General features: G+C 39.0%; 2 protein-coding genes and 1 long non-coding RNA gene across 4 annotated transcripts; 1 reads left to right on the top strand and 2 right to left on the bottom strand.

Moving 5' to 3' along the window:
* The first annotated feature begins 19,065 nt into the window (after window positions 1-19,065).
* Window positions 19,066-20,680, top strand: LOC145052534 (uncharacterized). The gene is made up of 2 exons (XM_079000357.1): window positions 19,066-19,955; window positions 20,260-20,680. Exon 1 carries the CDS (start codon window positions 19,066-19,068, stop codon window positions 19,921-19,923), a length of 858 nt encoding a protein of 285 aa, XP_078856483.1. The 3' UTR covers window positions 19,924-19,955; window positions 20,260-20,680.
* On the bottom strand, window positions 20,006-22,339 carry XBCP3 (xylem bark cysteine peptidase 3). Its single transcript, XM_079000356.1, has 5 exons — window positions 21,772-22,339; window positions 21,049-21,284; window positions 20,831-20,971; window positions 20,306-20,737; window positions 20,006-20,228 (listed from the first exon to the last, which is right to left on the bottom strand). The coding sequence occupies exons 1-5, from the start codon at window positions 22,193-22,195 to the stop codon at window positions 20,133-20,135; spliced, it is 1,329 nt and encodes a 442-aa protein (XP_078856482.1). The 5' UTR covers window positions 22,196-22,339; the 3' UTR covers window positions 20,006-20,132.
* A 34,593-nt stretch (window positions 22,340-56,932) lies between these two features.
* Window positions 56,933-58,676, bottom strand: LOC145050099 (uncharacterized). 2 transcript variants are annotated; one of them, XR_013683370.1, is made up of 3 exons: window positions 58,579-58,676; window positions 57,113-57,166; window positions 56,933-57,016 (listed from the first exon to the last, which is right to left on the bottom strand). It is a non-coding gene; the product is annotated as an uncharacterized LOC145050099 (long non-coding RNA). The 2 variants fall into 2 exon arrangements; XR_013683369.1 differs by lacking the exon at window positions 58,579-58,676 and adding an exon at window positions 57,263-57,351.
* Window positions 58,677-72,089: the final 13,413 nt, after the last annotated feature.

The following is a 72,089-nucleotide window of genomic DNA, read 5'->3' as shown; positions in this document are numbered from 1 at the left end:
TGTTTTCCCTCTCACCAGATTGACCCGGAAGGGCATTACTTTTGTTTAGGGGTCTAAGCAGCAGGCATCATTTGATACTCTTCGCCAGAGATTGTGCGAAGCTCCGGTGTTAGCCCTTCCGGAGGGAGTGGAGGACTCCGTAGTCTATTATGATGTGTCTATTTCAGGGATGGGTGTATTGTTGATGCAGAGAGGTTACATGATAGCATATGCATCGAGGCAGCTGAAGCCTCATGAGACGAGGTATCCCACCCATGATTTGGAGTTGGGGGCGGTGGTTTTCGTCCTCAAGATTTGGCGCTATTATCTTTATGGTGTCCGGTATACCATATACATGGACCATAAGAGCCTGAAGTACCTGATGGATCAGCCCAACCTGAATATGAGACAGGGGAGATGTTTGGATGTAGTGAAGGACTACGACTGTGAGATCTTATATCACCCAGGCAAAGCTAATGTGGTAGCTGATGCATTGAGTCGCAAAGCCGAGAGTGCTCCGATCTGGGATGTGTGTATGAGGATGACGGTGATGACTCCAATCTTAGATACCCTCCGAGAGGCTCAGGTGGAGGCTGTGAGACCGGAGAACTGCAAGAGACAGCGTGTGATTGGGCAGGTTTCTGAGTTTGTGACAGACAGTCGTGGGCTTATAACTTTCCATGGGTGGATTTGGGTGCCCTATATAGGTGGAGCTCGTCGTGTATTGTTGGAGGAGGCACATAGATCAATATTCTTGATCCACCCAGGGCCACTAAGATGTATTTGGACCTAAAGAGAGACTATTGGTGGCCCTGTATGAAGAGGGACGTGGCATGGGTTGTAGAGAGGTGTTTGACCTGTCGACAGGTTAAGGCGGAGCACCAGCTTCCACATGGTCCTTTGTGGCCTTGGAGATTCCCTACTAGAAGTGGGAACAAATTTCTATGAACTTTATCACCAAGTTACTAAGAACTGCGAGTAGGGTTGACACGATATTGGTGATTGTGGACCGGCTGACGAAGAGTGCTCACTTCCTCGCTATCAGTGAGAGCTCTTCTGCAGAGAGACTGGCCGAGATTTATGTGAGATAGGTGGTAGCTCGGCATGGAGTGCCGACCTCGATAGTGTCAGATTGAGACATGCGCTTTATTTCCAGGTTCTGGAAGAAATTTCATGAGGAGTTGGGTACCCAATTACATTCCAGTACCGCATACCATTTGCAAACAGACGGGCAAAGCAAGCGGATGATTCAGACGCTTGAGGACATGCTGTGTGCATGTGTTATGGACCTTGGAGGAAGTTGGAACAATTATTTGCCCTTGGTTGAATTTTCTTACAACAACAGCCATCATTCGAGTATTGGTATGCCTCCCTTTGAGCTTCTTTATGGGAGGAGGTGTCAAACTCCCATTTGTTGGGGAGAGGTAGGGCAGCGAGTGATGGGTGGAACTGAGATAGTGTTGAAGACAACTGAGCAGATTCAGCAGGTCAGATAGAGGTTACTGACATCCCAGAGTCGCCAAAAGAGTTATGCGGATCGGCTATGATCTGAGCTAGAGTTCCAGGTTGGACATTTTGTCCTCCTGAAGGTATCCCCATGGAAAGGGGTGATCCAATTCAGGAAACGGGGCAAGTTGGGGCCCCGATACATTGGTCCTTTCAGAGTGATCGCCAAAGTAGGTAGGGTAGCCTACCGGTTAGAGCTACCAATAGAGTTAAGCTAGATTCATAACACCTTACACGTGTCCCAGCTGAGAAAGTGTGTAGCCGATGAGACGGCAGTGGTACCATTAGAGGACATTCAGGTTGATGTGAGCCTGAATTATATTGAGAGACCAATTGCAATTTTGGATCGGAAAGTGAAGGTTCTGAGGAACAAGGAGGTGCCTCTGGCTCGGGTCCAGTGGCAACATCGGAAGGTGTCCGAGTGCACTTGGGAGTTGGAGTTCGAGATGCGCGAGCAGTATCCAGAGTTATTTTCAGAGCCTGACTTCAAGGGAAAAGTCTGATTCTAGTAGGGGGGGGGGGGGAATTATAACATCCCAAGTCCAGGTATACCTTAAGCCCTTGTTATTTTGGTAAATTTTCAAGTTTAGCCCTTATTGAGAAAAGTTGGTAAATGAGTACGTGGGGCGTACGCGAGTGTACGCTCAGCGTATTCATATGTGTGTTTGTGACACAGAAGCCACCTAGTACGTTGGACGCTCCAGAGGGTACGTTGGGCGTACTAGGCCCAGAGTAGGAACCCTAATTTGGGGTGTGTCCCTATATAAAGGATATGATGGCCTCATTCCTGGCCACCATTCTCAGACAAGCAACCCTCTCAAACCCTAATCCTCATTCTTGAGCTTGTGTGTGTCCATTTGAGAGCATTTAAGTGATTTTATGTGTTCATGGAATGAAGAAGGAGCTTTGAAGAAGAAGGATTGAAGTGATTTTATGTCTTTAGGGGTATAGTGTCATAAAAATCGAGACTTGGACATTTAAATCAACCCATGCATGAGATATGAGCATATTTGAGATAAGAGAGTGAGAGTTTTGGGTGTTTGTGACTTTATTAGCCATGCAAAGGCTTAAAGTCACTGACTTTATGGAGTAAGAGCCTTTAAGGAGTCCAGATCTGTGATATGAGCCAATGTAGGGGTGGTCAAAAATATCCGCATCCGAACATCCGATCCGAAAAATCCGAAAATCCGATCCGAAAATACCAGAAAAATCGGATATCCAAAAATTCGAATACCCGAAATTCGGATATCCGGTTTTTCGCATTCGGATACGGATATTAAAATGTGAAAATGTAACGACCGAAAAATTCCAACCAATTTAAACTTTTTTAAAAACAACCCATTTTCTTAATATTATTACAAAAAGGTTTTCAATACAATTATTATCAGAGTCTTCCCAGAATCACATCATAAAACATAATCATGAGGAGCGGTACGATCATGCCTTCGCCTTGCCACGGTCTCCTGAAGAACCTAAAAGACATTAAACAACAACTGTAAGCCCGAAAGCTTAGTGAGATATCCCCAAAATACCAACCACATATACCATACACGCATAACATGCCATATCATATCCGATCACAGAACAGCCATGCACTTCGGGTCTACTATGTGACTGGTCCGCCGCACCGACCAACAGTCCACCTGGTCCACCCTCTGAGTCTAGCCATATACATCGAGTCTTCGGTGTGATTGGTCCGCCCACTCCGGGCCTTCAATCCACCTGGTCCACTCTCTAAGTCTACAGTATGACTGGCCCGCCCGCACCGGGCCTTCAGTCTGCCTGGTCCACTCTCCGAGCCTCGGCATGTCTGGTCCGCCCTCTTGGGGCCTACAGCATATCCGGACTGCTCGTTGGGCCTTCGGGACAACCGGTCCTCCTTGGGTATCTTGGCCTACACCACAAAGCAGGACCCGCCTCAACCCAACCCCAGTCCAACAACCATGTGCACATAACATACAATCATATAACAATTCACAGTCAACAAGCCGATCTAACAGATCACATAACATATCATCATCCTAACTAGGATATCGAACTAACCGGTCACTAGCATAGCATCATCCTACATAACAGGATACCGACCTCAACCAGGTCTCTAACATATACCATCCTAGCTACCAGGATGCAACCATATCAAAGCAATAACATAACAACAAATACCCGGATCTCAATCCGATAAAGGGTCGGCCTTGTTGCCTTAGACCCTGTTGATATAGTGAGGATAACTCACCATGCCACTGCCAAAACTCTGAACCGAAGAAGCAGATCCTCGAATCACCGACTCACCGAAAATCCCGAACTAGCCAACATAGCACAAATAATCATTAGGCTAAGCATAATACCCTTCCAAGGATAAATTGACCAATTTACCCTTAACTCATTCCGGCCCAACACTGGATAAGCTCTCAAGCCCACTAATGGCCCAAAGTCCAAAAGTCTGAAGCAAAGCCCACTATCGGCCCAATTTACTAAATTGGGCCCACCTCACCAAATGGGCCTAGACCCATGGTCCAATACAACTAATGGGTCCACAATACTATATCCATAATGTCCAGTCATGGCCCAAAATCCAGCAGCCCAATAATAGCCCAATCCCTATGGCCCAAAATGAAAAACCCAACAGAAGGAGTACGATGGGTGTACCCTCCTTGGTACGCTGGGCGTACACGCTGATTCGCAAATGGGGATCGGGCACTGACCCGCTATGCGGGGCGTACTCCTATGTTACGCGGGGCATAACTTCGCTGCTCATTAAGTCCACATAACTTCTTAATGGCTTAAGCTCTTAAGCCCAAACTTCAGATCCTTAGGCCAAATATGCCTAAGATTCATAAAGTCTCAAACTTTATCACTTGGGACGTCCCTAAAGCTCTTAATCCATTAAGACCTACATATCTCACACATGGAACAACCACAACCCTCGGGACCTCATTTTTCTCACTCAAGACCTCTCCAAAGGTCTGAAAGGACAGATAATCTCGACCAACTCAAAACATGCATCAAGATAAGGACTTTTGGGACAAGAAGGATGTCAAAACTTCACAACACTTAGATATATGCAATATACATGACAAGTAAGAAGCTTTATACCTCAAATAGGCTCCAAAGGATGATATCTTTCCAGATCTATGAGCTCCAGCCACTCAACTCCTTCTTTGACAACTTCCTCTTCCTTCTTCTAGCCTCTCCTTTGCCAAAATAAGCTTTCCAACGCCAAACACACCTAACAATGGAGGTGGAACGGCTATCTAGGGTTTCTGAGGTTAAGAGAGAGCTTATGGAGGCTAGGGTATGAACCAACATGTTCCTTATATAGTGGCTGACCCTAATTTTAGGGTTTTAGAACTCTGAGAGTACGCTGGGCGTACCTCTAGTACGCTAGGCGTACTCAACCTTGCACCCGCGTCCATTTACACACTTACGCTGGGCATACTCGGCGTGTCCCAAATTTCATATTTGGCCCTCCTTTTCCACTTTTCCCAAAAAAGGACCACAATACCCTTCCTCTTAAATCCCGGGGACTCACAATTAAGTACTCTTAGGAACGGGGCGTTACAATTCTCCCCCACTTAAATTAGGCTTCGCCCTCGAAGCCTGCGGCAACTCTACTCCAGAACTTCTCCCGCAACGCACCACCTGGCATTAACCAATCCAGGTTCCTTAAGACACAACCATTGAAATCTGAAACTCAACCTTCCCTTTTCTTGCGGTGTTCTGACCACCACCTCAAACCGGCCACCTGATTCACCCCTTGATAATCACAATTATCAACCGAGTACCACTCCATGGCACTTTTCTCGATCCTGATCACAACAATCACTTGACTCTTACGAGCTAGATATAACCCTGAACCACCGGGTTCCCGATTCGAGTCCAACTCTATCCACTCCATGTTGACAGAATGACACATTCTCCAGCCTCAGAGCAACTCCCATGAGTTCTCCTCTTGCAATCGCATGCACATGCCGAACTAGCTCAAGCACCCTCGGGATGGGAAAACCCGTCACACTGACGACATCTCTAAAACATCCCCCAGGATGAATCACCACTACATACACAATTCCTTGATCAGAATCAAACTGGGAATCCAAGACTCCATCCATGCATCCTTTCCGAGCCTCTTGGCTCTACCCTCGCGGAAATCCTTCCGCAACCTCAGCAGACATCCCATCCGGATGTGATTCCCTACCACTGCCGCAATCATGCTGCTCAAAGACCCTAATTGGATCACTCCAATCATAACTTTGCACTGCCGCTTTCACTTCCGTGAATTTACACTCCCTCTCGGAGCTACATTCCTCTCTCTTTCCTTACCAAGGAAATCCACTTGGCCGCCTTGTCACTGCGACAAGTGCCACGGTGCTCACCCCAACGCTACACCACTCCCCTATAGCATAACCGCTATCCATGTAACACACATGCTCTGAATCTGCTCGCAAGGACTCTCGAGTCCATGTACTATCTCCACTAATCGAGATTAATACCCGAGGCCAGACCTTCTAACGCTAATACATCGCGACATACTCAATCCATATCCCCAAACAAATCCATCAACACATGCAGAGTCTTCAGCATGACTGGACCGCCTTACCAGGCCTTCAGCCAATCTGGACCACTGTCAGAACCTTCAGCAGATCTGGACCGCCCTCCAAGGCCTTCAGTCTGGCTGGACCGTCCTCCGTGCCTTCGGCCTGACTGGTACGCCTACCGGCCTTCAATCTATCCGGACCGCTCAACTAGCATCCATCATTCCGAGTTATCTCTCTGGGAAACCCTCCCATGCATACTGTTCTAGCCCTCTAGGGGTTCCGAACTCTATCTCCATAATACATACTCAATCCCGGCCTAATCCCAGGACCTTCACAATCAAATACCCTAGGTTTGTATCCCGCCCCGCATGCCTGCCACTTACTCATACCAGCCTACGCTCTTGGCTGACAGAAACACTGCTGAATCCCAAGCAGCTAAACAACCTCCAATGCTCATCGATCTTCCGGAGAATTTTCCAATTCTCCCCCACTTATAGCACTGACTAACAACCACCGGTCGCCATCACCGACCTCCCTCAACACCCTACACAACACAAACACTTACACGATAACTGCATCCCGCAAGCACGAGCAACCTTCACAAAATTGCATATCAACATTGATCATCCCGAGCTCGAACGAAACTCGATCTTCAGCTAACCCCTCCTTAGACTACAGATGCTACTCGGCATTCAGACCAAACGCCATATTTCCACTAATAACCCTCATGAATGATAACCAACGAAATCCCCAACACTAACCCATAACCATACCATAACCCCCAAAGAACAACGAATACCACACCGAAACCCACACAATGAGACTAGCAGATAAACAATACTCCACAATAATCACAAGATAACAAGATATCAAGAAGGAAACATACCCGCAACTGCATCCGGCACTGCTCTGACCTCCTCTGCTGTAAGCTAAAAAGCACGACCCTGAGCCCTTGGGGGCTCCGCTCCACCCTGACCTCCACCCGTGATCCTCAAAGTGGAAGGTGCTGGAGCCTGCACCGGGCCTACAGTAAGTTGTGGACAGTTGACCCTCAAATGTCCAACCTGATGACAATGATAACAAATCCCGAACCGGCGCTGACTGCCAACAATCCCTCGCATAGTGCCCCTCCTTTCCGCACTTGCGGCATGCACCGCCGGACCTACAAACTCCGGTGTGACCCTTCCCACAATTCCCACAAGCGTGGTTGCTTTGATCTCCCACCCTAGAATCAACGGTCTTGGACCGTTTCGGCGCCGGTTGCGACTGCACCGGAGCCTGCCTCAGCTCATGCAACTGCAACTCAATCTCCAACTCACGCCGCCTGGCGGCCTCTTGCAACTCCAAAAAAGTCTCGCACCTCTGCAGACACAAACTTTCTGATATCTCTCTTGAGCATACTCAGATATCGGGACATCTGAGCCTGCTCCGAAGCGAACTCAGGGCAAAACATCACCCTCTCAGTGAACATCATGGTGATCTCCGTCACCGACTCCGAACCCTGCTTCAGCTCAAGGAACTCCTGAGCCAATCTCTCCCTCTCAACCCGTGGAACATAATGAGTGTTGAACATCTCTCTGAACTGATCCCATGAAACCGCAGCCCTCTGCACATCCGAATACGACCCCGTGGTCAATCTCCACCAATCCTTCGCCCTGAGCCTCAACAGGTTCAGAGCACACCTCACCCTCTGATCAGAAGGGCATGAACACGTAAAGAAACACCCCTCTACGTCCGACAACCACCTCATAGCAACAATCGGGTCCTAAACCCATCAAACGTGGGAGGCTTCGTATTATCAAAGTCCCGATACTGAAAACCCCAACCAGCTCCCCCCCTGCCGCTGCTACAGCCGCTGTAGCCGCCGCGGAAGCCATCTCTGTGAGAGCTGCATAGCGCTCATCAAAATACTCAACCATGGCGGTCTTGATCGACCCAAACAGTTCTGGCAACTCGGCCTAGAACAACGCAGCAACCTCATCATGCAGGATCTCACAAATCCTAGCATCCAACTCGCATGTGCTCATCTGACCAATAACCTCGGGCGGTACTGACCCGCCCGAAACTCCCTCTCCTGCTCCCGATCCTGACCCGGATCCACTCCCAGCATGCCTCGGAATCTCCATACTGAAAAACACCACAAAATCTCAGATTCTTCCCACTATCCCGGGAACCAACTCTCCATCCAACCGTAGAGGTCATGGTTTCCCTGATACGCGTATGGGTCCTGTGCTTTCAGTAGTATGGGCCCATACTACCTTCCACACCTACCCATATTTGTATGAAGTACTACCACAACACCCTAGTGAAAACATACCAAACAAGCGCTCAACCCTCACTACTAGAGGAACACTGGGAATCTCCCACAAGGAAACCCTAGGCTAACAGGCAACATTATCATGAAATCCTGAAGATCCCTAGCCTAGCACTAGCATGCTGTTCTATCAAAGCTCAAAAACAAATATCATGTATGGTATTTTGGGGTTACTTACTGGCTCCGGCTGATCGTACCCCTGCATCCTCCTTTACCCATTTTGAAAACCATTTTAAATTCTCTTTTGAAAACCCTCCTCGATTTAAGACTGGAGTCACACAAGTGTTCCTCCAATTCACTCAAACCAAGGCTCTGATACCAACTTGTAACGATCGAAAAATTCCAACCAATTTAAACTTTTTTAAAAACAACCCATTTTCTTAATATTATTACAAAAAGGTTTTCAATACAATTATTATCAGAGTCTTCCCAGAATCACATCATAAAACATAATCATGAGGAGCGATACGATCACGCCTTCGCCTTGCCACGGTCTCCTGAAGAACCTGGAAGACATTAAACCACAACTGTAAGCCCGAAAGCTTAGTGAGATATCCCCAAAATACCAACCACATATACCATACACGCATAACATGCCATATCATATCCGATCACAGAACAGCCATGCACTTCGGGTCTACTGTGTGACTGGTCCGCCGCACCGGCCAACAGTCCACCTGGTCCACCCTCCGAGTCTAGCCATATACATCGAGTCTTCAGTGTGATTGGTCCGCCCACTCTGGGCCTTCAATCCACCTGGTCCACTCTCTAAGTCTACAGTATGACTGGTCTGCCCGCACCGGGCCTTCAGTCGGCCTGGTCCACTCTCCAAGCCTCGGTACATCTGGTCCGCTCTCTTGGGGCCTACAGCATATCCGGACCGCTCGTTAGGCCTTCGGGACAACCGGTATGCCCTGGTTATCTTGGCCTACAGCACAAAGCAGGACCCGCCTCAACCCAACCCCAGTCCAACAACCATGTGCACATAACATACAATCATATAACAATTCACAGTCAACAAGCCGATATAACAGATCACATAACATATCATCATCCTAACCAGGATATCGACCTAACCGATCACTAGCATATCATCATCCTTCATAAATAGGATACCGACCTCAACCAGGTCTCTAACATATACCATCCTAGCTACCAGGATGCAACCATATCAAAGCAATAACATAACAACAAATACCCGGATCTCAATCTGATAAAGGACCGGCCTTGGTGCCTTAGACCCTATTGATATAGTGAGGATAACTCACCTTGCCACTGCCGAAACTTTGAACCGAAGAAGCAGATCCTCGAATCACCGACTTACCGAAAATCCCGAACTAGCCAACATAGCAAAAATAATCATTAGGCTAAGCACAATACCCTTCCAAGGATAAATTGACCAATTTACCCTTAACTCATTCCGGCCCAACACTGGATAAGCTCTCAAGCTTACTAATGGCCCAAAGTCCAAAAGTCTGAAGCAAAGCCCACTATCGGCCCAATTTACTAAATTGGGCCCACCTCACCAAATGGGCCTAGACCCATTGTCCAATACAACTGATGGGTCCACAATACTCTATCCATAATGTCCAGTCACGGCCCAAAATCCAGCAGCCCAATAACAGCCCAATCCCTATGGCCCAAAATGAAAAACCCAACAGAGGGAGTACGCTGGGCGTACCCTCCTTGGTACGCTGGGCGTACATGCTGATTTGCAAATGGGGATCGGGGCACTGACCCGCTACGCAGGGCGTACTCCTATGTTACGCGGGGCGTAACTTCGCTGCTCATTAAGTCCACATAACTTCTTAATGGCTTAAGCTCTTAAGCCCAAACTTTAGATCCTTAGGCCAAATATGCCTAAGATTCATAAAGTCTCAAACTTTATCACTTGGGACGTCCATAAAGCTCTTAATCCAAGGTCTTAATCCATTAAGACCTACATATCTCACACATGGAACAACCACAGCCCTCGGGACCTCATTTTTCTCACTCAAGACCTCTCCAAAGGTCTGAAAGGACAGATAATCTTGACCAACTCATAACATGCATCAAGATGAGGACTTTTAGGACAAGAAGGATGTCAAAACTTCACAACACTTAGATCTATGCAACATACATGACAAGCAAGAAGCTTTATACCTCAAATAGGCTCCAAAGGATGATATCTTTCCAGATCTATGAGCTCCAGCCACTCAACTCCTTCTTTGACAACTTCCTCTTCCTTCTTCTAGCCTCTCCTTTGCCAAAATAAGCTTTCCAAGGCCAAACACACCCAACAATGGAGGTGGAACGGCTATCTAGGGTTTCTGAGGTTAAGAAAGAGCTTATGGAGGCTAGGGTATGAACCAACATGTTCCTTATATAGTGGCTGACCCTAATTTTAGGGTTTTAGAACTCTGAGAGTACGCTGGGCGTACTCAACCTTGCACCTAAGTCCATTTACACACTTACGCTGAGCGTACGCGGCGTGTCCCAAATTTCATATTTGGCCCTCCTTTTCCACTTTTCCCACAAAAGGACCACAATACCCTTCCTCTTAAATCCCAGGGACTCACAATTAAGTACTCTTAGGAACGGGGCGTTACAGAAAATTTCAGATATTTCGGATATCCGAAATCCGAAATATATAATATAAAAAGTTATTGAAAATAGTTTTAATGCATTGGGTTTTTTCATTTGAAATTCAAAAAGACAAATTATTAACATTTTTACTTGGTACGCAAAGTGAGGATGGTATAATTGTTACCTTTTTTATGTTGATTTTAGTAATTTGAGTTTGATTTCTCAAGATCTTCAGGTATCATGAGGTAACTTGCATTTAACTGGACCAAATGAAGTCTTATTATACCTAACAAATGCACGGAAACGTTCTTGTTCTTGGAGGGTTTATTTTCTTTATTTAAAACTAATGAAATTCGGATATCCGGTTTAATATCCGAATCCATATCCGAAATTTTGGATATCCGAATTTCGGATATCCGAAATTTTGGATACGGATTAGGATATCAATAATCAACTATCCGAATTTTCGGATATCCGAATTTTCGGATATCCGTTTTTGAACACCCCTAAGCCAATGTCTTAACTGATTAAGACCAAAAGAATAGAAAGAGAAAAAGTGGGGCGTACGCCGAGAATAATCCCAATACGTGCAGTGTAGGGTTGAGAATACCTGATGCATGCGTGGCATCGGAGTATGCACAACGTAGAGATCTTGTACGCTCAGCGTACTTGCTGGCGTTGACTTTTGGTTGACTTTTAGGGTTTGGTCAATTTGTGGACTATTAAGGCCATTAAGGGGTAAAATGGTCTTTTACCCTTCAGTGAGTTTGTAGAAGGGTTAGTTTGTAGAAGGATAATTGTAACATCCCAGATCAGGTATGCTTTATGGACCCTAATCTTTGGACGATTGTCAATTTTGGTCCCTAAAATGAAGAGAGTAAACGACGAGTACGCGGGGCGTACTGGGACGTACGCTTAGCGTACTCGTGCGCTTATTGAACGCAGAGGATTGCCCGGTACGCGGGGCATACCCGAACCAGTCAAGAAACCCTAATCTTTTGGGAGCCTCCTATTTAAAGACCATTATGGCCTCTTTTCTGGCCACCATTTCCAGAGACTTAACCCCACCCCACCCCCCCCCCCCAAAAAAAAAAACCCTAAATCTCGTTCATATAGCAAGGGAGTGACTTGGAGGGCTTGTTGGTGCATTCTTGGACTTTTGAGTGAAGAGAAAGCTTTGGAAAGAAGAGGAGTTAGAGCTCAAGCTTTTAGATCCGAGTTTAGCAGTGGTAAAGGCATCTTTTGGAGGTAAAAAGCTCCAAGCTTTCTCTCTTTTCTGTTTGTGTTGTGTAGGGGATGTTTTAGGGTTTTTGTCCCCCAAGTTGATAACTTTATGTGTTAATGAGCTACTAGAACCCGAGATCTATCCCATGTTAGCTCATTAGGGGTTGCTATGGCATAAAAATCCAGTCTTGGTCACTAAGAGTCGACCATGCTTGAGTTATGGGCTTTAAAATGTTTGAAGTGGAATGATTTGGGTGTTGGTGACTTTTACAGCCATGTAAAGGCTTAAAGTCACCGACTTTATGGAATAAGAGGCTTAAGGACAGTCAGATCTGAAAGTTGGACGAGTGTCTTAACCGTTTAAGACCCAAAAATCAAAAGAGCATGAAACTGGGAGTCACGCGGGGCGTAATCCCAGTACGCGCAGTGTAGGGGGCCGCGTACCCTGATTCTGTGAGTTGTCGGGTACGCCCAGCGTACAGTTTTGGTACGCGCAGCGTAACCCGGAGGGTTAACTTTTGGTTGACTTTTAGAGTTTAGTCAATGGTTGGATCTTTGAGCCATAAGAGGGGTAAAATGGTCTTTTACCCTTCTGAGAGAAACTTAGAGAGGGTTTAGTTTAGCCTTTGAGAGTGTATTGATTAGAGTAATTGTTCCATGTGATTAGGCGGAGGCTAGACCAGTATTACCGAGTTCGAGATTTACCGAGTTACCCAAGGTGAGTCTTCTCAATATACTTTACCTAGAGTGGTAATTAGAGTTATGTGACAGAGTATGTTGTATGCTATTATATGATGTGATATTTATGTGATTATGTGCTATGTGTGATTCAGAGTTTACAAAGTTAGGACTGAAGGGTCCACAGAGTTATGGGACTGGAGGGTCCCACTGAGAGACCTTGGCCAGAGGGTCATACAGAGTTATAGCCTCGAGTGGATAATATGTGTTGTATATAGTATTTTATGGAACTCACTAAGCATGTATGCTTACGATGTTATGTGTTATGTGTTTCAGGTACTAGTGACGTTCGCGGGAAGGCGTCGGCATGATCCGTACACACAGACAGAGGATTTTATTTGTGATCTTGGGAAATGTTTTATTGATGAAAATTGTTAAACAAGATATTTGAGAATGTTAAATGATATTTATGTTAATCGAAAAATGAAAATTTGTTTTGAAAATTTATGTTGTAACAATAATTGTCGTATGTGTTAGGTGGAGGCTAGACCGGTGATTTGAGTTCGAGATTATCTGATTTCTTGCGAGGTGAGTCTTCTCACTATACTTACCATGAGTGGTATCTTTGTGTGATTGAGATGTCTTATGTGCTTACATGTGTATTGTGATATTCTGCATTATGTCTTTGTGATTTATGTTGAGTATTATTATTATGAGCTTACTGTGTTAGGACCGGAGGGTCCATCCGAGTTGTAGTGCCAGATGGTCTCCACTGAGACACATTGAACGGAGGGTCGTATTGAGTTAGCCGCGAATGGTTAATGTGATGTGCGTGGTATGTTGGGGAACTCACTAAGCTTCGTGTTTACCGTGTTATGTGTTATGTGTTTCAGGTACCTCTCAGGATCACTGGAAGGCATCAATTTGATTGTACACACACCCGAGTTGGAGATATGTTTTTAGAGGATCCTGGATTTGTGTTATAAACAATTTTGGGGCATGTGTTTTAATAACTTGATGTTTTGTGGAATTTGTGATTTTGAAATGAGATAATTGGGTTTTTAAATGAAAAAAAAAATTGTTTGAAAATTTACAGTGTTACACCTTGGACCCGGCAACGGACCTCCGTATTCTCGAGTTCATATTTATCATTTCAAGTGTACACCACATACCTTCAGTTTCAGTGAGTAAATAAAACTCATTATATCTCGGTATTAATAATAACTACACTAAAATATATTGATAAAGCTAGAATCATCAACAATTTTCTTCTTGTTTAATTTTTTATAATTAATAAAGACTTTTGCATGATAACTTGAACGTCATATATTCAAATAAAAAATCTCATAAACTCAAAAAAAAAAAAAAAAAAAAAAAAAGAAAGAAACTGGATATTGTAACTTGTGTAAGGAAAGCATTATGTCTATTATGAAATCAATGTTATTATCTTCATCCACATTAGGTCATCCGTTATACCCACCACATACCACATATGTGGTGAGTGCCACATCAGCACCACATTACCCTACCACTAACATGGGATACTTACCACTAACACACCACTCCACATCATTATTTTTTATTTTTTTTAAATCAAAAATACAATAAAATAAGGCAAGTATTGTTAATATGGGTAAATCTAAGGACTGAAATTGGCAATTTCTGAAAGTTTTGATCATCTTTTTCCCTTAAATCACAGAACTCGACGCATGCCCTGTTCCTCCTCTTTCCCTATTGGGCGTTTACTTTCGTTGTCTGCACCACGAGTGAGCACGACCACGGCCGACCACGAAAGATCGGGATGGTGTGCACGATGAACTTCCGTGGCCACGTAGACCACAACCTTGCTCGTGCTCGGTATACCAGATGATCTTAGTTATATTTCATATAATGATTGACTATTCAGTCTAATTCGTGTATCCCTAGAAGGGAGAATAAAAGCATGGGTATTACGGGTATTTATGATTGTATTATAATCATAATTATTTAAAATTACTATAAACGATTATAAAAATGTTTAAAAAGAGAGGATTTAAATAAATTTGGTATTTTGATAGCTTATTAAAGGTATATATATATATATATATATATATATATATATATATATATATATATATATATATATATATATATATATATATATATATGATACCTAAATATTATGTTAGAAAAATATGATATTTTACCGTTTATTAAGGTTATATACAGAATTATCCCTAAAAAATAGAGACATCACATACATATAAATTTTTAATAAAATAATAGTAAAAAGTAGGAAAAATTTGGAGTTATCACATATCAAAACTTAGCCATCTCATATAACATCAAGAAGTACTATTGCTAGGACATGCGACTTATTGTTTTCGATGCGAACATATATTTTATAAACAATAAAAAATGATTAAAATTTTATCTTATAAATGTTATAAATTATATGGGTATATATACTGTATTAAATCAAGTTGAAGCGTTGTAAAATTTTAGTATTATACTAATAAATGATATTTCACCGTTTATTAAGCGTTTATTAAGGGTATATACGAAATTATTCCCTAGAAAATAAAAGACATCTAATGGGTATAAGTTTTTAATAAAACAATGGTAAAAAAGTAGGAAAAGTTTGGAGTTACCACATATTAAAACCTAGCCATTTGATATAAGTATAACATCAAGAAGCGCTTCTGCTAGGATATATGACTTTATTGTTTTCGATGCAAACACATATTTTATAAACAATAAAAAAAAATATTAAAATTTTATATAACTAATGTTTGTAAATGTTATAAATTGTATGGCTACATATATCTATCGTATCAAATCAAAGTTGAAGCATTGTAAATTTTTAGTATTATATTAATAAATGATATTTTACTGTTTATTAAGGGTATATACGAAATTATCCCCTAGAAAATAAAAGATATCTAATGGATATAAGTTTTTAATAAAATAATGGTAAAAAAAATAGGAAAAGTTTGAAGTCACTACATATTAAAACCTAGTCATCTGATATAACATCACGAAGTGCTAGGACATGCGACTTATTGTTTTCGATGAAAACACATATTTTATAAACAATAAAAAATGATTAAAATTTTATATAATTAATGTTTGTAAATGTTATATATATATATATATATATATATATATATATATATATATATATATATATATATATATATATATATATATATACCGTATCAAATCAAAGTTGAAGCATTGTAACTTTTTAGTATTATATTAATAAACGGTACCTCATATATGAAGTACTTACAAAGGACTAAAGAAATATTTTTAATTTATGAAGGCTTAAATAATGATTTTATTGTAAAATATTACACTAAAACAAGCTTTCAAACATATCAAGATGTTTCGTGATCCCAATGCTACGTCTCCATCATGAATAGAGGAATGATTGGATTGTTGCAGGTAAAAATAATTTTTGAGGGTAATTAACTTTTGCGTTTGTATTCATTTGGTCTTTTTTTTTTTTGTATTCAATATATCATTGAACTTGTTGTTTGTGTTCACCATAACCCTTTTGACCGACTTTTGACCTGTGATAGCCGGTCAAAGGGTTATGTTGAACACAAACAACAAGTTCGATGGTATATTGATTATAAAAAAAAGTTATCAAATGAGAATAAATGCAACAACTGGTTACCCTCGTGATTCATTTTCCCTTTACTCATTTATAGCAAATCTCATGTCATCTCCTACTGATATTAATGACTTTATGAGATTTATTCTTGCTTCTCTTCAAAACATAACCCACGAAAGAACATTATTCATACATGTACAACTTTGTAATGCACTTGAATATTTATTAGGGGAATCTTGACTAAGCAGGCGCATTTCATGACTACATTTACATTTCCAATCAAATGATTTATCGTATCATGGATTCTAGACAAGTCTACAAACGAGTGGAATCATAAGTGATGTGATTTTTGAGTTTACTTAGCTTTAAAATCGAATTCATGGGATAAGATACAACATCAATATGTACAATATCATGTTGCTTTTGTAGACACATCACCATAATATACCTTGAAGTAAACGTTTATGCTGATAAATATACCTCTCATACACAATCATATCCTTTTGTAGAGAGGTGTTGACAGCTAACCACAGTAAGCATAACATAGACCATGTTTTAACAAGGTTACCCCTTTGAAATGCTCTTCATATACGTTATAGCCAAAGAATGTTGCAGTCTTTGATAATTTTGCAACTTTAATTTCATTTAACTTTTCGGGGAAAATGACTCAGGAGGGTAACCAACTGTTGAGTTCATTCTCATTTGATCACTTTCCTTTTTTTGTACTCAATATACCATCGAACTTGTTGTTTGTGTTCACCATAACCTTTTGACCGACTATCACAGGTCAAAAGCCGGTCAAAAGGGTTATGGTGAACGCAAAAAACAAGTTCGATGGTATATTGAATACAAAAAAAAAAAAAGGAAAAAGACCAAATGAGTACAAACGCAAAAGTTAATTAACCTCAAGAGTCATTTTCCCTTGTAGCTCCAAAATAGAGCTCACTTGCACAATTTATAACAACTCTGAATATATTATTATATAAGCGATAGCTCAAGAATCAATCTTGATAAGTGATTTTATTTTTTTGAGCTAGCGGTATTGTCGAACATTTAAAGACCTACGAAGATATATTGTGAAAACGTATGTGCTATAGTGATAAAGAAGGAGTCGGGATTATAAGAGGACTCAATATATTCTACAATAATATCATTACATTCATGACTTCATTGACTTAAGAGAAACCCTTATTCTTAAAGTTCACACATATAATAACATGGAATATCTGTTTACAAAACTCATGTCTTATGCCAAGCACGATGATCATGTTGCGGGCATTTGACCTAGTTGCAGTAGCAACTTATTTTGTTTAGTAATGTTTTAGTATTTCAATATTAGAACATTAAACAACATTATTTTTATTATGAATCAATATACATGGTATAATTGTTTTCATAATTATCATTATGTCATATATTAGCAATTTTTAATCCATGATTAGTTGTCGGCTATTCTAAGCATCAATAATCAATTATATTATGGGAATAACTATGAATTAAGACTCATGTTAAGATTGGTTAATATTCATGGGACTAGTAGTGAATATTGGATTGACCCAACCTCAAGATGTTACTTCATGAACTGACGTTATTGAGTGAATTTTGATAAATGATTTAGTCCACATATCCTTCGACATAAGCTATATGATGGCTTTTAAACAAGTGTAACATCATGTCTCGAAGTAGTTAAATGTTGTTATGAATAAGACAATTATAAATGTTACTATCATATATGTGATTTTAAGATTATGATGGACACATATAGTTAATATGTGATATTTTCCTATACTTGCTAGAGTTTGATATCGATCGGTTCCCTTGATGAATCGAACAAATGTAAGTATATGATCATACACACATGATATCAACATGATAACTAGTTAAGCCTATGATCTTATGTGAGTTTATAGATGCAGAAACATATATTTATATTTATATCGATATATAGTATAAAAGTTGCTTCACACCCATGTTATATATGCCATTGTACATTTATACTATATAATTAACGAGAATATATTTATTTGGGAATCATACAACTTCGTACTCATTGAACATCAACATGACATTCCAATCAACTCATTCAACCTATATATGTTTTTGATGCTTTAAGAATAACCTATAAGGCTATAATATAGCACCGCACTTTTATTAAGTCTACACATCTACATCTCATAACATGTATCGATTGTTCCAATTTTACATGGACATCACCTTAATCCCTTAGGCTCAAAAGCCCTACATCATAAGTTCATAACATTTCAATTTCCTCCGTTTACCATATTTCACCATGTGAATTCAATTATATCATCGTACATTTGTCCTTTTTATAAAATACCATTTAGCTCACTTTTATTTCATCCCCCAGATTACTTTTTATATCTTTGTTCGATAGGATTTCTAAAGTTCGATGACATTATTGTCAAAAATATCTTTTGTTGTAAATGCTATAAATTTTCCACGTGTGAAATAGATAACCACATAAGAAACTACAAAAATCAGAAACAAAAACTCTTATCCACATCATACGGTCTCTCCAAATCCACCAAAACCTTTACTTTCTCTCTCTAAAATTTTTTCTAGAGAGAGAGAGAGAGCTTCAATTTCATCATCTTCTTCTTCTCCCCTCAAATGCGCAGTGTCGTTCTCTCTTTCGAAACCACACATTAATGGCTCTCCCTCAACTCCTCCCTTCCCCTTCTTCCTCTTACCTCACCCACCACAACAACCCTCGCTTAAACCCCCACCACACCCTCTCATTTTCACTTAACTCAAAAATCTCCCCTCCCCACCACCTTCGCCGCCGTCACCGGAACTCCACATCCTCCCTCCGCTGCTCCTCCTCCTCCGAACGACACGAAAACATCGCATCCACCAATTCGAATGACATCGTGGAGCTGCCGCTTTTCCCTCTCCCACTCGTCCTCTTCCCCGGAGCCATCCTCCCGTTACAGATCTTCGAATACCGTTACCGTATCATGATGCACACTCTCCTCCAAACCGACCTCCGTTTCGGCGTCATCTACACCGACGCAACCTCCGGCACGGCCGACGTCGGATGCGTCGGCGAGGTCGTGAAACACGAACGTCTCGTGGACGACCGGTTTTTTATCATATGTAAAGGTCAGGAACGTTTCCGCGTGACAAAAATCGTCCGCACGAAACCCTATCTTGTGGCGGAGGTGGTGTGGTTGGAGGACCGGCCGTCGGGGAACGGGGAAGAGGATTTAGAAGGCTTAGCAAGCGAAGTGGAGAGCCATATGAAAGACGTCATCAGGTTATCGAACCGATTGAACGGAAAACCAGAGAAGGAAGCCGGAGATTTACGCCGGAATCTATTTCCGACGCCGTTTTCGTTTTTCGTGGGGAGCACGTTTGAAGGTGCGCCGAGGGAACAGCAGGCGTTGCTTGAATTGGAGGATACGATGGTGAGGTTGAAGAGAGAGAAGGAGACGTTGAAGAATACTCTTAATTATCTATCCGCTGCTTCTGCTGTAAAAGATGTGTTTCCATCATCATCTTCATGATTCATGAAATCCAAGATACTATGATTTTATAGGTACTGAATTAGTTCTTTCAATTTTGATTTTGTGGGTTTGCTATACTCCCTTTATATTGTAAAGATTCTGATAAATAGTAGTGAAATTATTCTCTGCTTTACAAATCGTTTTGATACATATTCAGAATCTACAATGAATCCGAATAATTTAGAGCAAAAATTCTTCCATCATCACCTTTAAAAGTATTGCTTATGGAGGGTACTCCGGCCACCTGAGTTGCCAGAATCGCTGTTCTTCTTGGGCTGTATTGCTAACGTACCATTGTTTGTTTGCTGCAATCATGTCAATCGCAATTCACTGAAGAGAAATATCATAAATTGGTCATAAATCAAGAAGGGAAGAAACTAACCTTGAGACACAAGTTTCTTTCAGAATCACAAATGGGATAATCAGAAGGGCAACAATGGCGATGATCCTTACAGCATACAGCAGCATTCAACTCACAGCAAGTCCATTTCAAGCAAATCCCAAGAAAATTTGAAGCACAACAACATGTTTCACCTTCACTACACCATGAAAACAGATTACATTTAACTGGTTTTGGGGTAGGTGAAGGAGGTGGATTAGGGCTAGTTTTGATTGGGTAAGAAGCAAGCATGTTGATCCCACATAGACCATGTGAATCCCCTGTATTACGTGCCATATACATGTAACCATTTATCCCCCATGAGTTTCCCCATGAGTTCTTTATAATCCAGTAATCAACTCCATCTTTTGAATCGTATCCAACTATTAACACTGCATGGTCTAAAGCAGTTGAACATGGCCCCGTGAATATCCCCTGGTTAATGAAAGCCATTCAAATCACAAAATTACCAAAATGACCTTTTCAATTGAAAGGCTCTTGATTTGTGTACTATACTAAATTACTAACCTTTGAGTATAACTGAAAGGCTCTTTCACTTCCACATATACCCACACTCACAGGTTGATTTGCAACAGCTTTAAGTAGCTGATCTTCGTTGTTTTCAGGAATATCATTGTAACCATCAATGGTGACAATGTTTCTCTTTCTCTGTGGTTTACACAACAAGAAAACAATGGGGTTAATGCCTAATGAATTATGAACATAAAGATAGATCACTAGATTACTTTGTTTTTATTGCAAGAAGTTTGTTTGGCTTGATATGGGTAATCATCTTCAGTATCAATTCCTTTGTTTTTTATTACAAATTCATAGGCGTAATCCATGAGTCCACCCTCACAGCCACTGTTGAAGCTTTTGTCACAATCAACCAGCTCCTGTTCAGAAAGGCTGATGAGGGATCCTGTTACGATTTGATTGATTCCTTCCATTGCCCCTGTGGCTGAGAATGACCAGCATGCACCTGTTCAACAAAACCAGATTTTTCTTGCTCAATATATAATGAAAATGAAGATAAAACCTAATTGCATAATGTAAATCATGAGGAAATCATTCTGGAGATTGATTATCATTTCAATTTAATAAGAGAAAGGCTAATTCGTTTTGGGATGGAGATGGTAAATGCATGCAATCATGCTCTATCAGATCATCAAACAAACATGAAGAGATAGATTGTTGGTCAGCATCTGTGGTTTCCATGGAGAACAAGTAAAATATGATAGAGAAGTAACATCAAAATAGTCATTGAACAAAAATGAAAACTAATATCTCAAATCATCATCACAGAACCTCATCCTCTGGGGTATCAAAATCAGAACAAGGATTAACCTACAACCGAACTCATAGGAGATTCATTGACCTAGATGTATTGAATATTCCAAGCAATAGAAAGCGAAACCTAATCGCAATAGATGAAAATAATTTGAACAGATATATACATAAACACATACCACAACTCCCTTGATCTTTGACATTAGTAACTGCTCCTTTATCTCTCCAATCCAAAGATTTAGGTAAATAACTGGATGATTCAATCAACGAACTACCGCGATTAAGCCTAATCAGATCATCGGAAGCAGCAGAAGCGGAGAGGCCGCGTAATCGAGCAAGTTTGAACTCGTGGTGAGTGAGATCGGCAAAGGCATTGAGAGAAAGCGTATAAGAAGAATTGGAATTACTGTTGTGACGAATAATGTAAGCGTAGTTGTCTTCGAAAACATTGAACCTGTAGAGATTCTCTTCTTCGGTGGAATAGGATTTCCCGTGTTGTTGGCACCATTGTCGGAAGAGATCAGAGGTGTACGACGTTGAAAGGGAGGTAAGGGGGAAGAGGAAGAAGAAGAAGAGAGCTGAAATCCACCATAGCCAACCCATTTTCAGAGAGGCAAGCGGTTAGTGTGTGAGTCTGTGTGGGGATTGGGGGTTGTTCTGAAAGGGCGGAAAGTGGTGACCGGAAACTTGGGGAAATGTTTGGAATTTGGTGGGATGAATCATGAATGGTTTATCGTTAAGTCAAAGTCGATCTTTAGTCGATGCAAAAGACGTTCTCCACGTGTTAATTATCTTCTTTCTTTTTAGAGTAATTGCAAATTTGGTCCTATAGTTTGCTGAATAGCATGGACAAGGATAAAAAATAAAAAAATAAAAAAAAAAAAAAATATATATATATATATATATATATATATATATATATATATATATATATATATATATATATATATATATATATATATATAAGTTAAAACAAGCTCTTTTTATATACCTATTCTAACTCTATTCCAAATAAGTTTTTAGGTTTTGTTTGAAAACTTATATTAAGTTCTTTATAAATATTTTCAATAATATTCAATATTTATTACAAATTTAAAAACATAAAAGTATATAATTTTATGTTTACAACGAAATTAATCCGAGTTAAGAAACAATCATTGTTTTTTATGTTAATTTATAAAATAATTAAGAATTTCATAAATTAACAAACTTTACTATAACTCAAACCAATTCGCGTGACTATTCACACAAAAACATAAACTTAAATATTTTATTAAAACCAAAACATGAATAGGTTAAAGTCAAAATCTAAAACATCAATCCGATATAATGAATCACACATAGTCGAATAAAAAACAAGAACCGGAATATAAAGGTTTTTAGTCAATCATGGCTAAAACGCGAATCCATAGATATAGTTGATAAGAGTTTTACAAATCAATTTATAAAAATACCGAATAGCAACTCCATAATGTGTTCGTTAGTGTTTCTTTGCTCCCAAACTCGTCTTCTACTGCTCCATTTTGAGAATTACCGAGATAATGACATTGTGTGTGTGTATATATATATATATATATATATATATATATATATATATATATATATATATATATATATATATATATATATAGGTTCAGGTTCATTTGAGACCATTCTAATTTTGTGAGACCGTGAGACCAAATCTAAAAATAATTTTAAAATCCAAAATAAATGGAAAAATCCAAAATTCTTTTTTTAAATGTTATTTTCGGAACTTGAATTAACTAAAAAAAATATAAAAAAAATTCGTTTTTTTTTTGAAAAATACGTGAAATATTCTAAATAGAATATTTCACTGACATATTCTAAAAAATAATTTTAAAATGCAAAATAAATGGAAAAATCTAAAAATTCTTTTTTTAAATATTATTTTCGGAACTTGAATTAACTAAAAAAAATTAAAAAAAATAAAAAAAAAATTCTATTTTTTTTGAAAAATACGTGAAATATTCTAAATAGAATATTACACTGTACATATTCTAAAAATAATTTTAAAATACGGAAAAATCAAAAAATTCTTTTTTTAAATATTATTTTCGGAACATGAATTAACTAAAAAAAATAAAAAAAAAATAAAAAAAAATAAACAAATGCGTCTCACGGTCTCACAAAATATAAGTGGTCTCAAATGAACCTAACCCTATATATATATATATATATATATATATATATATATATATATATATATATATATATATATATATATATATATAGTTTTTTAAATGTACATCCCAAGTTTTACTTGACTTGCTTGAGTCAACTCAACGAACAAATGTAAAACGATCGTGTCACCAAACCCAGAGATCAAATGTTGACTTTTTGACCTTTTAACTCGACTCAACCTATTTAAATCCAAGGTGGTTTTAACTCAACTGAGTCGAACTTCTAGAGTGTCAAACTGTGTTTTTTGATGTACTCGATTGAGTCAAATCCTAGGCAAAGCCTAACTTGACCTTGTAATATTCTATAAATGACTATTTCTTTGAATCTTTTTGACTTTTACATATGAGCTTCATTCTTCATGAAACTTGACCAACAGCTTCCGAACAACATCTTAAGAGTGTTCAAAACTTCAAACCACATTAAGAAGTTTAAAAAGCATGCAAAGAAAATGTTACACGAATTTACATAAAAGTCCTAAAATATACAAAATGCATAACATTTAAAACCTAAAAGCGATGTAAAGATATGGAATAGATGTCCATAATGCATAAAATGCATTTAAACACATATGCATAGAGATAAAAGAGATACAAAAGATAGATGGGTAGAGTGAGTGTTGTGGGCCTATTTCCTTTTTTAATTATAAATACATTAATATTAATATAAAAATATATAAAAAAAAACGAATTAAAAAGGAAAATAGTAATTTCAAGTTAGTTGTATATTAAATCCGTAAACATAAAATTAAAATGATAATAATATGGGTATGCCTGTGACCTAAGTAAACATACAATTATTAACTTTGATACAGTATATTTTTTGGAATTCAAACATGAAATTAGAAGTGATTATGTATTTTTCTTTTAATTTAGTAAGATAAGATATGTGAAAAATATGGTGAATAACTCGGTGGCTCTTGTGAATGGATACTCTGAGATAGAGCGAGAAAAATTGAATTTGATTGATTCAACTTATAAGACTTTGGAACAACTAGAAAATTACAAAAATGAAACTATAAATTTTGAACAACAAAAAGCGAGTAATCAAGTCCGACAACGGGTTTTCCAACAAGCCTTACAAGGAGCTCTAGGAACTCTGAATAGTTGTTTAAACAGCGAGTTACATTTACGTACTATCAGTGCCAATATTGGCATATTGGGGGCGATGAAAGAAATAACGGATTAGTCCTTCTACTTTAGGCATTATTTTTGATTTATTTTTTTTCCAAAAAAAGAATTAAGAAATACTCATGGTAACCATTCAAGCCGACGAAATTAGTAATATTATCCGTGAACGTATTGAGCAATATAATAGAGAAGTAAAGATTGTAAATACCGGTACCGTACTTCAAGTAGGTGATGACATTGCTCGTATTCATGGTCTTGATGAAGTAATGGCGGGTGAATTAGTAGAATTTGAAGAGGGTACAATAGGCATTGCTCTTAATTTGGAATCAACATTCTAATTTTTATGTTATGTATAGTAAATTACTAATCTTTTTCTATTTCTTTTTCTCTGTTAGAAAAGAAAGAGTTTCCAATTTTTTACTTCACTTCAATACTCAATACAATAACAATATTCAATAAAATAAATAGGAAACTGGGAATGAGAGTCTTTTTCTCGCATCCATTCTTCATACGATTGTCAGAACAAAAATCTTGGATGCAACGAAATGGAAATTTTTATCAAGCCATGAGGATTAGTCTATTTATAAAAGTTTACCCAAAAATTATAGAAAGTTTCATTTCTTCCAAAATAATCACTATTTTAATTAAAGTTTACAGCAAACAATGCTTACAGTTTTAGTGATAATTTATCTTCTCATTATTAAAATTATTTTACTAACAACAAACTCGATCCTTTAAATCTAACACTTACGTGCCTCCAGGGGTGTAGTCAATATAGGACAAGAGTGGGCCTTGGCCAACCCACACAAAATTAACGTTTCACACACACACACACACACACACATATATATATATATATATATATATATATATATATATATATATATATATATATATATATATATAATGTGTAATATATATTTTTGTTAAATAGAAGGAATTAGGGTTGTGATATGGTCTATTCCATTCAAAACTTGAAATTTGTAGAAAATGATATATTGTTGCCTATTTCGATTACACTCCATTTTAGATTATTTTAATAATGTAAGGCAACATGGTGTGCAACATAAAATAAACAATTTAGTTAAGAATGCATATATAGTTATATTTTGTTATCTTTTGAAGAATTTTGTCATTGGTTCATATTTTGTATATTATTTGGCCTATCCTAAAACAAAATCCTGGCTACGCCACAGCATGCCTCTCACTAGATTAGTGGTATTAATTTTTTTTTTGTTTTGCAATAAGGGCTACGATCAAACCATAGTTGTGAGAGTATTTGCATAGTAACCATTTCGTAAACATTTTCGAAAGATAAAACTTCAAAAATGGTCCCTGTGGTTTCCAATAATATCAAGTTTAGTCCCTAAGTTCAAAAACCTCACAGATGGTCCCTGTGGTTTCAAAACTTTTAACAAATGGTCCTTCCGACTCACTCCGTTAGCATTTCACCGTTAACTCATTTTTTAATAAAATATTGCAGGGGTAATTTCGTCATTTCAGTTGTAACCTTCTCTCTTTGATATGAAATGGTTACCTGTTGCTTGCACATCACTACCCGTCCCTCTCCCAAGAAGATAACCAGTTACATCTTTATTCATCGGGTTCATTCCCATTGTAGAAGCAAGAACAGGAATTGGGATTTAGGGTTTTAAGCTGCAGAAATTGTAATAGTGCTATCAATATGGTGTTTTCGAGAAAAATTTGTAACCGTGGAGGACTTAGGAAAAAGATACGATACAATACTACAAAAAAACTTGTTTTTTCTTGGTCTATTGTGTTGACGTAAGGAAATCATTGATTTTACTCTTTGTGTTTACAGAAGGTTATGACAATTATTTCACGTTGAAGATACACTACAATGGTGTCTTCACCAAAGCACCTGGAAGGAAATACATCGATGTTGTTGTAGCATATGTAGATGATGTTGACACTGATTTATTTTCAGTTCATGAGCTTGACGACATGGTTCGAGAACTAGGGTACAAAACTGAGCAAACCCTTTACTACCATTTCAGTATCCCTGAATACCCTTTGGAGTATGGCTTAATGCCTTTAGGTAATGATCAAGATGTACTTAAAATGGTATCATATGTCCCTAAACACAGACTTATTATGGTGTATATTGAAACTGGTCAGACAAGGGTAGCTAGTTATTACAAGTCTCCTTCTAAAGTTGTTATTGAAGAGTTGGGGCCTGATAGAAGTGATTATGTATTTTCCTTTTGATTTAGTAAGATATGTGAAAAATATGGTGAATAACTCAGTGGCTCATGTTCATATTCCAACATTACCCCATGTGGCAATGAAACCATAACATGAGGATTAGTCGATTTATAAAAGTTTACCCAAAAATTATAGAAAGTTTCATTTCCAAAATAATCATTATTTTAATTAAAGTTTACAGCAAACAATGCTTACAGTTTTAGTAATAATTTATCTTCTCATTATTAAAATTATTTTACTAACAACAAACTCGATCCTTTAGATCTAACACTTAAGTGCCTCCAGGGGTGTAGCCAATATAGTACAAGAGTGGGCCTTGGCCAACCCACACAAAATTAATGTTTCATACACACACACACACACACACACACATATATATATATATATATATATATATATATATATATATATATATATGTGTGTGTGTGTGTGTGTGTGTGTGTATATATATATATAATATGTAATATATATTTTTGTTAAATAGAAGGAAACAGGGTTGTGATATGGTCTATTCCATTCAAAACTTGAAATTTGTAGAAAATGATACATTGTTGCCTATTTCGATTACACTCTATTTTAGATTATTTTAATAATGTAAGGCAACATGGTGTGCAACATAAAATAAACAATTTAGTTAAGAATGCATATATAGTTATATTTTGTTATCGTTTGAAGAATTTTGTCATTGGTTCATATTTTGTATATTATTTGGCCTATCCTAAAACAAAATCTTGGCTACGCCACTGCATGCCTCTCACTAGATTAGTGGTATTAATTTTTTTTTTTTGTTTTGCAATAAGGGCTACGATCAAACCATAGTTGTAAGAGTATTTGCATAGTAACCATTTCGTAAACATTTTCGAAAGATAAAACTTCAAAAATGGTCCCTGTGGTTTCCAATAATATCAAGTTTAGTCCTTAAGTTCAAAAACCTCACAGATGGTCCCTGTGGTTTCAAAACTTTTAACAAATGGTCCTTCCGACTCACTCCGTTAGCATTTCACCGTTAACTCATTTTTTAATAAAATATTGCAGGGGTAATTTCATCATTTCAGTTGTAACCTTATCTCTTTGATATGAAATGATTACCTGTTGCTTGCACATCACTACCCGTCCCTTTCCCAAGAAGATAACCAGTTACATCTTTATTCATCGGGTTCATTCCCATTGTAGAAGCAAGAACAGAAATTGGGATTTAGGGTTTTAAGCTGCAGAAATTGTAATAGTGCTATCAATATGGTGTTTTCGAGAAAAATTTGTAACCGTGGAGGACTTAGGAAAAAGATACGGTACAATACTACAACAAAACTTGTTTTTTCTTGGTCTATTGTGTTGACGTAAGGAAATCATTGATTTTACTCTTTGTGTTTACAGAAGGTTATGACAATTACTTCACGTTGAAGATACACTACAATGGTGTCTTCACCAAAGCACCTGGAAGGAAATACATTGATGCTGTTGTAGCATATGTAGATGATGTTGACACTGATTTATTTTCAGTTCATGAGCTTGACGACATGGTTCGAGAACTAGGGTACAAAACTGAGCAAACCCTTTACTACCATTTCTGTATCCCTGAATACCCTTTGGAGTATGGCTTAATGCCTTTAGGTAATGATCAAGATGTACTTAAAATGGTATCATATGTCCCTAAACACAGACTTATTATGGTGTATATTGAAACTGGTCAGACAAGGGTAGCTAGTTATTACAAGTCTCCTTCTAAAGTTGTTATTGAAGAGTTGGGGCCTGATAGTGTGTCACATGAAATGAATAGAAAGAAACCTTGTAGGAGAGAAGCAGGATCATGTAGTAGAAAGCTTGATCTAAACAAGTCTATGAACCCTGATTATGAGCAGTCACAAGTGTTAGATGTTATAGAAGGCCATGATTACTCAAAGAGTATTCTACCATTTATAAGGTCACAAGGCAAACAAAGTCATGTCATTCAAGAGGAAGTGGTGAATCATGAAATTGAAACTCAAGAAGAAGTGATCACTAGTGCAGTTGAAACTGAAGAACCATTGGGAACTTAACATGTATAGGAACCAAGTTGCCAAGCTGATGATGGAGCTAATATTACAACAGTTGATGACTATGAACCATTTATAGAGGATTACTCACTTTATGTTGATTATGATGTTGAGATTAATGTTCAAACTTCATTTGAAAAACAACCATAAGTGGATTATCTAAAGGGTATGGTGAGTGATGATAGTGGAGAGGCTTTCTACTCTGAGAGTGGCCATGGTTCTGAGGATAGTGGAGATGATTCTGATGACAGTGAATACAATGTGGATGAGTCTAACATACAATTTGATGTAGATGTAGACATGAGTGAATTCCATAATGCTGTTGATGTAGATGAACATGGAATCTTGAACAATCATTCAAAATATGAAGGGATTGACATGGTTGATGATGAGTCGGAAGTTATTGCCACTGATGATTATCAATTTGCAGGATTTCATGAAGATGATAGGAAGAGACTGCTAAAAGAGTTGAGTAAGTCAAGTACATGCTCACATGGAGAGGTTCATGTTAAACCATTTCAGATTGGCCAGGTCTTCAAAACCAAGCTTGATGTTAAAAACTACTTGAACTCACATGCTATAGCAATAAGGAGGTCTTTATACCTAGTCAAAAATGACAAAATTCGAATTAGGGTGAAATGTAAAGGTGTTGTAAGTAAACCTTCTATAGGAGTTGATGGTGGTGGGCCCTCAACTAGAAGTAGGGCAAAGTGCAAGGGTAAAGATGCAATTGCCAATAAAGGTACATGTCCATGGGCAGTCTAAATATCGAGGGCTAATGAAAATTAGGATTGGTTGGTGAAAACAGTACAAGATGAGCATAAATGTTTGCAAACAAGGGCGGTTAAAGCTTGTACTTCCAGATACGCAGCAAACTTAATTGTTCAACAAATACAGAGTAACCCTAAAATTCCAGTGAAAGCTTTACACGAAGAGTTGTGCAAGAAATTAGAGGTAGGAATGTCATTGCAAAAGGTTGCTAGGGCAAAGTCAATGGTTGAGCGTATCATTAGTGGGGACTACCAAGTACAATATGGATTTTTGAGGGATTATGTGTTGGAGCTACTCAACACTAATCCTGGTACAACAGTTCGGATTGATGTGTATCCAGAAACCTCCCTGTCTATGACCACAAGAACTTTTAGAAGAATATATATCTGTTTAGGTGCATTGAAGTTAGGATTCAAATATGGGTTAAGATATTTTCTAGGTCTAGATGGTACTTTCATGAAGGGCCTTTACCCTGTGCAAGTGTTAACTGTTGTAGGGTTGGACTCAAACAATGGCATATACCCTGTAGCATATGCAGTGATAGAGACAGAATCAACAAGTAATTGGACCTGGTTCTTGGAACTGTTAGGAGAATATCTGGATCTGGGACCAAATTCAAACTTTTCCTTCATTTCAGATAGACAAAAGATGTGTATCAACTAACTTTTTTTTATTACCTTTTCTAAATACATTTGGTTAACTGATGTTGCATACATTGACTTTTTTTAGGGAATAATACCAGCAATGGAGAAGGTATTCCCTAGTGCAGAACACAGGTTCTGTTTGAGGCATATCTAGGAAAACATGAAGAAACAGTGGAAAGGAAAAGACTTAAGTGACCAGCTTCGGGAGTGTGGTAGAGCAACAACAGTCAATCATTTTAACAGAGCAATGGATGAGTTGAGTAAGATCAATGAAGAGGCTCATGATTGGGTGTCTAAGACCCCAACAAACACTTGGGCTAAATCTCACTTTAGTGGTAAGTTTCTAGAAAATTATTGAGAAATGTTAATCTTCCCTGTTGTATGTTTACTATATGTGTAATTGTCTTTTCTTAATATCTATTATTCAGGAAGGGCACATACTAATTGTTTGTTGAATAACATTTGTGAGGTATTCAATTGTCACACCCTGAAAACCAGAGGCGGAAACAATTTCGGGGTTGACTCCACGTTGAGTATCAAATCCAATGTACATAGTAATCACAGTAAACAACCATTACATTACATATATTTGAAAGTTTACATTTGTTTCAGAAGTAAATTGTACAAGTGTTATACATATATCATATGAACAAAAGTTGAGACGAGTCTTCTGAGCACTCCGTCTTCTCCAAAAGATATCGCCGGGTACCTGTCTAACGTGGACCTGAGAATACAAGCGGTTTGAAAATCAGCATAAAGCTGGTGAGTTCATAAGATGTTTGTTTTCTGAAAATGTACCCGTTTCCTTTAGCTTTCCGAAAAGGTTTGTTATCCAAGAAAATCCCATATTTTCTTATGTAAAACAGTTTAGTTATCCTTCATTATAGTTCAATTAAGCGTTATACGTTACCCCAGGAAAATCCCATATTTTCCTAATTACAAGACTGATTTAATATCACATAGTATAGTTTAATACACAAAACTATATATTGAAAATCTTGGGATTTCTATCCCGAATTAGATATAAAATGCTTTAATATACGTGAACTGTAGATGGAAAATAGTTTGAAAACCTTGAGACTAACATCCCGTACTACATATAGATTTAATACCATGGGACTATCATCCCGGACTAGATACAAGATAGTTTGTTATAAACCATGGGATTACTATCCCGAACTAGATATAAGACATTTTGATAAAACCATGGGATTACTATCCCGAACTAGATATAAGATAGTTTGATAAAACCATGGGATAACTATCCCGAACTAGATATAGATTCTAACCATAGGAATAACATCATGCAATAGATATGAACCCTATAGACCAAAAACCATGGGATTACCATCCCGTACTAGATATATATATCCAAAACCAAAGCCGTGAATAAATTTATATTAATACGTATTGTGAGTCGGGTAACCATGCTGATACGACAACGAGACCTCCTTAACGCTTGTCAGACGTCGGACGATATCCAGAATTTGTCACCCCAGGCGTGCCCGCCTAACTGTAGCTAGTAGTTAAGGTGTGGGATTGTCAGTCCCGAATAGATCTATTCACAAATTCCTCGCTCTCCCTCCAGGAGACTCTGGTTACACTTCCGGGGAGGATTTACTGATCATCCAGAAAGGGTAGTGACTAACTCACAAACTAGTACTAAACTATTCACAGGGTTCCCATACGATATCAAACATACAAAAGATTATGAAACATAATACAGTGAATATAGATACATACAACGAAACTATCTGGTAATACATTCAAATGATACAGAGATAAACTGAATCAGACGTAGTTTATCTAATAACTTTATACACAAATCAGTACATGATAAAACAAGAACTAAAGAACCCCAAATTATTCCCATAATAATTTGATTAGTTTGGTTATTTTCTTAACTAAAATCCATTTAGTTGTAGTTGATAAATCATCCCTTATGCTCAGCATAATACATAAGGAGTAAAAGTGTTTATAAATTTGCCAGATATTATTTGAAACAAATCAATGTTATGTTTTGAAAACAGTTATAGTTTGCTTGTATTCCCCCCCTGAAAACATTGAAAAACACGGAAAAGCGTAGGGGTATGAACTCACCGGACGAGAAACGTGATGATTTAGGATGTTAAACGTTGGTTCGGGGCTTGCAAACGCACGAGGTTCCTAAGTATAATGCAAAGATACACATTTGTATCTAATTAGGACTTAGATTATTTAATTGTTAGGTACAAACACTTTTAGTCGCGGAAACACCCCATTACAAGTGTTTGGAGGGACCCGGGTGGCGTTTAAAGTCACATAAGGCTTGGATATGGAGTTTACTCTTCAAGAGTAAACTCATAGAGGAGATTTCGGCCCTAATGACCCCTTCCCCATGAGTTTACGGCTGTAAACTCATGGTGGGTAGTTTATGGTGCAAAATGGTCTTATCCTACATGGGGAAATTTGCTAGGATCAATTCTAGCGCCTTGGAATGGATTAAACATAATTAAGGACTATTTATTAGAGTTTACGACTGTAAACATGGATTTTACGGCCATAAACTCCCCCCTCACATCAAATCCTTAATGTTTTGGTCCCTTATTCAATCACATGTGATTCTAATGATTTTTCCTAGCCTTGAATGGATTTTTGTGGGACTTTTGGCCTAGATTTTGGATTTTACGGCCCATGAACACCCTCATGGCCGTGAAATCCTTAGATGGGGAAAATAATATGTTTTAAGGTCTAAAACTTGTTTGTATACACTTCTAGAATTTATCCCAAGGCTTTAGGTGTGTTAAAGTGGCATTTTAACACTTTTAAAGGAGTTTACACCCCAATATGAAGGGTTTACGGCCCAAGCATAAGTCTTGGCCATAAACTCTCAATTGTCCCTCAAATAATATGTTTAAGGTGTTCTAAGTCTAAAACCAATATTCTAAAATTCATATCTAAGTCTTATTAGTGTTTTGGAAGGCTTTAAGGTCACAAAAACCCCATATATATGAGTTTACGGCCCAAGCATGTGCCTTGGCCGTAAACTCCTTCAAATCACTCAAAATTCATGTCTCAAATGTTCTAAGTCCATTCCATGAAGTCATTTAGCCATATCTAAGTCCCAAAGTTGTTTAGGAGGGGTTTAAAGGCATAAAAACCCTTTAATTATGTGTTTACGGCCCAAGCTCCTTCCAGGGCCGTAAACTCATATACAAGATCTTATTTCATGTATTAATCTCAAATTTGAAGGTCAAATATGCTATAAATTAAGGTTAGGAAGGTACCTTAGGGATTTGAGGCCTTAAAATTGAGTTTTGGACCCTTAAACTTGGATTTAGGAGAGAGGTTAGAGAGAGAGTAGTGAGAGAGAGAAAAAGCTTCAAATGAAATGTTTAACACGTTTATATAGGTTGCAAAAGTTGGACACGGTGGAATTCTACCCGATACCGGCATTAAACGGGGCTTTTGGTCGCACCCGATTAAGTTTCCGTAATCCGGCGAGGACATTTCTAAAATTTATGAAATAAACATTTTGGGCTAAAATCATGAGTTCCTAAGGGGTTTGGACACTCATTAGCATCAATTAAACATATAGGTTTGATTAAATTAACCCAAAACGACATCGGAATGTTTCGATATACGACGAGCTATACGGGTAGAATAGGTTTTCGGCGATGAACAACTTCGGGTTGTTACATTATCCCCCCGTTAGAGGGAATTTCGTCCCGAAATTCAAAGAATAAGATATAGATCATGAATTGGAATGAGACACGAATGGATTTGTTGCCTCAGATCTTCACGTTCTCATGTGGGATCAGGTCTCTGCTGGGCGTTCTAGCAAATTCTCACTATCGGGACGTGTTTTTGCTTCGTACATTGACTCTCTATCAATCTACGATCTCAATCGGTTCTCTCATGGAAGTTTCAACCCTGGACGACTTCGGTTTCCTCAAAGGAAATCACTAGGGTTTCGTCGGATAGGTACTTCTAAGGATTCGAGTCGTGAAGTACCGGATGGATGTTACCAAGTTCTGAAGGTAGCCGAAGTTGGAAGATTATGAAATCGATTTTTATGAGGATCACGAAGGGTCTAATGGCTTTAGAAGAAATTTATGGGTAAGATTGCAATATTAGTCGATGGGACCCTAGAATCGACAGGTTTCTATGGGTATAATCGGAGCCGACTAATTTTCTATCGCCTTAGACGTTGGAAAAGTACACGGTTACGACTATTTTGCTTGGCTACATGATCGAGGGAAAAAGATTTGACCAAAAGGATAACACTACTAATCCATAGTGATCATATCAGTTCTAGGTCACCGTTTTGAACACATCGTTCTCACTGAGGTTCGGTCACGAGGTAGTTCCAGAGATTAGGCCGATGCGGAACTAAGCTAAACGTTCGAAAGAAATTCTCGGGAATTCTTCGGGAAAGACATATAGGGGAAAGAGCTGCTGACTTCCCGTTTCTCAATGATCATAGAAACGAGGGATGCGTGATAATTCATATCGGGAAAAACTTTTGAGCTTTAAGGCATGAAATGATACGAAGGTTTGATGCCGAAGATCACGAGAGACGGGTCGGGGAAAAGATCTAGATGAGCGACCCTTTCGAAACCCAAGGATAACAACATGAATGAGACTCGGTCATTTCATGTCAAAACATAGCATCAAAGTATTTCATGAAAAGTTTCCCCCATTTAAATCGAATGGAACAGAATAATCCTCCGGACTGAGGACACAATCTATAGGTACGAAGTTAGTGTTCTCTATCTCACTGGTTAGCCGTCTCGATTGTACTCAATTTCGATTATAAACAAAGGATTAAGTTTAGAAATTGCTCGGTTGGATAGATAACAAGTTTCCCCTTCTGGTACTAGAATCGTAAAGAGTTGCAGGTATAAGAATTATCAAAGAGAAGTATACCTGCGGCGACAGTGGGATCAGCGGTTTTAGTTGCTTTGGGGCAATTTCTTTTGAAGTGTCCTACTTCGCCATAACTGTAGCAGGCTGGACTGATTCCCGTTCCGGATGATTGGTTCGTTGATTTGGCTGGTTTTCTGCAGGTTCGAGCAAGATGGCCCTTCTTGCCACAGTTGTCACAGATCCTTTCGCGACATGGACCAGGAATGCGGTGATGGTAGCTGCACTTATCACACCAAGGAAGGGTACCAGTGTATCCACTGGTAGGAGTTTGGGCTGGGGAACCGACAGCCGAAACAGCAACAGGGGCAGTAGCAGCATGGACTGCAACTATTTGCTGTTTCTTAGAAGATCCTTGCGTACTCTGAGCCTTCCGCTTGTTCCAAAATTTCTTTTTACTTCCACCTCCACTTGTGACTGGTTCGGGGGTGGTAGCCTCCTCATCACAGTTGTCTTCGTGATCGATCAGGATTTGCGCAAGACATTTAGCACTATCATAGGTGTCTGGCTTCGCAGCCAAGACATTCCCTTTGGTTGGCTGGGTCAACCCCCAGATGAACCTCTCAATCTTTTTACTTTCCGGGGTAACCATTCCCGGACAAAGTAACGCCAGATCATCGAATCTTGAAGTATAAGAGGCTATGTCGGAACCCTTCATCTTTAGGTTCCAGATTTCGTGTTCTAGCTTCTGAATTTCGCCCCGAGGGCAATACTCTGCAAGTAGAAGCTCCTTCATAGCTTCCCAACCCATAGCATTTGCTACAGGTAGAGTTAGGGATTTGACTCGGCCGTTCCAGCAAGTCAGGGCTTTGTCTAGGAAGGTGCAGGCGGCGAACTTTACTTTGTCAGACTCCGAACAGGCGCATATTTCAAAGATTGATTCGATCTTCTCGAACCATCGGGTAAGGGATATGACACCTCCAGTGCCATCAGAGGATGTGGGCTTCGCGTTCATGAAGTCTTTATAGGAACCCCCTCTTTGGTGTCCCTGACTGTTCTCTGGGTTTTGGGTACCACCAGAACCATCCGAGTTCCTTTGAGACATAGCAGCTGCCACCGCGGCATTGACAGCTGCCTGGAACATCACAGGGTCAAATTCAGGAGGAGGTGGTGGCGGAGGGTTGTTGGTGTTCTTCGAGCCGGGTCTCTTTCTTGGAGGCATCGTGATCTAAAAAGATCAGGAAAGAGAGGATCATAAGTCCTCTGAATTGAATCAAGAGATATGGAACAGGGGATATCTCATCAAGACAGATATAACATCGTATTAAGCGATAAAGCAGGAAAGAGTTATCAAGACAGAACATTTTATTACTAGAGGAATGATCAAGGAACAACGCATATACGAGGATTTTATACAAAGGATTGACTCGAGAAATACTCCCATAGTATTTCATGATTCACTGCAACGACGACTCGTTGTTTGGGGTATTGGGTAAGTTTTAGGTATGCCGCATACCACAGTCACTCCCAAGCACATGTTGGTCGTGTCTCGAATGAATATAGTTGGCCAGGCTATATTGACCCTATACACGACTACATAACTGCCCAGGTTTAACTGTAGCGTACAACACCCATTTACTTATGTTTTGTTCTACGCGTAGTTACGGATCTCGACGGCTCGACATACTTAAATACTTTTGAAAATACTTATATTCTATAGGATACTTTTAGTTCAGAGCACTTAGTCCCCTTAATGTTTATAGTTTTATACCATGTAAGGTTTGGTATACTCCGTTCACTATAAACAAGGGCTCTGATACCAATCTGTCACACCCCGAAAACCAGAGGCGGAAACATTTTCGGGGTTGACTCCACGTTGAGTATCAAATCCAATGTACATAGTAATCACAGTAAACAACCATTACATTACATATATTTGAAAGTTTACATTTGTTTCAACAGTAAATTGTACAAGTGTTATACATATATCATATGAACAAAAGTTGAGACGAGTCTTCTGAGCACTCCGTCTTCTCCAAAAGATATCGCCGGGTACCTGTCTAACGTGGACCTGAGAATACAAGCGGTTTGAAAATCAGCATAAAGCTGGTGAGTTCATAAGATGTTTGTTTTCTGAAAATGTACCAGTTTCCTTTAGCTTTCCGAAAAGGTTTGTTATCCAAGAAAATCCCATGTTTTCTTATGTAAAACAGTTTAGTTATCCTTCATTACAGTTCAATTACGCATTATACGTTACCCCAGGAAAATCCCATATTTTCCTAATTACAAGACTGATTTAATATCACATAGTATAGTTTAATACACAAAACTATATATTGAAAATCTTGGGATTTCTATCCCGAATTAGATATAAAATGCTTTAATATACGTGAACTGTAGATGGAAAATAGTTTGAAAACCTTGAGACTAACATCCCGTACTACATATAGATTTAATACCATGGGACTATCATCCCGGACTAGATACAAGATAGTTTGTTATAAACCATGGGATTACTATCCCGAACTAGATATAAGACATTTTGATAAAACCATGGGATTACTATCCCGAACTAGATATAAGATAGTTTGATAAAACCATGGGATCACTATCCCGAACTAGATATAGATTCTTACCATAGGAATAACATCATGCAATAGATATGAACCCTATAGACCAAAAACCATGGGATTACCATCCCATACTAGATATATATATATCCAAAACCAAAGCCGTGAATAAATTTATATTAATACGTATTGTGAGTCGGGTAACCATGCTGATACGACAACGAGACCTCCTTGACGCTTGTCAGACGTCGGACGATATCCAGAATTTGTCACCCCAGGCGTGCCCGCCTAACTGTAGCTAGCAGTTAAGGTGTGGGATTGTCAGTCCCTAATAGATCTATTCACAAATTCCTCGCTCTCCCTCCAGGAGACTCTGGTTACACTTCCGGGGAGGATTTACTGATCATCCATAAAGGGTAGTGACTAACTCACAAACTAGTACTAAACTATTCACAGGGTTCCCATACAATATCAAACATACAAAAGATTATGAAACATAATACAGTGAATATAGATACATACAAGGAAACTATCTGGTAATACATTCAAATGATACAGAGATAAACTGAATCAGACGTAGTTTATCTAATAACTTTATACACAAATCAGTACATGATAAAACAAGAACTAAAGAACCCCAAATTATTCCCATAATAATTTGATTAGTTTGGTTATTTTCTTAACTAAAATCCATTTAGTTGTAGTTGATAAATCATCCCTTATGCTCAGCATAATACATAAGGAGTAAAAGTGTTTATAAATTTTCCAGATATTATTTGAAACACATCAATGTTATGTTTTGAAAACAGTTATAGTTTGCTTGTATTCCCCCCCCTGAAAACATTGAAAAACACGGAAAAGCGTAGGGGTATGAACTCACCGGACGAGAAACGTGATGATTTAGGATGTTAAACGTTGGTTCGGGACTTGCAAACGCACGAGGTTCCTAAGTATAATGCAAAGATACACATTTGTATCTAATTAGGACTTAGATTATTTAATTGTTAGGTACAAACACTTTTAGTCGCGGAAACACCCCATTACAAGTGTTTGGAGGGACCCGGGTGGCGTTTAAAGTCACATAAGGCTTGGATATGGAGTTTACTCTTCAAGAGTAAACTCATAGAGGAGATTTCGGCCCTAATGACCCCCTCCCCATGAGTTTACGGCTGTAAACTCATGGTGGGGTAGTTTATGGTGCAAAATGGTCTTATCCTACATGGGGAAATTTGCTAGGATCAATTCTAGCGCCTTGGAATGGATTAAACATAATTAAGGACTATTTATTAGAGTTTATGACTGTAAACATGGAGTTTACGGCCGTAAACTCCCCCCTCACATCAAATCCTTAATGTTTTGGTCCCTTATTCAATCACGTGTGATTCTAATGATTTTTCCTAGCCTTGAATGGATTTTTGTGGGACTTTTGGCCTAGATTTTGGAGTTTACGGCCCATGAACACCCTCATGGCCGTGAAATCCTTAGATGGGGAAAATAATATGTTTTAAGGTCTAAAACTTGTTTGTATACACTTCTAGAATTTATCCCAAGGCTTTAGGTGTGTTAAAGTGGCATTTTAACACTTTTAAAGGAGTTTACACCCCAATATGAAGGGTTTACGGCCCAAGCATAAGTCTTGGCCATAAACTCTCAATTGTCCCTCAAATAATATGTTTAAGGTGTTCTAAGTCTAAAACCAATATTCTAAAATTCATATCTAAGCCTTATTAGTGTTTTGGAAGGGTTTAAGGTCACAAAAACCCCATATATATGAGTTTACGGCCCAAGCATGTGCCTTGGCCGTAAACTCCTTCAAATCACTCAAAATTCATGTCTCAAATGTTCTAAGTCCATTCCATGAAGTCATTTAGCCATATCTAAGTCCCAAAGTTGTTTAGGAGGGGTTTAAAGGCATAAAAACCCTTTAATTATGTGTTTACGGTCCAAGCTCCTTCCAGGGCTGTAAACTCATATACAAGACCATATTTCATGTATTAATCTCAAATTTGAAGGTCAAATATGCTATAAATTAAGGTTAGGAAGGTACCTTAGGGATTTGAGGCCTTAAAATTGAGTTTTGGACCCTTAAACTTGGATTTAGGAGAGAGGTTAGAGAGAGAGTAGCGAGAGAGAGAAAAAGCTTCAAATGAAATGTTTAACACGTTTATATAGGTTGCAAAAGTTGGACACGGTGGAATTCTACCCGATACCGGCATTAAATGGGGCTTTTGGTCGCACCCGATTAAGTTTCCGTAATCCGGCGAGGACATTTCTAAAATTTATGAAATAAACATTTTGGGCTAAAATCATGAGTTCCTAAGGGGTTTGGACACTCATTAGCATCAATTAAACATATAGGTTTGATTAAATTAACCCAAAAACGACATCAGAATGTTTCGATATACGGCGAGCTATACGGGTAGAATAGGTTTTCGGCGATGAACAACTTCGGGTTGTTACATTATCCCCCTGTTAGAGGGAATTTCGTCCCGAAATTCAAAGAATAAGATATAGATCATGAATTGGAATGAGACACGAATGGATTTGTTGCCTCAGATCTTCACGTTCTCATGTGGGATCAGGTCTCTGCTGGGCGTTCTAGCAAATTCTCACTATCGGGACGTGTTTTTGCTTCGTACATTGACTCTCTATCAATCTACGATCTCAATCGGTTCTCTCATGGAAGTTTCAACCCTGGACGACTTCGGTTTCCTCAAAGGAAATCACTAGGGTTTCGTCGGATAGGTACTTCTAAGGATTCGAGACGTGAAGTACCGGATGGATGTTACCAAGTTCTGAAGGTAGCCGAAGTTGGAAGATTATGAAATCGATTTTTATGAGGATCACGAAGGGTCTAATGGCTTTAGAAGAAATTTATGGGTAAGATTGCGATATTAGTCGATGGGACCCTAGAATCGATAGGTTTCTATGGGTATAATCGGAGCCGACTAATTTTCTATCGCCTTAGACGTTGGAAAAGTACACGGTTACGACTATTTTGCTTGGCTACATGATCGAGGGAAAAAGATTTGACCAAAAGGATAACACTACTAATCCATAGTTATCATATCAGTTCTAGGTCACCGTTTTGAACACATCATTCTCACTGAGGTTCGGTCACGAGGTAGTTCCAGAGATTAGGCCGATGCGGAACTAAGCTAAACGTTCGAAAGAAATTCTCGGGAATTCTTCGGGAAAGACATATAGGGGAAAGAGCTGCTGACTTCCCGTTTCTCAATGATCACAGAAACGAGGGATGCGTGATAATTCATATCGGGAAAAACTTTTGAGCTTTAAGGCATGAAATGATACGAAGGTTTGATGCCGAAGATCACGAGAGACGGGTCGGGGAAAAGATCTAGATGAGCGACCCTTTCGAAACCCAAGGATAACAACATGAATGAGACTTGGTCATTTCATGTCAAAACATAGCATCAAAGTATTTCATGAAAAGTTTCCCCCATTTAAATCGAATGGAACAGAATAATCCTCCGGACTGAGGACACAATCTATAGGTACGAAGTTAGTGTTCTCTATCTCACTGGTTAGCCGTCTCGATTGTACTCAATTTCGATTATAAACAAAGGATTAAGTTTAGAAATTGCTCGGTTGGATAGATAACAAGTTTCCCCTTCTGGTACTAGAATCGTAAAGAGTTGCAGGTATAAGAATTATCAAAGAGAAGTATACCTGCGGCGACAGCGGGATCAACGGTTTTAGTTGCTTTGGGGCAATTTCTTTTGAAGTGTCCTACTTCGCCACAACTGTAGCAGGCTGGACTGATTCCCGTTCCGGATGATTGGTTCGTTGATTTGGCTGGTTTTCTGCAGGTTCGAGCAAGATGGCCCTTCTTGCCACAGTTGTCACAGATCCTTTCGCGACATGGACCAGGAATGCGGTGATGGTAGCTGCACTTATCACACCAAGGAAGGGTACCAGTGTATCCACTGGTAGGAGTTTGGGCTGGGGAACCGACAGCCGAAACAGCAACAGGGGCAGTAGCAGCATGGACTGCTACTATTTGCTGTTTCTTAGAAGACCCTTGCGTACTCTGAGCCTTCCGCTTGTTCCAAAATTTCTTTTTACTTCCACCTCCACTTGTGACTGGTTCGGGAGTAGTAGCCTCCTCATCAGAGTTGTCTTCGTGATCGATCAGGATTTGCGCAAGACATTTAGCACTATCATAGGTGTCTGGCTTCGCAGCCAAGACATTCCCTTTGGTTGGCTGGGTCAACCCCCAGATGAACCTCTCAATCTTTTTACTCTCCGGGGTAACCATTCCCGGACAAAGTAACGCCAGATCATCGAATCTTGAAGTATAAGAGGCTATGTCGGAACCCTTCATCTTTAGGTTCCAGATTTCGTGTTCTAGCTTCTGAATTTCGCCCCGAGGGCAATACTCTGCGAGTAGAAGCTCCTTCATAGCTTCCCAACCCATAGCATTTGCTACAGGTAGAGTTAGGGATTTGACTCGGCCGTTCCAGCAAGTCAGGGCTTTGTCTAGGAAGGTGCAGGCGGCGAACTTTACTTTGTCAGACTCCGAACAGGCGCATATTTCAAAGATTGATTCGATCTTCTCGAACCATCGGGTAAGGGATATGACACCTCCAGTGCCATCAGAGGATGTGGGCTTTGCGTTCATGAAGTCTTTATAGGAACCCCCTCATTGGTGTCCCTGACTTTTCTCTGGGTTTTGGGTACCACCAGAACCATCCGAGTTCCTTTGAGACATAGCAGCTGCCACCGCGGCATTGACAGCTGCCTGGAACATCACAGGGTCAAATTCAGGAGGACGTGGTGGCGGAGGGTTGTTGGTGTTCTTCGATCCGGGTCTCTTTCTTGGAGGCATCGTGATCTAAAAAGATCAGGAAAGAGAGGATCATAAGTCCTCTGAATTGAATAAAGAGATATGGAACAGGGGATATCTCATCAAGACAGATATAACATCGTATTAAGCGATAAAGCAGGAAAGAGTTATCAAGACAGAACATTTTATTGCTAGAGGAATGATCAAGGAACAACGCATATACGAGGATTTTATACAAAGGATTGACTCGAGAAATACTCCCATAGTATTTCATGATTCACTGCAACGACGACTCGTTGTTTGGGGTATTGGGTAAGTTTTAGGTATGCCGCATACCATAGTCACTCCCAAGCACATGTTGGCCGTGTTTCGAATGAATATAGTTGGCCAGGCTATATTGACCCTATACACGACTACATAACTGCCCAGGTTTAACTGTAGCGTACAACACCCATTTACTTATGTTTTGTTCTACGTGTAGTTACGGATCTCGACGGCTCGACATACTTAAATACTTTTGAAAATACTTATATTCTATAGGATACTTTTAGTTCAGAGCACTTAGGCCCCTTAATGTTTATAGTTTTATACCATGTAAGGTTTGGTATACTCCGTTCACTATAAACAAGGGCTCTGATACCAATCTGTCACACCCCGAAAACCAGAGGCGGAAACATTTTCGGGGTTGACTCCACGTTGAGTATCAAATCCAATGTACATAGTAATCACAGTAAACAACCATTACATTACATATATTTGAAAGTTTACATTTGTTTCAAAAGTAAATTGTACAAGTGTTATACATATATCATATGAACAAAAGTTGAGACGAGTCTTCTGAGCACTCCGTCTTCTCCAAAAGATATCGCCGGGTACCTGCCTAACGTGGACCTGAGAATACAAGCGGTTTGAAAATCAGCATAAAGCTGGTGAGTTCATAAGATGTTTGTTTTCTGAAAATGTACCAGTTTCCTTTAGCTTTCCGAAAAGGTTTGTTATCCAAGAAAATCCCATATTTTCTTATGTAAAACAGTTTAGTTATCCTTCATTACAGTTCAATTACGCGTTATACGTTACCCCAGGAAAATCCCATATTTTCCTAATTACAAGACTGATTTAATATCACATAGTATAGTTTAATACACAAAACTATATATTGAAAATCTTGGGATTTCTATCCCGAATTAGATATAAAATGCTTTAATATACGTGAACTGTAGATGGAAAATAGTTTGAAAACCTTGAGACTAACATCCCGTACTACATATAGATTTAATACCATGGGACTATCATCCCGGACTAGATACAAGATAGTTTGTTATAAACCATGGGATTACTATCCCGAACTAGATATAAGACATTTTGATAAAACCATGGGATTACTATCCCGAACTAGATATAAGATAGTTTGATAAAACCATGGGATCACTATCCCGAACTAGATATAGATTCTAACCATAGGAATAACATCATGCAATAGATATGAACCCTATAGACCAAAAACCATGGGATTACCATCCCGTACTAGATATATATATATCCAAAACCAAAGCCGTGAATAAATTTATATTAATACGTATTGTGAGTCGGGTAACCATGCTGATACGACAACGAGACCTCCTTGACGCTTGTCAGACGTCGGACGATATCCAGAATTTGTCACCCCAGGCGTGCCCGCCTAACTGTAGCTAGCAGTTAAGGTGTGGGATTGTCAGTCCCGAATAGATCTATTCACAAATTCCTCGCTCTCCCTCCAGGAGACTCTGGTTACACTTCCGAGGAGGATTTACTGATCATCCATAAAGGGTAGTGACTAACTCACAAACTAGTACTAAACTATTCACAGGGTTCCCATACGATATCAAACATACAAAAGATTATGAAACATAATACAGTGAATATAGATACATACAACGAAACTATCTGGCAATACATTCAAATGATACAGAGATAAACTGAATCAGACGTAGTTTATCTAATAACTTTATACACAAATCAGTACATGATAAAACAAGAACTAAAGAACCCCAAATTATTCCCATAATAATTTGATTAGTTTGGTTATTTTCTTAACTAAAATCCATTTAGTTGTAGTTGATAAATCATCCCTTATGCTCAGCATAATACATAAGGAGTAAAAGTGTTTATAAATTTTCCAGATATTATTTGAAACACATCAATGTTATGTTTTGAAAACAGTTATAGTTTGCTTGTATTCCCCCCCCCCCCCTGAAAACATTGAAAAACACGGAAAAGCATAGGGGTATGAACTCACCGGACGAGAAACGTGATGATTTAGGATGTTAAACGTTGGTTCGGGGCTTGCAAACGCACGAGGTTCCTAAGTATAATGCAAAGATACACATTTGTATCTAATTAGGACTTAGATTATTTAATTGTTAGGTACAAACACTTTTAGTCGCGGAAACACCCCATTACAAGTGTTTGGAGGGACCCGGGTGGCGTTTAAAGTCACATAAGGCTTGGATATGGAGTTTACTCTTCAAGAGTAAACTCATAGAGGAGATTTCGGCCCTAATGACCCCCTCCCCATGAGTTTACGGCTGTAAACTCATGGTGGGGTAGTTTATGGTGCAAAATGGTCTTATCCTACATGGGGAAATTTGCTAGGATCAATTCTAGCGCCTTGGAATGGATTAAACATAATTAAGGACTATTTATTAGAGTTTACGACTGTAAACATGGAGTTTACGGCCGTAAGCTCCCCCTTCACATCAAATCCTTAATGTTTTGGTCCCTTATTCAATCACATGTGATTCTAATGATTTTTCCTAGCCTTGAATGGATTTTTGTGGGACTTTTGGCCTAGATTTTGGATTTTACGGCCCATGAACACCCTCATGGCCGTGAAATCCTTAGATGGGGAAAATAATATGTTTTAAGGTCTAAAACTTGTTTGTATACACTTCTAGAATTTATCCCAAGGCTTTAGGTGTGTTAAAGTGGCATTTTAACACTTTTAAAGGAGTTTACACCCCAATATGAAGGGTTTACGGCCCAAGCATAAGTCTTGGCCGTAAACTCTCAATTGTCCCTCAAATAATATGTTTAAGGTGTTCTAAGGCTAAAACCAATATTCTAAAATTCATATCTAAGCCTTATTAGTGTTTTGGAAGGGTTTAAGGTCACAAAAACCCCATATATATGAGTTTACGGCCCAAGCATGTGCCTTGGCCATAAACTCCTTCAAATCACTCAAAATTCATGTCTCAAATGTTCTAAGTCCATTCCATGAAGTCATTTAGCCATATCTAAGTCCCAAAGTTGTTTAGGAGGGGTTTAAAGGCATAAAAACCCTTTAATTATGTGTTTACGGCCCAAGCTCCTTCCAGGTCCGTAAACTCATATACAAGACCTTATTTCATGTATTAATCTCAAATTTGAAGGTCAAATATGCTATAAATTAAGGTTAGGAAGGTACCTTAGGGATTTGAGGCCTTAAAATTGAGTTTTGGACCCTTAAACTTGGATTTAGGAGAGAGGTTAGAGAGAGAGTAGTGAGAGAGAGAAAAAGCTTCAAATGAAATGTTTAACACGTTTATATAGGTTGCAAAAGTTGGACACGGTGGAATTCTACCCGATACCGGCATTAAACGGGGCTTTTGGTCGCACCCGATTAAGTTTCCGTAATCCGGCGAGGACATTTCTAAAATTTATGAAATAAACATTTTGGGCTAAAATCATGAGTTCCTAAGGGGTTTGGACACTCATTAGCATCAATTAAACATATAGGTTTGATTAAATTAACCCAAAAACGACATCAGAATGTTTCGATATACGGCGAGCTATACGGGTAGAATAGGTTTTCAGCGATGAACAACTTCGGGTTGTTACATTATCCCCCCGTTAGAGGGAATTTCGTCCCGAAATTCAAAGAATAAGATATAGATCATGAATTGGAATGAGACACGAATGGATTTGTTGCCTCAGATCTTCACGTTCTCATGTGGGATCAGGTCTCTGCTGGGCGTTCTAGCAAATTCTCACTATCGGGACGTGTTTTTGCTTCGTACATTGACTCTCTATCAATCTACGATCTCAATCGGTTCTCTCATGGAAGTTTCAACCCTGGACGACTTCGGTTTCCTCAAAGGAAATCACTAGGGTTTCGTCGGATAGGTACTTCTAAGGATTCGAGACGTGAAGTACCGGATGGATGTTACCAAGTTCTGAAGGTAGCCGAAGTTGGAAGATTATGAAATCGATTTTTATGAGGATCACGAAGGGTCTAATGGCTTTAGAAGAAATTTATGGGTAAGACTGCGATATTAGTCGATGGGACCCTAGAATCGACAGGTTTCTATGGGTATAATCGGAGCCGACTAATTTTCTATCGCCTTAGACGTTGGAAAAGTACACGGTTACGACTATTTTGCTTGGCTACATGATCGAGGGAAAAAGATTTGACCAAAAGGATAACACTACTAATCCATAGTGATCATATCAGTTCTAGGTCACCGTTTTGAACACATCATTCTCAATCTTTTTACTCTCCGGGGTAACCATTCCCGGACAAAGTAACGCCAGATCATCGAATCTTGAAGTATAAGAGGCTATGTCGGAACCCTTCATCTTTAGGTTCCAGATTTCGTGTTCTAGCTTCTGAATTTCGCCCCGAGGGCAATACTCTGCGAGTAGAAGCTCCTTCATAGCTTCCCAAACCATAGCATTTGCTACAGGTAGAGTTAGGGATTTGACTCGGCCATTCCACCAAGTCAGGGCTTTGTCTAGGAAGGTGCAGGCGGCGAACTTTACTTTGTCAGACTCCGAACAGGCGCATATTTCAAAGATTGATTCGATCTTCTCGAACCATCGGGTAAGGGATATGACACCTCCAGTGCCATCAGAGGATGTGGGCTTCGCGTTCATGAAGTCTTTATAGGAACCCCCTCTTTGGTGTCCCTGACTGTTCTCTGGGTTTTGGGTACCACCAGAACCATCCGAGTTCCTTTGAGACATAGCAGCTGCCACCGCGGCATTGACAGCTGCCTGGAACATCACAGGGTCAAATTCAGGAGGAGGTGGTGGCGGAGGGTTGTTGGTGTTCTTCGAGCCGGGTCTCTTTCTTGGAGGCATCGTGATCTAAAAAGATCAGGAAAGAGAGGATCATAAGTCCTCTGAATTGAATCAAGAGATATGGAACAGGGGATATCTCATCAAGACAGATATAACATCGTATTAAGCGATAAAGCAGGAAAGAGTTATCAAGACAGAACATTTTATTACTAGAGGAATGATCAAGGAACAACGCATATACGAGGATTTTATACAAAGGATTGACTCGAGAAATACTCCCATAGTATTTCATGATTCACTGCAACGACGACTCGTTGTTTGGGGTATTGGGTAAGTTTTAGGTATGCCGCATACCACAGTCACTCCCAAGCACATGTTGGCCGTGTCTCGAATGAATATAGTTGGCCAGGCTATATTGACCCTATACACGACTACATAACTGCCCAGGTTTAACTGTAGCGTACAACACCCATTTACTTATGTTTTGTTCTACGTGTAGTTACGGATCTCGACGGCTCGACATACTTAAATACTTTTGAAAATACTTATATTCTATAGGATACTTTTAGTTCAGAGCACTTAGGCCCCTTAATGTTTATAGTTTTATACCATGTAAGGTTTGGTATACTCCGTTCACTATAAACAAGGGCTCTGATACCAATCTGTCACACCCCGAAAACCAGAGGCGGAAACATTTTCGGGGTTGACTCCACGTTGAGTATCAAATCCAATGTACATAGTAATCACAGTAAACAACCATTACATTACATATATTTGAAAGTTTACATTTGTTTCAAAAGTAAATTGTACAAGTGTTATACATATATCATATGAACAAAAGTTGAGACGAGTCTTCTGAGCACTCCGTCTTCTCCAAAAGATATCGCCGGGTACCTGCCTAACGTGGACCTGAGAATACAAGCGGTTTGAAAATCAGCATAAAGCTGGTGAGTTCATAAGATGTTTGTTTTCTGAAAATGTACCAGTTTCCTTTAGCTTTCCGAAAAGGTTTGTTATCCAAGAAAATCCCATATTTTCTTATGTAAAACAGTTCAGTTATCCTTCATTACAGTTCAATTACGCGTTATACGTTACCCCAGGAAAATCCCATATTTTCCTAATTACAAGACTGATTTAATATCACATAGTATAGTTTAATACACAAAACTATATATTGAAAATCTTGGGATTTCTATCCCGAATTAGATATAAAATGCTTTAATATACGTGAACTGTAGATGGAAAATAGTTTGAAAACCTTGAGACTAACATCCCGTACTACATATAGATTTAATACCATGGGACTATCATCCCGGACTAGATACAAGATAGTTTGTTATAAACCATGGGATTACTATCCCGAACTAGATATAAGACATTTTGATAAAACCATGGGATTACTATCCCGAACTAGATATAAGATAGTTTGATAAAACCATGGGTTCACTATCCCGAACTAGATATAGATTCTAACCATAGGAATAACATCCTGCAATAGATATAAACCCTATAGACCAAAAACCATGGGATTACCATCCCGTACTAGATATATATATATATCCAAAACCAAAGCCGTGAATAAATTTATATTAATACGTATTGTGAGTCGGGTAACCATGCTGATACGACAACGAGACCTCCTTGACGCTTGTCAGACGTCGGACGATATCCAAAATTTGTCACCCCAGGCGTGCCCGCCTAACTGTAGCTAGCAGTTAAGGTGTGGGATTGTCAGTCCCGAATAGATCTATTCACAAATTCCTCGCTCTCCCTCCAGGAGACTCTGGTTACACTTCCGGGGAGGATTTACTGATCATCCATAAAGGGTAGTGACTAACTCACAAACTAGTACTAAACTATTCACAGGGTTCCCATACGATATCAAACATACAAAAGATTATGAAACATAATACAGTGAATATAGATACATACAACGAAACTATCTGGCAATACATTCAAATGATACAGAGATAAACTGAATCAGACGTAGTTTATCTAATAACATTATAGACAAATCAGTACATGATAAAACAAGAACTAAAGAACCCCAAATTATTCCCATAATAATTTGATTAGCTTGGTTATTTTCTTAACTAAAATCCATTTAGTTGTAGTTGATAAATCATCCCTTATGCTCAGCATAATACATAAGGAGTAAAAGTGTTTATAAATTTTCCAGAGATTATTTGAAACACATCAATGTTATGTTTTGAAAACAGTTATAGTTTGCTTGTATTCCCCCCCTGAAAACATTGAAAAACACGGAAAAGCGTAGGGGTATGAACTCACCGGACGAGAAACGTGATGATTTAGGATGTTAAACGTTGGTTCGGGGCTTGCAAACGCACGAGGTTACTAAGTATAATGCAAAGATACACATTTGTATCTAATTAGGACTTAGATGATTTAATTGTTAGGTACAAACACTTTTAGTCGCGGAAACACCCCATTACAAGTGTTTGGAGGGACCCGGGTGGCGTTTAAAGTCACATAAGGCTTGGATATGGAGTTTACTCTTCAAGAGTAAACTCATAGAGGAGATTTCGGCCCTAATGACCCCCTCCCCATGAGTTTACGGCCGTAAACTCATGGTGGGGTAGTTTATGGTGCAAAATGGTCTTATCCTACATGGGGAAATTTGCTAGGATCAATTCTAGGGCCTTGGAATGGATTAAACATAATTCAGGACTATTTATTAGAGTTTACGACTCTAAACATGGAGTTTATGGCTGTAAACTCCCCCCTCACATCAAATCCTTAATGTTTTGGTCCCTTATTCAATCACATGTGATTCTAATGATTTTTCCTAGCCTTGAATGGATTTTTGTGGGACTTTTGGCCTAGATTTTGGAGTTTACGGCCCATGAACACCCTCATGGCTGTGAACTCCTTAGATGGGGAAAATAATATGTTTTAAGGTCTAAAACTTTTTTGTATACACTTCTAGAATTTATCCCAAGGCTTTAGGTGTGTTAAAGTGGCATTTTAACACTTTTAAAGGAGTTTACACCCCAATATGAAGGGTTTACGGCCCAAGCATAAGTCTTGGCCTTAAACTCTCAATTGTCCCTCAAATAATATGTTTAAGGTGTTCTAAGGCTAAAACCAATATTCTAAAATTCATATCTAAGCCTTATTAGTGTTTTGGAAGGGTTTAAGGTTACAAAAACCCCATATATATGAGTTTACGGCCCAAGCATGTGCCTTGGCCGTAAACTCCTTCAAATCACTCAAAATTCATGTCTCAAATCTTCTAAGTCCATTCCATGAAGTCATTTAGCCATATCTAAGTCCCAAAGTTGTTTAGGATGGGTTTAAAGGTATAAAAACCCTTTAATTATGTGTTTACGGCCCAAGCTCCTTCCAGGGCCGTAAACTCATATACAAGACCTTATTTCATGTATTAATCTCAAATTTGAAGGTCAAATATGCTATACATTAAGGTTAGGAAGGTACCTTAGGGATTTGAGGCCTTAAAATTGAGTTTTGGACCCTTAAACTTGGATTTAGGAGAGAGGTTAGAGAGAGAGTAGTGAGAGAGAGAAAAAGCTTCAAATGAAATGTTTAACATGTTTATATAGGTTGCAAAACTTGGACACGGCGGAATTCTACCCGATACCGGCTTTAAACGGGGCTTTTGGTCGCACCCGATTAAGTTTTCGTAATCTGGTGAGGACATTTCTAAAATTTATGAAATAAACATTTTGGGCTAAAATCATGAGTTCCTAAGGGGTTTGGACACTCATTAGCATCAATTAAACATATAGGTTTGATTAAATTAACCCAAAAACGACATCGGAACGTTTCGATATACAGCGAGCTATACGGGTAGAATAGGTTTTCGGCGATGAACAACTTCGGGTTGTTACATTATCCCCCCGTTAGAGGGAATTTCGTCCCGAAATTCAAAGAATAAGATATAGATCATGAATTGGAATGAGACACGAATGGATTTGTTGCCTCGGATCTTCACGTTCTCATGTGGGATCAGGTCTCTGCTGGGCGTTCTAGCAAATTCTCACTATCGGGACGTGTTTTTGCTTCGTACATTGACTCTATATCAATCTACGATCTCAATCGGTTCTCTCATGGAAGTCTCAACCCTGGACGACTTCGGTTTCCTCAAAGGAAATCACTAGGGTTTCGTCGGATAGGTACTTCTAAGGATTCGAGACGTGAAGTACCGGATGGATGTTACCAAGTTCTGAAGGTAGCCGAAGTTGGAAGATTATGAAATTTATTTTATGAGGATCACGAAGGGTCTAATGGCTTTAGAAGAAATTTATGGGTAAGACTGCGATATTAGTCGATGGGACCCTAGAATCGACAGGTTTCTATGGGTATAATCGGAGCCGACTAATTTCCTATCGCCTTAGACGTTGGAAAAGTACACGGTTACGACTATTTTGCTTGGCTACATGATCGAGGGAAAAAGATTTGACCAAAAGGATAACACTACTAATCCATAGTTATCATATCAGTTCTAGGTCACCGTTTTGAACACATCATTCTCACTGAGGTTCGGTCACGAGGTAGTTCCAGAGATTAGGCCGATGCGGAACTAAGCTAAACGTTCGAAAGAAATTCTCGGGAATTCTTCGGGAAAGACATATAGGGGAAAGAGCTGCTGACTTCCCATTTCTCAATGATCACAGAAATGAGGGATGTGTGATAATTCATATCGGGAAAAACTTTTGAGCTTTAAGGCATGAAATGATACGAAGGTTTGATGCCGAAGATCACGAGAGACGGGTCGGGGAAAAGATCTAGATGAGCGACCCTTTCGAAACCCAAGGATAACAACATGAATGAGACTCCGTCATTTCATGTCAAAACATAGCATCAAGGTATTTCATGAAAAGTTTCCCCCATTTAAATCGAATGGAACAGAATAATCCTCCGGACTGAGGACACAATCTATAGGTACGAAGTTAGTGTTCTCTATCTCACTGGTTAGCCGTCTCGATTGTACTCAATTTCGATTATAAACAAAGGATTAAGTTTAGAAATTGCTCGGTTGGATAGATAACATGTTTCCCCTTCTGGTACTAGAATCGTAAAGAGTTGCAGGTATAAGAATTATCAAAGAGAAGTATACCTGCGGTGACAGTGGGATCAGCGGTTTTAGTTGCTTTAGGGCAATTTCTTTTGAAGTGTCCTACTTCGCCATAACTGTAGCAGGCTGGACTGATTCCCGTTCCGGATGATTGGTTCGTTGATTTGGCTGGTTTTCTGCAGGTTCGAGCAAGATGGCCCTTCTTGCCACAGTTGTCACAGATCCTTTCGCGACATGGACCAGGAATGCGGTGATGGTAGCTGCACTTATCACACCAAGGAAGGGTACCAGTGTATCCACTGGTAGGAGTTTGGGCTGGGGAACCGACAGCCGAAACAGCAACAGGGGCAGTAGCAGCATGGACTGCAACTATTTGCTGTTTCTTAGAAGATCCTTGCGTACTCTGAGCCTTCCGCTTGTTCCAAAATTTCTTTTTACTTCCACCTCCACTTGTGACTGGTTCGGGGGTGGTAGCCTCCTCATCACAGTTGTCTTCGTGATCGATCAGGATTTGCGCAAGACATTTAGCACTATCATAGGTGTCTGGCTTCGCAGCCAAGACATTCCCTTTGGTTGGCTGGGTCAACCCCCAGATGAACCTCTCAATCTTTTTACTCTCCGGGGTAACCATTCCCGGACAAAGTAACGCCAGATCATCGAATCTTGAAGTATAAGAGGCTATGTCGGAACCCTTCATCTTTAGGTTCCAGATTTCGTGTTCTAGCTTCTGAATTTCGCCCCGAGGGCAATACTCTGCGAGTAGAAGCTCCTTCATAGCTTCCCAACCCATAGCATTTGCTACAGGTAGAGTTAGGGATTTGACTCGGCCGTTCCACCAAGTCAGGGCTTTGTCTAGGAAGGTGCAGGCGGCGAACTTTACTTTGTCAAACTCCGAACAGGCGCATATTTCAAAGATTGATTCGATCTTCTCGAACCATCGGGTAAGGGATATGACACCTCCAGTGCCATCAGAGGATGTGGGCTTCGCGTTCATGAAGTCTTTATAGGAACCCCCTCTTTGGTGTCCCTGACTGTTCTCTGGGTTTTGGGTACCACCAGAACCATCCGAGTTCCTTTGAGACATAGCAGCTGCCACCGCGACATTGACAGCTGCCTGGAACATCACAGGGTCAAATTCAGGAGGAGGTGGTGGCGGAGGGTTGTTGGTGTTCTTCGAGCCGGGTCTCTTTCTTGGAGGCATCGTGATCTAAAAAGATCAGGAAAGAGAGGATCATAAGTCCTCTGAATTGAATCAAGAGATATGGAACAGGGGATATCTCATCAAGACAGATATAACATCGTATTAAGCGATAAAGCAGGAAAGAGTTATCAAGACAGAACATTTTATTACTAGAGGAATGATCAAGGAACAACGCATATACGAGGATTTTATACAAAGGATTGACTCGAGAAATACTCCCATAGTATTTCATGATTCACTGCAACGACGACTCGTTGTTTGGGGTATTGGGTAAGTTTTAGGTATGCCGCATACCACAGTCACTCCCAAGCACATGTTGGCCGTGTCTCGAATGAATATAGTTGGCCAGGCTATATTGACCCTATACACGACTACATAACTGCCCAGGTTTAACTGTAGCGTACAACACCCATTTACTTATGTTTTGTTCTACGTGTAGTTACGGATCTCGACGGCTCGACATACTTAAATACTTTTGAAAATACTTATATTCTGTAGGATACTTTTAGTTCAGAGCACTTAGGCCCCTTAATGTTTATAGTTTTATACCATGTAAGGTTTGGTATACTCCGTTCACTATAAACAAGGGCTCTGATACCAATCTGTCACACCCCGAAAACCAGAGGCGGAAACATTTTCGGGGTTGACTCCACGTTGAGTATCAAATCCAATGTACATAGTAATCACAGTAAACAACCATTACATTACATATATTTGAAAGTTTACATTTGTTTCAAAAGTAAATTGTACAAGTGTTATACATATATCATATGAACAAAAGTTGAGACGAGTCTTCTGAGCACTCCGTCTTCTCCAAAAGATATCGCCGGGTACCTGTCTAACGTGGACCTGAGAATACAAGCGGTTTGAAAATCAGCATAAAGCTGGTGAGTTCATAAGATGTTTGTTTTCTGAAAATGTACCAGTTTCCTTTAGCTTTCCGAAAAGGTTTGTTATCCAAGAAAATCCCATATTTTCTTATGTAAAACAGTTTAGTTATCCTTCATTACAGTTCAATTACGCGTTATACGTTACCCCAGGAAAATCCCATATTTTCCTAATTACAAGACTGATTTAATATCACATAGTATAGTTTAATACACAAAACTATATATTGAAAATCTTGGGATTTCTATCCCGAATTAGATATAAAATGCTTTAATATACGTGAACTGTAGATGGAAAATAGTTTGAAAACCTTGAGACTAACATCCCGTACTACATATAGATTTAATACCATGGGACTATCATCCCGGACTAGATACAAGATAGTTTGTTATAAACCATGGGATTACTATCCCGAACTAGATATAAGACACACTACTAGAAAAACAGCCTTTTACGATGCTCATTGCGCGTCGTAAAAGGCTCAGACGACGCGCAAATGCGCGTCAAGAAAGGCCCTGTCATAAAGAGAGACGACGCGCATTTACGACGCTCATTTACGACGCGCAATTACGACGCACGTTTACGACACGCAATGCGTATCAAGGAAGGCCCTGTCATAAAGGAAGACGACACGCATTCGCGTGTCGTAACCTTACGACGCGCGTGTTAATGACACGCAATGCGTATCAAGAAAGCCCCTGTCAAGAAAGGCCATGTCATAAATGAAGATTACACACATTTTTGCGTATCATAATTTTAAATGTTTAAAAAAAATATTATTTATAGATTTACTAATTTTCAAATTAAATTTGTATTTAATGTCTCATAATAGAAAATAAAATATCATATACAAAAAATAAAATCCGTTATATAAAATTTTATGTCATACAAATAATCGTTCCATGGAAAGATAAAACAAGTCAATAGTTGTAACAAAAATTTACAAGCTAATTAGATACAAGAAATATAAAAAAATATACCCTAAAATGCTTTTCAAAGTCTAATCTCCATGTCAGCTCTTCAACTCATTTCTCCAGTTTGTCCTTAGGTTCTCTAAGGGCTCCAGCATCTCCTGCAGTTTCAAAGGCACAAAGAAGAACAGAACGTGATATTACTTTTCCACCTAGATGTGCTTCAGTGATGTGATGAGAATCATACCCCTTCAAAGGCACAACAAGTAGCCAATAGCACTTGTTATGTCAAGCACAAGCACAGATAGAAATATGCCACTTTGAGTAAAATCAGTGTAAGTAAAGACTAGAGAGAAGATAACAACACATACCAAGTGATGGAGGCTTTGTTGCAAAGTGAACGACCAAGTCATCTACAAGAAACATGACTAAAACTTCCAAAATCTTCTGGGTACTCATATCCCTGTTCTTTTAAAGTTTCCAGAATGTTTAGAATGCTCTCCTTGCTCTGTTATTTAAAGTGTCAGGGGAAAAAAGTCACAAAGTAGTAGAAAGTAACTATATTTATTGAACAGTAACATGTAAACTTGTATGAAGTACATATAGTCATATATACATGCAAGATTCTAAACAGTACCTCTTTAACGGAATGGTGTTATTTTTGTAATCCAATAATACAAAATGGAACCTGAAATTCAATTGGCATTATTGTTCTTCCTTTCTTGGACAATTCATCACACTGTAAATAGGAATGGTGTTATTTTTGTAATCCAATAATACAAATTATACAAAGTATATCATCCATGTATTATTATTATTATTATTATTATTATTATAACCCATATAATAATTATTATTATAATCATTATTATTGAAAGTGAGATAGCAAACCTGATTTGATTCTGAGAGCAAGAAGAGAAGGATGAAGGAGATGTAATGTGTATGGTTGTTGGGATATCTGTATATATAAATTCAGATAAGTTAAATAAAATTAAAAAATCCAAAAGAATCAGATGATAAACCTTTGTAATTGTTGGGGAATATTTTCTAGAAGGATGTGCAGAGCGACGACTTATAGTCTCGGATAACTCCAAGGTTACTGAAAGCTGGAACAGATGAACCAAACGAGTTAAAAGACGTAAATACCCTTGTACTGATGTCAATGGAACAAAAAATGCAAGTTATACTTGTTATGTTAGTACCTCAAGACATCTTCTAGTTTCTTCCTCGTGGAAAAAGGTAAGAGTTCCACCTATCTGTGATCAGAAATCCACAAGGGTATATAAGTAATTCAACCAAAGAAAGGATATGGATTAGGAAAATAAGATGGTTTGAGATTTATTTTTTTCTACCATATCACCAAAGTAATAAGTTGATTCAGGGGTATATAAGTAACCTCAAAACAAGATCCGGCCTTATCCTTTTTCTCTCTAGATTCAAATCCAGCAAACAGTGGACCATGGTACTTTCTGGAAGGGTCCAGATCTTTTGTTTGAGGTAAGTTCCCTGGTTGTGAAGTCAATCTAGATTGGGCAGTTTCAGGGACAACATCAGGTCCTGATGCAACTGCCTTACCCTTGTACGTTACACCCTCATTTACCTCATGTTCCTGTTTAGGAGGAAATGCAATAATTCTCTGCTCTTCTTTTGCAGGGGGGGGGGAACCGATGGACTTTCCTTTATTGTAGGTGTGGCTTGTGCATTAGTTGTTGCTTTATCCTCATACGCTTCTCTTTTCAAGGTGTTCATTCCAGCAGACATAGTCACAACTTGAAGATCCTTGTTCTTGGACTCCACAGGGCTTCTAACTGAAGCTCTATCATGGTTAGCTTGTATTGGTTCAAGCTAACCATGTTAAAACTACAGCAGGGGAAGCTACCTATTGCAACTATACTTCAAGGGGATGTGGGGCAATAGTTTGTACTGGTTCATGAGGCACAGTTGTATCTCCTTTCTGCCATCAAGTCAAATCCATAAGTCCACCAAAAAAAGAGAGAATTGTACCCAAAAAAAGTAGCATGAAATTTAATCATAAATACTATTAATAGTAGTTTTAACAATGAAAAGAGGTTGAGTGGGTAATGATGTATGTCTGAATAAAGTGCCATACTGAATGAACCGTCGGAAAATGAGTAAATGAACATATTAGCCTATATAGAAATGATGGTAAATAACAGATGACTTTATTTAAGAACAGCTATAAATCAGATTTTACTTTCTATAAATAACAATACAGATGAAAATATATTTAATTACAATAAGATTAGCAACTTAGATTGATCATGAAATTTAATCATAAATACTATTAATAGTAGTTTTAACCGGACATAGTAGTTACGAATTGTTTTGATTGTGAATAAATTTCAACTCTAACAAATATGTTAACCTAAGAAGGTTTTACACTAGTTTTGATCTTAAGAAGCTATTAGACTTCAGTTTTCAAATCCAACTATAAGAAAAATATCGTTAAAATAATGTAAAACCTTCTTAGGCCACCATGAAGGGAGAACATGAGAGGAGTTGTCTGGAGGAAAAAAAAGGGGGGGGGTGTAAATGTAAATAGCTAAACAAGTAGTGCCCAAATACATTAAGCCAAGTTTTTTGCTTAACCCAGTAAGCTATTCTGTCTAAATTAAGTCAAAAAACAATTACAAAGGTTTATTTTTACCATATCACCAAAGTAATAAGTTGATTCAGGTTTTGTGGGTGAGAATCTTAGTAGAACTTGGTCATCAAGCCTAATGGTGTATGATCTTCCTCGAATCAGACCTTCTATTGCAGCAAACGTTTGTGGCAACTTAATTTTTAAGGTATAACACAAGGGTAAAATGGTCATTTATGCAACAAAAACATTTCAGTTTGTCCACAACCATGGTAACAGGTAAAAAATGATGCATCTTTCGGGCATATGTTAATGTTATACTCTAAAATGAAACAACAATGAAAAAAATTTGGGCAAAAGCAAAAAGTCGTTGAACAAATATTTAAACCAAATTAGATTATTTTAAATAGTGTAAAAGAATAAGAAACAGTATTACTTACATGCAACAGGTTCAAGAGTTCTTGAGCCAGTTGAGACTCTCAATTCATCATTCATAGGGGGAGATTTTGGGATTTTTAGCTGCTCATTTGGAACATTTAAGTTATCTGTTCAAGTGTCCCTATAGTTAAATTTGAAAATAGCTCTCCACCCCTGTTTACAGCATCCACCATTCCCGGTGGGACATCTGGCAAAGCCTGATCAATGCAAATAGGTTTACAAATTACAACACAAGATATATTATTAAGTCAATAAGTCAAACAGAAACAACAACAGCCAAACCTGTTGTAAAGGAAGTCCATGATCAACATGGAGTGAACGAACTGACATATCCAGCACTGAACTAATGGCAGACTCTGAGCTAAGCACCTGAGCTAAGGTGGATCAATCGTATCATCTTTGAATTTAATTAAAAGATTCCTTGAGATTCCATAGGAAGATTTTATCTGCACAACAAATTCATAATGTTTGGTTAGTATAATAATAAGAGTAGAAAGTGTAACAGTTTGAAGTCGCTTTTTTATGATTACCTCCTACCTCCCCTGATGTGTCTTCCCCATCCGGCTACTGTTTGGTTAGTAACAAGAACCCCTAATCAAATAGAATATAAAGATGAACTGAATCAAAGTAGCTTTGGGGAAACACTCCACCACCGTCAAGAAGGAAACCCCACCGCTAGGTCGGTATCGGTATTACCTGATTTAGGGTGAGTAAGCAGCACAGAAGAAGAGGTGTCGATTAAAGGGGATGTAAGAGTGGAAATCGTCATTGGGAGAAACTCCACCGGCCACAAGGAAAACCCACCACCAAGTCTTCCATCTCAATGTGATGTCAGGCTGACCGGAAGCAAGCAACAAGGCAACTTTCATCAGCAAACGATGCCATTTCGTGAATCACATTATCACGTGAGGCTGATGTAGGGTTAAGAGGAGTTAAGAACACAAGCATCCACTTACCGATGATGCTGATTATCCAGACTGGCCTTGGAAAACGACATCAACGAAGGTGAAGGGAACGCATAAAGAAACCCCTGTGAGAGACAAAACAATAGTCGATTTGAAGCATCCGACAAATGAAATTGAATGGTAGACTCGCTACACTCTTTTTTTGTTCGTGTCACCACACATCAACATAGAGAAATCGAGAACCCCTGTGGGTTTGATCTGTTCAAAAGACGGGATCAGAGATTTTTGGTGATATTGCGATTTTGTTGCGGGAGAAAAGAGGAGTGGTGATGAAATTAGGGTTTTTTTTGGGTATTAGAGTGAGAGAGATAGAAAAGAAAGAAGGAAATAAGGTAGAGGATAACAATGGAGGCCTTTCAAACTTTTGGGATTTTCGTTTCCCCCCAGCTGCAAAATTAAAGAACGCGCCTTTCATTAAAAAAATATAAAGCGACATTTCTAGACGACGCCCATTTTTAAATAAGTGCCCTCCGTGTTTTTAAATTTTTTTGTTGGACATTAATTTTAGGGCACGCACAAAAGCGCGTCCTTTATCCTTCAAATTTTAGAAGAGATGACATTATTTTTAGAGCGCCCGCTTTTGCGTATCGTAAATCACCGCGTGTCATTGTTTGCGCGTCATTATAGGGTTGTTTTCTAGTAGTGACATTTTGATAAAACCATGGGATTACTATCCCGAACTAGATATAAGATAGTTTGATAAAACCATGGGATCACTATCCCGAACTAGATATAGATTCTAACCATAGGAATAACATCCTGCAATAGATATGAACCCTATAGACCAAAAACCATGGGATTACCATCCCGTACTAGATATATATATCCAAAACCAAAGTCGTGAATAAATTTATATTAATACGTATTGTGAGTCGGATAACCATGCTGATACGACAACGAAACCTCCTTGACGCTTGTCAGACGTCGGACGATATCCAGAATTTGTCACCCCAGGCGTGCCCGCCTAACTGTAGCTAGCAGTTAAGGTGTGGGATTGTCAGTCCCGAATAGATCTATTCACAAATTCCTCGCTCTCCCTCCAGGAGACTCTGGTTACACTTCCGGGGAGGATTTACTGATCATCCATAAAGGGTAGTGACTAAATCACAAACTAGTACTAAACTATTCACAGGGTTCCCATACGATATCAAACATACAAAAGATTATGAAACATAATACAGTGAATATAGATACATACAATGAAACTATCTGGCAATACATTCAAATGATACAGAGATAAACTGAATCAGACGTAGTTTATCTAATAACTTTATACACAAATCAGTACATGATAAAACAAGAACTAAAGAACCCCAAATTATTCCCATAATAATTTGATTAGTTTGGTTATTTTCTTAACTAAAATCCATTTAGTTGTAGTTGATAAATCATCCCTTATGCTCAGCATAATACATAAGGAGTAAAAGTGTTTATAAATTTGCCAGATATTATTTGAAACACATCAATGTTATGTTTTGAAAACAGTTATAGTTTGCTTGTATTCCCCCCCCTGAAAACATTGAAAAACACGGAAAAACGTAGGGGTATGAACTCACCGGACGAGAAACGTGACGATTTAGGATGTTAAACGTTGGTTCGGGGCTTGCAAACGCACGAGGTTCCTATGTATAATGCAAAGATACACATTTGTATCTAATTAGGACTTAGATTATTTAATTGTTAGGTACAAACACTTTTAGTCGCGGAAACACCCCATTACAAGTGTTTGGAGGGACCCGGGTGGCGTTTAAAGTCACATAAGGCTTGGATATGGAGTTTACTCTTCAAGAGTAAACTCATAGAGGAGATTTCGGCCCTAATGACCCCCTCCCCATGAGTTTACGGCCGTAAACTCATGGTGGGGTAGTTTATGGTGCAAAATGGTCTTATCCTACATGGGGAAATTTGCTAGGATCAATTCTAGCGCCTTGGAATGGATTAAACATAATTAAGGACTATTTATTAGAGTTTACGACTGTAAACATGGAGTTTACGGCCATAAACTCCCCCCTCACATCAAATCCTTAATGTTTTGGTCCCTTATTCAATCACATGTGATTCTAATGATTTTTCCTAGCCTTGAATGGATTTTTATGGGACTTTTGGCCTAGATTTTGGAGTTTACGGCCCATGAACACCCTCATGGCCGTGAAATCCTTAGATGGGGAAAATAATATGTTTTAAGGTCTAAAACTTGTTTGTATACACTTCTAGAATTTATCCCAAGGCTTTAGGTGTGTTAAAGTGGCATTTTAACACTTTTAAAGGAGTTTACACACCAATATGAAGGGTTTATGGACCAAGCATAAGTCTTGGCCGTAAACTCTCAATTGTCCCTCAAATAATATGTTTAAGGTGTTCTAAGGCTAAAACCAATATTCTAAAATTCATATCTAAGCCTTATTAGTGTTTTGGAAGGGTTTACGGTCACAAAAACCCCATATATATGAGTTTACGGCCCAAGCATGTGCCTTGGCCGTAAACTCCTTCAAATCACTCAAAATTCATGTCTCAAATGTTCTAAGTCCATTCCATGAAGTCATTTAGCCATATCTAAGTCCCAAAGTTGTTTAGGAGGGGTTTAAAGGCATAAAAACCCTTTAATTATGTGTTTACGGCCCAAGCTCCTTCCAGGGCCGTAAACTCATATACAAGACCTTATTTCATGTATTAATCTCAAATTTGAAGGTCAAATATGCTATACATTAAGGTTAGGAAGGTACCTTAGGGATGAGGCCTTAAAATTTAGTTTTAGACCCTTAAACTTGGATTTAGGAGAGAGGTTAGAGAGAGAGTAGTGAGAGAGAGAGAGAGAAAAAGCTTCAAATGAAATGTTTAACACGTTTATATAGGTTGCAAAACTTGGACACGGTGGAATTCTACCCGATACCGGCATTAAACGTGGCTTTTGGTCGCACCCGATTAGGTTTCCGTAATCCGGCGAGGACATTTCTGAAATTTATGAAATAAACATTTTGGGCTAAATTCATGAGTTCCTAAGGGGTTTGGACACTCATTAGCATCAATTAAACATATAGGTTTGATTAACTTAACCCAAAAACGACATCGGAACGTTTCGATATACGACGAGCTATACGGGTAGAATAGGTTTTCGGCGATGAACAACTTCGGGTTGTTACATTATCCCCCCGTTAGAGGGAATTTCGTCCCGAAATTCAAAGAATAAGATATAGATCATGAATTGGAATGAGACACGAATGGATTTGTTGCCTCGGATCTTCACGTTCTCATGTGGGATCAGGTCTCTGCTGGGCGTTCTAGCAAATTCTCATTATCGGGACGTGTTTTTGCTTCGTACATTGACTCTCTCTCAATCTACGATCTCAATCGGTTCTCTCATGGAAGTTTCAACCCTGGACGACTTCGGTTTCCTCAAAGGAAATCACTAGGGTTTCATCGGATAGGTACTTCTAAGGATTCGAGACGTGAAGTACCGGATGGATGTTACCAAGTTCTGAAGGTAGCCGAAGTTGGAAGATTATGAAATCGATTTTTATGAGGATCACGAAGGGTCTAATGGCTTTAGAAGAAATTTATGGGTAAGAATACGATATTAGTCGATGGGACCCTAGAATCGACAGGTTTCTATGGGTATAATCGGAGCCGACTAATTTCCTATCGCCTTAGACGTCGGAAAAGTATATGGTTACGACTATTTTGCTTGGCTACATGGTCGAGGGAAAAAGATTTGACCAAAAGGATACCACTACTAATCTGTAGTGATCATATGAGTTCTAGGTCACCGTTTTGAACACATCATTCTCACTGAGGTTCGGTCACGAGGTAGTTCCAGAGATTAGGCCGATGCGGAACTAAGCTAAATGTTCGAAAGAAATTCTCGGGAATTCTTCGGGAAAGACATATAGGGGAAAGAGCTGCTGACTTCCATTTTCTCAATGATCACAGAAACGAGGGATGCGTGATAATTCATATCGGGAAAAACTTTTGAGCTTTAAGGCATGAAATGATACGAAGGTTTGATGCCGAAAGATCACGAGAGACGGGTTGGGGAAAAGATCTAGATGAGCGACCCTTTCGAAACCCAAGGATAACAACATGAATGAGACTCGGTCATTTCATGTCAAAACATAGCATCAAAGTATTTCATGAAAAGTTTGCCCCATTTAAATCGAATGGAACAAAATAATCCTCCGGACTGAGGACACAATCTATAGGTACGAAGTTAGTGTTCTCTATCTCACTGGTTAGCCGTCTCGATTGTACTCAATTTTGATTATAAACAAAGGATTAAGTTTAGAAATTGCTCGGTTGGATAGATAACAAGTTTCCCCTTCTGGTTCTAGAATCGTAAAGAGTTGCAGGTATAAGAATTATCAAAGAGAAGTATACCTGCGGCGACAGTGGGATCAGCGGTTGTAGTTGCTTTGGGGCAATTTCTTTTGAAGTGTCCTACTTCGCCACAACTGTAGCAGGCTGGACTGATTCCCGTTCCGGATGATTGGTTCGTTGATTTGGCTGGTTTTCTGCAGGTTCGAGCAAGATGGCCCTTCTTGCCACAGTTGTCACAGATCCTTTCGCAACATGGACCAGGAATGCGGTGATGGTAGCTGCACTTATCACACCAAGGAAGGGTACCAGTGTATCCACTGGTAGGAGTTTGGGTTGTGGAACCGACAGCCAAAACAGCAACAAGGGCAGTAGCAGCATGGACTGCTACTATTTGTTGTTTCTTATAAGACCCTTACGGACTCTGAGCCTTTCGCTTGTTCCAAAATTTCTTTTTACTTCCACCTCCACTTGTGACTGGTTCGGGAGTGCTAGCCTCCTCATCAGAGTTGTCTTCGTGATCGATCAGGATTTCCGCAAGACATTTAGCACTATCATAGGTGTCTGGCTTCGCAGCCAAGACATTCCCTTTGGTTGGCTGGGTCAACCCCCAGATGAACCTCTCAATCTTTTTACTCTCCGGGGTAACCATTCCCGGACAGAGTAACGCCAGATCATCGAATCTTGAAGTATAAGAGGCTATGTCGGAACCCTTCATCTTTAGGTTCCAGAGTTCGTGTTCTAGCTTCTGAATTTCGCCCCGAGGGCAATACTCTGCGAGTAGAAGCTCCTTCATAGCTTCCCAACCCATAGCATTTGCTACAGGTAAAGTTAGGGATTTGACTCGGCCGTTCCACCAAGTCAGGGATTTGTCTAGGAAGGTGCAGGCGGCGAACTTTACTTTGTCAGACTCCGAACAGGCGCATATTTCAAAGATTGATTCGATCTTCTCGAACCATCGGGTAAGGGATATGACACCTCCAGTGCCATCAAAGGATGTGAGCTTCGCGTTCATGAAGTCTTTATAGGAACCCCCTCTTTGGTGTCCCTGACTGTTCTCTGGGTTTTGGGTACCACCAGAACCATCTGAGTTCCTTTGAGACATAGCAGCTGCCACCGCGGCATTGACAGCTGCCTGGAACATCACAGGGTCAAATTCAGGAGGAGGTGGTGGCGGAGGGTTGTTGGTGTTCTTCGAGCTGGGTCTCTTTCTTGGAGGCATCGTGATCTAAAAAGATCATGAAAGAGAGGATCATAAGTCCTCTGAATTGAATCAAGAGATATGGAACAGGGGATATCTCATCAAGACATATATAACACCGTATTAAGCGATAAAGCAGGAAAGAGTTATCAAGACAGAACATTTTATCGCTAGAGGAATGATCAAGGAACAACGCATATACGAGGACTTTATACAAAGGATTGACTCGAGAAATACTCCCATAGTATTTCATGATTCACTGCAACGACGACTCGTTGTTTGGAGTATTGGGTAAGTTTTAGGTATGCCGCATACCACAGTCACTCCCAAGCATATGTTGGCCGTGTCTCGAATGAATATAGTTGGCCAGGCTATATTGACCCTATACACGACTACATAACTGCCCAGGTTTAACTGTAGCGTACAACACCCATTTACTTATGTTTTGTTCTACGTGTAGTTACGGATCTCGACGGCTCGGCATACTTAAATACTTTTGAAAATACTTATATTCTGTAGGATACTTTTAGTTCAGAGCACTTAGGCCCCTTAATGTTTATAGTTTTATACCATGTAAGGTTTATAGTTTTATAGTTTTATACCATGTAAGGTTTGGTATACCCTTCATAGATCAATTAATAACATTGTACATTTCAATTGCAAATGAAAACCATCTTAAAGATGCATTTACAATACACTTAACAATTGCATTTCAAAAACATTCAAGAAATTGAACAATGAACTATAACAAACTACATTCCATTACCATTAACATCTTAAAGATGCATTTACAATACACTTAACAGTTGCATTTCAGAAACATTCAAGAGATTTAACAATGAACTATAACAAACTACATTCCATTACCATTACCATCTTAAAGATGCATTTACAATACACTTAACAATTGCATTTCAAAAACATTCAAGAAATTGAACAATGAACTATAACAAACTACATTCCATTACCATTACCATTACCACTGCATTACACATTAATCTAATACATAAACCAAATACAACAACACCAATTCCAAAACCACCTACATAAACTGAAAGCAAAAAAACCCCTATCCGATTAAAATAAAAAAACCCTGCAATGGTTACAAACCAAAAACCAAAACTCCATTGCCATCCAAACCTTCACAAGATACTTAGAGATTAAAATAATACCAAAAAAAACACCCATGAACAAAACGACATCAGCTGGTAGTTCCACAATTCTGCACTTACAATGGCAACCCTCTCTTCCAATCGATTCATTGATCTTATCAAACCTGGAATCACCACCAATGCCCTAGCACACATAGGAGGATTAGACCATCGAATGAAACCACATCTTCTACAGTTCCAAAATTGTCTTCCAGGGTTACGATCCGTCCATGAAGTGATCTTCATTGCTTCATTCCCACATCTACAAGTCACCATCTTTGAATCAGGAGCGATTGGATGTCGTGAAGGGTGCAACGGTCGAGCAACAGTGGAAAGGAGGAGAGATGACGACTGATAAAGCTAAAGGGTTTGCCCAAAAATCGGACATGCAATTTCTTTTAAAGAGAGAAGGTTACAACTAAAATGACGAAATTACCCATGCAATATTTTATTAAAAAATGAGTTAATGGTGAAATGCTAACGGAGTGAGCTGGAAGGACCATTTGTTAAAAGTTTTGAAACCACAGGGACCATCTGTGAGGTTTTTTGAATTTAGGGACTAAACTTGATGTTTTTGGAAACCACATGGACCATTTTTGAAGTTTTGTCTTTTCGAAATAACTACCAAGTAATATATTATTGTTATTTGAAGGACTTCATTGTGTAAATCATCATATTATTAACAAACAGGTAAAACAATGAAAAGAAAGCATGGGCAACTTATTTTATGGGAGATGATTTGTACACAATAATTTTTCTCCATACACAACAATTTATGTTTAATAATGATGTACTGTATAACTCTATAATGCACACATTGTTGTGTATGGCAAAAAACAGTTGTGTATGAATCACTGCCCATACCATCTCATAAATATCTACAAATTCACTAAATAATTCTTCAAGTAGATATTCAAGAACATAACTAGATTAAACTAAAATAATATAGTTACTAGTTGACCTTAAACAATTTTGGAAAAAATATTTTTGAATAACGTTAACATCAATATCGATGAAATAGGTTTAAGTACATAATTTGACGTATTTTACAAAATATGTATATGTTGGTGAAACTTTAAACCTATACTCTATTTGGTTTGTCACCCTATTCATCATTGCTATCTAGAATATCTAGAACATTTGACTTTTTCTCTGAGATTAATGAGAATGATGCCATTTTTGCAATGACCATGTTAGCTCCACATAAGATTCACAACAATTATATCATTATTTTTTAATACAATAGCAAAATATATATTAAAAAACCTAAAACCAAATTCTAGCAAGGAGCTAGAATACAAAGCATGTCAAGGTAGGATTGGATTTTGTAACCACACAATCTAATTTATCCTAGCCTTAGAGTTACAATCATATCATTATTTATCATGACAATGGACTGATACCGGTTTTCTATGGCAGATGAGAAGAGAATGAAAGAGAGAGTGAAAATAGTAGGGGAAATAAGAGATACTTACACATATATGTTGAGCTTAACATTTTTCTCTTTTTACCATTTTCACAGGACAATGGTCATAGTAGCATAAAGAGTCACATCATCTTTGTCATGCCCTTGCCACACACACTCAAGTAGTCTAAAGATAACATTAATATAAAGTCAAAATTAGCCAACTAAGTCTAAATGAAAGTTGTAGATTATGTCGCTACCTACGCGTGGATATAAATAACGTCAAAAATGGAGCTCGTATGTGAAAGTTTAGGATTTTAGAAGATAATTAATTTTTGGATTAAACCTCGAAGTGCCACATGACAAGATCTATGCCACTACTTCCTCCCCACAACTTTGCAAGAGATGGAGACATGTGGCATGAGTACGCCCAACATACTTCTGTTTTACCTATTACGCTCCGCGTAATGTTGAGTACGCCCAACATACTGGGCACTAGGCAGCCTATAAACAGAGCTCGTTTTTCATTCATTTCTCTACACTGCTTCAACCTATTCTCTCCCAAACACCCCCAAACCCTCCAAGCATTTCCCTAGCACCTCCTAGGTGTTAGTAGCGAGCCCCGGAGTGTCAGAAAGCCCTGAGAAGAAGAGCTTTCGGCTCAGAAGTTCTGCCTGTGCAGAGCCTGGTTTCTCGCTAAACCCCTTGTAAGTGAGTTATGCTTACCTAACTTTAAGTATAACTTATGTTTAAGTTCATTATTGTTATTATGAACCTATAAACAAGATTTATTATTGATTCAAGGTTTTTATACTAATTGATCTACTTATGGGGATGATGTCTAGGCTGTGATTTAGTGAGGTGTTTAAAGTGAGATTTCCAAACAGTATACTTCATATACCAAACGGACCCTGCCTCCGATATGATCTTTACTTGATAGATCATGAAGTATACTTTGAGTTAATGATGAATATAGACTAATAATTAGTCGTAATAAATATTAGACTAAAACTTCGCTGCAATAATACTAGGTTACGTCAAAGGAAAAGACAGTTGCTAGAAGCGAAGTGCTACCCGAGTTTCGAGTCGTCACTTTAACAAGTGAGTGCATAGTTACTTTAATCTTACACATAGATATGAAATATTTAATATAAATTACATGTTATACGTGCATATTATCTGTGTTCTTGATATCTATGTTGGTTGAACGATTTATATATGTTTTAGTTGATTTAAACCGCATATATATTTTATACCTATAAATATGTTGGGTAAATATGGGTAGAAGATATAGATGATGAAAGATGAAATAAATGATGAGAGACATTGATGTTAAGTTGATCCAATCATCTATCGGAGTATAGATGAAGATACAGACTATTCTAGAAAGTCCAGTGGAACGCTGTCAGGCTTGCAACCTGTATGTGTTTTTGAACTACGTGTTCACCAGGTGTACTCCATCCCCCTCGAGGTTGCCTTACTGACATACATTGTTAAGGAATCCCATAAGTAGTATTGTCTTCCCGATGATAATCCTTAGGCTAGGTCCCTTGAACTAGATATTTTAGGGATAGAAAGTGAGGATAACGGGAACATGTAATCGGGTTGAATGATTTGATGAAATAAAAGAACTTAATTATTATGGGTTGAAAATCTTATGTGCTCACTAGGCTCTCAAGCCTGACCTATTCAGTTTCTTATATTACAACCTTTACAAGTAGTGACATAAGAGGACATGTGTGATGATCCGATGAGAGATCCATGGATTATAGGCCATTATAATAATAGATGTTTTTAAGGCATTTACTATTTCTGTTTATGCTTATGCATTGTATTGACGATGATTCTTTGATAATATCTTTATCATATTATTGGGAACAAATTCCGCAATGTTATTCTTAAAAGGATACTCTGATTTTAAATAAAGCATAAACAAATCGGTCTCTTCTGGCTGTGAAATTAGGGATGTCACAACATTTGCTATCAAAACTCTAATTAGAATGGACGAAATGGCATGGGTTGGATCTTCGACTTGGCTGACGTGGAACTCTAGCACCGATGGGAACACCATCCCCACATTCTTGGTACCAGAGAAAGGTTAGGTGGATGCAAAGAAGAAAAAGAGGGAGACAGGCTGGGGAGAGAGCTTCATCAACTTCAAAGGAATAGATGAGCAAGAGTATTGAACTTCTCGACTCGAACTGGTAACCAACCAGCATCGTCTATATTAATATGTGACGATACTTGGTATTCTAAAATCATGAAATTCTAATTCGGTTGTAACACCCAGAATCAGAAAGACCAGGAAAGGAAAGGAAAACCCTAAGTTAAAGGGGTCAACTCGTCGAGTCCATGAGTGAACTCGACGAGTTGGAGCGGGACCCGTGTCGGGGTTTAAGTGACCGACTCGGCGAGTCGGAGGGACCGACTCGGCGAGTCAGGTCTGGGTTGGAAAACCCTAATTTACGGACTTGGTGCCCTATTTAAGCATCTCATTCTCCTTCTATCAGCCTCATTTGTAGCCCCCATTGTCCAGAAGCTATTCCACGAAACCCTAGTGCTCTCTTTGAGTGTATGAGCCATTGTTGAAGAGTTGGAGTGTTCTTGAAGCCTAGAAGGAGAAGAAGGAGTTGAGGGTTCAAGAGTAAGGTTCTAGATCCAGAAGATTCATCTCTTTAGCTGCTCATTTTAGTAATCAAGTTCCTTCCTTGCCTTGATAATTGTTTGATCATTTCATGTCCCTCTTTATGAGATTTTGGACCAAGTATGATACATTTCGGGTTTGGACGTCCCCAAGCTGAATCCCTTCAGCTCCAGTTGTGTCTTGGCCCAGAGAGTCATAAAGTATCAGCCTTGAGAGTGTAGGTGAAGCATGGTTGTCTTAAACCCTAGTTTGTGGTGTGTTTAGCATAAATCTCCTTAGTTACACGTAAAGGTTGCAACTTTACGTGGGGAATGGGCTTTGGGAGAGTGGATCTATGCGTTGGAGCCCATGTTTGGCTCGAAAAGCCACTGCATGGATTAAGAGCTGAAGTGACTCGGCGAGTCACATGGGTGAACTCGACGAGTTGGATGAAGTTGGGTAGGAACTCGACGAGTTGGAAGAACAACTCGACGAGTCTGTTGAAGTTTGCCTTGGACTCGGCGAGTCTGTTCTTGGACTCGGCGAGTCAGGTCGCGAAACCCCGAACCCTTCGAGTTAAGACTCAAATCAGTGAGTCGAGTGGAGACTCAGTGCGTTGGACAGGACAGGACTCGGAAATCGGTGGACTCGGCGAGTCGAGTCGCGAATGGAAGGACTCTGAGCATATGAACTCGGCGAGTACGGTTGACCTGGAAGGTTGAATTTGACCAGGACTTTGACTTTGACCGGAGTTGACTTAGTTTGACTTCTGGAGTTCAGTTTGGAACTAAGTGTTATGTTGATACTAGTTGCTAGTGGAGCTAGTGGAGCAGTGGTTTAGAGGGTTGTCGGTCAGCAACCAGAGGATTATCAGCAAAGTTCAATAGTGCGAGGTGAGTCTCCTCACTGTTTGTGTAGGTCTAAGGCACCAATGCCGGCCCATTTAGTTTATGTATGATAGGAAGATCCGGGGGTTATCCCTAGGCAATATGCATGAAAGACCAGGAGGCGGCTCCTGGCACACAGTATGTTATTATGTAAGGTAGGAAGACCCAGGGGTTAGCCCTAGGCAATATGTATGAAAAACCAGGAGGTGGCTCCTGGCGCATTGAATTTTATTATATATGAAAGACCAGGAGGTGGCTTCTGGCACACTGTATGTTGTTTAACTAAGTAGAGTAGTATGTACGGTTGTCTTTGTGATACTTGCATAAAAGACCAGGGGGTGGCCCTTGGCACTTGTCTATAAGACCCAGGGAGTGGCCCCAGGCTTGACCAGGAAGACCACGTGCGGCCCGTGGCATAATGGCAAGACTATGTTTGGCACATATCACCTTATCAAGACTATGTTTGGCACATAGCACCTTACCTGATTATGGATATGTTGGTTATGTATGGTTCTTGGCTATGTATGGCATGTATGGATCAGTTGGTTTGTATGGTATGTGTTATCTGGGGAACTCACTAAGCTTCATTCTTACGGTTT

Source organism: Lactuca serriola, chromosome 5 (genome assembly GCF_051521515.1).
Source record: "Lactuca serriola cultivar US96UC23 chromosome 5, Lser_US96UC23_V15, whole genome shotgun sequence".
Classification (NCBI taxonomy): Eukaryota; Viridiplantae; Streptophyta; class Magnoliopsida; order Asterales; family Asteraceae; genus Lactuca; species Lactuca serriola.
Note: the sequence above shows the minus strand (reverse complement) of the source record. Positions and strands in the feature narration are given on the sequence as shown.

What these genes read in the sequence shown, in the direction of transcription:
- XBCP3 (XM_079000356.1), bottom strand. Translation starts at nt 22,195, where the DNA reads ATGGGTTGGCTATGGTGGATTTCAGCTCTCTTCTTCTTCTTCCTCTTC. An exon ending in CTTCTTGCAATAAAAACAAA is followed by an intron (nt 20,972 to 21,048) that starts GTAATCTAGTGA and finishes TGTAAACCACAG; the next exon opens with AGAAAGAGAAACATTGTCAC. An exon ending in AAAGAAACTTGTGTCTCAAG is followed by an intron (nt 20,229 to 20,305) that starts GTTAGTTTCTTC and finishes ACATGATTGCAG; the next exon opens with CAAACAAACAATGGTACGTT.
- LOC145052534 (XM_079000357.1), top strand. Translation starts at nt 19,066, where the DNA reads ATGGCTCTCCCTCAACTCCTCCCTTCCCCTTCTTCCTCTTACCTCACC.